The sequence below is a fragment of the Amphibalanus amphitrite genome, unplaced genomic scaffold, assembly GCF_019059575.1.
Source record: "Amphibalanus amphitrite isolate SeventyFive unplaced genomic scaffold, NRLGWU_Aamphi_draft 001283F_arrow, whole genome shotgun sequence".
Taxonomy (NCBI): Eukaryota; Metazoa; Arthropoda; class Thecostraca; order Balanomorpha; family Balanidae; genus Amphibalanus; species Amphibalanus amphitrite.
This window is the reverse complement of record NW_024882776.1, coordinates 88,754-160,842: the sequence shown is the minus strand read 5'-3', so window position 1 is coordinate 160,842 and position 72,089 is coordinate 88,754. Positions and strand designations below refer to the sequence as shown.

The 72,089-nt window shown below is 47.0% G+C and overlaps 3 protein-coding genes across 5 annotated transcripts in view; 2 read left to right on the top strand and 1 right to left on the bottom strand.

Moving 5' to 3' along the window:
- Positions 1-5,342, top strand: part of LOC122371838 (F-box/LRR-repeat protein 15-like) — a 13,625-nt gene extending 8,283 nt beyond the window's left edge. The window contains exon 6 of the mRNA XM_043348569.1: positions 3,367-5,342. Coding sequence (XP_043204504.1) covers positions 3,367-3,529 — 163 coding nt within the window. The 3' untranslated portion in view covers positions 3,530-5,342. The remainder of the gene's footprint in view (positions 1-3,366) is intronic.
- A 29,681-nt stretch (positions 5,343-35,023) lies between these two features.
- LOC122371837 (keratin-associated protein 19-2-like) lies at positions 35,024-38,608 on the top strand. Of its 2 annotated transcripts, XM_043348568.1 has the most exons (5): positions 35,024-35,302; positions 36,121-36,230; positions 36,754-36,903; positions 37,316-37,456; positions 38,079-38,608. In XM_043348568.1, exons 1-5 carry the CDS (start codon positions 35,294-35,296, stop codon positions 38,089-38,091), a joined length of 423 nt encoding a protein of 140 aa, XP_043204503.1. In that variant the 5' UTR covers positions 35,024-35,293; the 3' UTR covers positions 38,092-38,608. The 2 variants fall into 2 exon arrangements, with proteins under 2 accessions (XP_043204503.1, XP_043204502.1); XM_043348567.1 differs by lacking the exons at positions 35,024-35,302; positions 36,121-36,230 and having other exon boundaries at positions 36,543-36,903.
- Positions 38,609-45,788: 7,180 nt separating this feature from the next.
- Positions 45,789-69,047, bottom strand: LOC122371831. Of its 2 annotated transcripts, XM_043348561.1 has the most exons (4): positions 68,976-69,029; positions 48,065-48,254; positions 46,963-47,095; positions 45,796-46,918 (listed from the first exon to the last, which is right to left on the bottom strand). In XM_043348561.1, the coding sequence occupies exons 1-3, from the start codon at positions 68,991-68,993 to the stop codon at positions 46,992-46,994; spliced, it is 312 nt and encodes a 103-aa protein (XP_043204496.1). In that variant the 5' UTR covers positions 68,994-69,029; the 3' UTR covers positions 45,796-46,918; positions 46,963-46,991. The 2 variants fall into 2 exon arrangements, with proteins under 2 accessions (XP_043204497.1, XP_043204496.1); XM_043348562.1 differs by having other exon boundaries at positions 45,789-47,095; positions 68,976-69,047.
- Between the last annotated feature and the right edge of the window lie 3,042 nt (positions 69,048-72,089).

Below are 72,089 nucleotides of genomic sequence, written 5' to 3'. Positions count from 1 at the left end.
GTGAGTACGAACCGACAGACATACAGGCCACGTGAATACGAACCGATGGACATACATATAACATACAGACCACGTGAGTACGAACCGACGGACATTCATACAGACCACGTGAGTACGAACAGACGGACATACAAACAGACCACGTGAGTACGAACAGACGGACATACATACAGACCACGTGAATACGAACCGATGGACACACAGACCACGTGAGCACGAACCGACAGACATACATACAGACCGAGTGAGTACGAACCGACAGACATTGATACAGACCACGTGAGTACGAACCGACGGACCCACCGACCCCGCCAGCACGTGAGTAGGCGCCGCAGGGACATACAGACCACGTGAGTACGAACCGACGGACATACAGACCACGTGAGTACGAACCGACGGACCACCGACCCTGCCAGCACGTGAGTAGGCGCCGCAGGGAGGGAACCCACGGCCCAGAGAGGTCCCTAGACACTTCCAGCGTGTTGACCTTTCTGTGCGTGATCTCATCAGACTGTCTAGAAACGTGTAGCTTTGTGTTAACCCGCGCCCGGCTGGGGGTCCTGGATTTCCACGCCCTGCTGGGGGGGGGTGTTTGAACACCCCCCCCCCTTCTAACTCGGCTCCTGGGCCACGTAGCGATACGCGGAAGGCGGCGTTCGAAAGAGCGTCAAAAATAATGAGGAAATCACTTCAGTCAATTTTTTGGTCAGGTCAAAGGTCAGGTCACCAGAGGTCATTGAAGGCAAAATTTCGCCGATTTCCAGGTCGAATGTCGACAATTTCCAAGAAGCCAACGCATAACTCGGGAACCAATAGAGCTACAGCGCCGCGGAAAAGCGCATTCGATAGCCCTATTAACGCCCTTTCTGAGTAATTCTCTCAGATTTGACCTAACGTCAACGGTTTTGCCGGCAGGGGGCAAAAACTGCAAAAATAGCCGATTTTTTCGGAAACAGTTTTTCTGCAATAACTTTTGACCCAAGCATTGTACGAGCTTACTTTTACCGGCATCGTGTTCCTCTCGTCAAGACGCATCGAATGAACTATAACTTGACCTTGAAAGGTCAACTTGAAAATTTGACCTCAGGTCAAGGTCATGACCTGACCGGAAAGGGTCATGTTGCATATCAGTCGATCCGTATCGTCGAGCTGAACACATCTAAGGCGTTTTTATCGCTCTAGCATGCCTCTATCAAAAGTTATTTGCGAAAAACTGTTAGATACCATTCGTGACCTAAGATGACCTCAGGGCATAAACATTGGGTCACGGACACCATTTTCATGTTCAGTGTGTCTAAACCACTTGTAATTCAGTGTTTGGGAGTGTTTATAATGTCTTTCGTCCAAAGGAGGCGCATTTCAATTTTCTCCCATTGACTTATAATGGGGAGGTCGCAAAATTGACCTGACCTTAGGGCATCGATATCAAAATTCTGAGATATACATTTTGTACATGCTATTGCTCTTAGCAATCGCTGAAAGTTTCAAAGCGATCGGTCACTCGGTGTAGCTATGACAGACATTGAAACTTTTTATGAGGTGAGGTCACTTCAAGTGACCTGGTGACCTGACCTTGAATGACCTTGGTCTGAAATTTTCACAACATGTGTAGAATTGATGTATGATAAGGTGTACCAAAAACGGCGGCGCTCCGCGCCGCCGTTTTTGAGATATTCGCGAAAAACCACAAGGGGGGGGGGTGTTCAAACACCCCCCCCCCCCAGCAGGGCGCGGGTTAACGTGGCTGAGACGAGTCGTCTTTGGTAGAAAGTTGAGTGTCGTTTGAACAACGTGCATGTATACAATAGGTTAATATTCACGTTCTGTCTTGAAGAACCATGCTTTCATGGATAGACGCACAATTAGATGAATATCTAAATAAATAGACGTGCCAGTGATATAAGGACGTCAGCTGCTGATCTGAGGGTACCAGGCAGTCCGTCGCGATATTTTGATGAGCTGTAGAGACGTCTTAATAACTCAGAACGTTGTGATGTCCGATGTCAGTATTGTCAGCCCGGGGTGTGTGTTGTGTTGGCTGATGTTCAGGGTGTCTTGACGTCAGCTGATGTTGCTTGGTATGTTCATATTGAGTGATGATGATGTCTACAGGGTGGGGCAGCATAATCGGGAATGCTTTTTGGGCTCTGATCATGAGTAGGCATGGCATTATTTTTATAAATTATATTATGGCAATGAAACGCCCAAAAGTTGTGCATCATCTGACATGACTACATCCATGAGCATGCAACTTCCTGGAAAAGAGCAGCAAAATAGTTCGACGGTGCTCCAAGTGCTTTGCGCGCGCCCATAGACACTAATGTTAAACAAGTAAAACAAGAACATTTTGTTTAAAACCCTGCAATTCCACGTAAAGGTTGCTGGGCAGGTCAACGTGTTATCACGGACGATAAGGATTGTGTGGGGATACTTAGGACAACAGGTTAACGTAATCGTCGTAAAATAACTCTTAGCAGAGGACATACAAGATGACTCACTTGAATATAAGGAAGAAGCACTTGAGCATATTAAAAAGAAACAATGTTCAAAACTTCAGCGACAAAAAATCTTATCACCGACTGGAATACGATAAAAAAGAATGGAATGCCATATAGGGGATTGTATCGAGAATATTCCAGCGGTCATGCAAAGTAAACATCCTGTTGGGGTGATGGACCTATGGGTGGTCTTCAAGGGAGGTGCACGTGGTGCACCCTACTTCATCGAGCCCGGATAAAATGAGCACCTGTGGTAAATACATCCGCACTCTGGCAGACTCACGTGGAGCCGTCGGAAGAGAGGATCACTGACGGTCCAAATCACGTCTTACGAGGACTCTGTCCGTGCTGGTACTGCAGTGAGGACGACATGTTATTGTGTAGGGCACCTCCACCTGAGATGAACCAAAAACTTCTGGTCCTTCAACTCCGCCGATTTAAATCCGACCAAATTCTTTACATGGAGCGTTTTTTGGTAGAAGTTTAATGAACAACTTATCATCAGTAAAAACAGTCTTCAGTGCAAGGTACGAAGCTGATGGGCGATCATGGACATTGACAAGCAGGAGGTTGCACGTGCATGCGCGTGCTTTTGGACCCGCCTTGAGAAGGTCATCGACGCCGAGGGCGGTCAAATAGGATGAGGGATAGGTAAAAGGTGACCGATTGATAGGATGTTGCTAAAATAGTGCTTGGAGCTATATTTTTAGATTCATGACCAAATAATCCCGTTTGATATTTATTCCCGATTATGCTGCCCCACCCTGTACATATGGTCAGATCCAACCGCTATCACACTGATAGGGCTTTATTCACGCCCCAGAATCGAACCCCCGACCCTCACCTCGCTGTACTCTCTGCCGGGCAGATACGTGGCTGAATACCTGCGCCAGCTGACCCACCTGGAGGTCATTGACTGCCGTGACGTCACGGAGCGCACACTGCGTGCTCTGCGCGCGCGCTGTTCAGTGGACCGGCCGGAGCCGCGGGCACACCCCTGGGAGATGGATTACCCCCTGTACCAGATATGACAAGGCCGCCTCATATCTGTACCCTCGCAGATGGAGTATTCCCTGTGCCAGATATGAGTAGGCCGCCTCATATCCATACCCTCATGGATGGAGTAGATTCCCTGTACCAGATATGAGTAGGCCGCCTCATATCCATACCCTCATAGATGGATTACCCCCTGTACCAGATATGAGTAGGCCGCCTCATATCCATACCCTCATAGATGGAGTATTCTCTGTACCAGATATGAGAAGGCCGCCTCATATCCATACCCTCATAGATCGAGTATTCCCTGTACCAGATATGAGAAGGCCGCCTCATATCCATACCCTCATAGATGGAGTATTCCCTGTACCAGATATGAGAAGGCCGCCTCATATCCATACCCCCATAGATGGAGTATCCCCTGTACCAGATATGAGAAGGCCGCCTCATATCCATACCCTCATAGATGGAGTATTCCCTGTACCAGATATGAGAAGGCCGCCTCATATCCATACCCTCATAGATGGAGTATCCCCTGTACCAGATATGAGTAGGCCGCCTCATATCCATACCCTCATAGATGGATTACCCCCTGTACCAGATATGAGTTGGCCGCCTCATATCCATACCCTCATAGATGGAGTATCCCCTGTACCGGATATGAGAAGGCCGCCTCATATCCTTACCCCCATAGATGGAGTATTCCCTGTACCAGATATGAGTAGGCCGCCTCATATCCATACCCTCATAGATGGATTACCCCCTGTACCAGATATGAGTTGGCCGCCTCATATCCATACCCTCATAGATGGAGTATTCTCTGTACCAGATATGAGTAGGCCGCCTCATATCCATACCCTCATAGATGGAATATTCCCTGTACCAGATATGAGTAGGCCGCCTCATATCCATACCCTCATAGATGGAGTATGCCCTGTACCAGATATGAGGATTCGTTAAAGAGTTGCTACAGCTGACTGGATCGGGATCACCCGCCATACCGGGTTTGAAAGGCGCTGTATTATCATGGCGTCCTAGAGTGATCACTGTTAGTGATGCAACGCCATAAGGTGGCTCCGTATAGTTGGATTGTGACGTCATAAATTGAATCTACATAGTTGGAGTTGTGACGTCATATATTGAATTCTGGTAGTGAGACTAGTGGCGTCTCATTATCCAGCGTTGGTGGTTCGTACTAGTGACGTCATGAAGTTGCCGGTGATAGACTATTTGACGTCATACACGACGCCGCAAAGTGGCGAAATGTTGACGTCGTGAAGTGGCTTCCTGTGATGATCGCTGGCAGACTATTTTATCACATTTTTGACGCTGAAGTTGTGATAGGGAACTACGGTTTGATACCCTGTGACGTCACACGGTGTGAATCTGTGTCCTGTGACGTCATAGGTGCGTCTTTAGCCGGTGGGGTGGCCTGTTGTGTGTAGGTGTTGATTCTACGGTGAACTGATCTTACCGTGCAATTGTTGGAGGACATAAACGTATTCAGGGACTGAATATAGGTACTTATGCACCTAATTCTTGTAGGTTACTATTCAACAATTGAATATTTAATGTCAATGCATATATTGTTTTATGTTTCGCTTATTCATACATTGAATTTGCATCTTTATGCCTATCGCTGAATGATGTGCGTGATATGTTTTGGATTTTCAAGTGTAAACGAATTATGTGCAATCAACGTTCAGTCATTGAATGCACACTTATATTGTACATTTTTGCATTACAATGTATTCAATACTAATTGAATGTGCATGCATGCTTTGATTTGTGTTGGTGTTGAATCATGACCAGTTAATGTCTTGGTCAAAATATTTGATGTGTTGTCTAAATCGTGTTACCATGCTCCCTTTTCATATTTTTTCATTTCACTGTGATAACTATATTTGGTAGGAAACCATGAAAACGCCGCTATCAACAGCCACGGGCGCAGTCTCCATGCTAACCGAACTGTATCGTTCGATTCGACGATCTTGGTTTTTAACCCTCGCCCGCACATGGGGGGGGGGGGTTGCCACCCCCCCCCCCCAGGTAGTCTTTCTGCTCTGCACTCAACATTTTTAGAGCTATAGGACTGATTTTTCGTATAGCTGCTCCTCTATCCTTACTTGATGTCCACTGAAAATTTGAAGTTTCTGTGATTTTTGGTTTCGGAGATATGACCTTGTTTTTCAGGTCATGTCATGACCCAAATGGCCAATTCTCAACATCTTGCGTTTGTCATGGGCCTTGTGAGCTTTTGACACCCTGATTTCGGCCTTTTTTGCCAGTCTTACCGTTACCTCCCACCTATCATGGAACATGTTGTTCGACGATGCACAGGGGTCAAGGTCAGGGTCAAGGTCAACCTAGGTCATCTAAGATAATTGCGTTTTAGGCAAGCTGAATTTACTTTTTGTGAAGTTTTTTGACTGCGTTTTTGGTAAAAGCTTCTCAGATCATGATTTCATGTAATATGGACCCAAAAACAATCGGTGCACACATCGGTATACACACAGACACACACAGACATACAAACACATATAATTGACCTTGACCTAACTTGACCTGAAATGACCTCAGCAGCAAAATTATGGTCGGTTAGTGTGAAAAAGAGGTTCTAGCTGGCTTGGCACCAGAAAACAGCATCGTCATCGGTATTTGATAAGCAGCGCTCTTGATATCCAACGGTGACCCAAAACAGCAACATTTTTTAGTTTGACCTGACCTGGGAGGTCAATGACTGACCTGAGAAGGTAAAACTGGGTATCATTGGATTCGTCTCTTCCCAAAGAATCTTTTTGGTCTTTACCGCTAAGCTCTATCTCCAACAGGAACGAAATGGCGCGGGGGGGTGGCAACCACCCCCCCCCCCCCCATGTGCGTTCTTGGATGGGAAAATGGCATGTACCTACGGGCGAGGGTTAATTCCTCCCTTCGTATGGCTTAGGCACTCGGAGCAATTTTCTGGTTTCAGGCTTTCAAATGGTTGCTTTCTCAATTACTATAGCGTGACAAACCTAAGAAAGAATGGATTCAAAGCGCAGCCGCCGTACCTAGATGCACGTGCCTTTATATTCCGTTAAATATATCAGAGAACATTTCTCTCGCGGTTTTTCACACAAGTTTTCTCCGATCCGTACATTTCCAGTGATCAAAACACGTGCAGAGTTATTCAGGCGATTTAACTTATTACTTAACCCTCGCCCGCACATGGGGGGGGGGGGTGGTTGCCACCCCCCCCCCCCCCCCCCAGGCAGTCTTTCTGCTCTGCACTCAACATTTTTAGAGCTAGAAGGCTGATTTTTCGTATAGCTGCTCGTCTATCCTTTCTTGATGTCCACTGAAAATTTCAAGTTTCTGTGATTTTTGGTTTCGGAGATATGACCTTGTTTTTCAGGTCATGTCATGACCCAAATGGCCAATTCTCAACATCTTGCGTTTGCCATTGGCCTTGTGAGCTTTTGACACCCTGATTTCGGCCTTTTTTGCCAGTCTTACCTCCCACCTATCATGGAACATGTTGTTCGACGATGTACAGGGGTCAAGGTCAGGGTCAAGGTCAACCTAGGTCATCTAAGATAATTGCGTTTTAGGCAAGCGGAATTTACTTTTTTTGAAGTTTTTTGACTGCATTTTTGGTAAAAGCTTCTCAGATCATGATTTCATGTGATATGGACCCAAAAACAATCGGTGCACACATCAGTATACACACAGACACACACAGACATACAAACACATATAATTGACCTTGACCTAACTTGACCTGAAATGACCTCAGCAGCAAAATTCTGGTCGGATAGTGTGACAAAGAGGTTCTAGCTGGCTTGGCACCAGAAAACAGCATCGTCATCGGTATTTGATAAGCAGCGCACTTGATATCCAACGGTGACCCAAAACAGCAACATTTTTTAGTTTGACCTGACCTGGAAGGTCAATGACTGACCTGAGAAGGTAAAACTGGGTATCATTGGATTCGTCTTTTCCCAAAGAATCTTTTTGGTCTTTACTGCTAAGCTCTATCTCCAACAGGAACGAAATGGCGCGGGGGGGGGTGGCAACCACCCCCCCCCCCATGTGCGTTCTAGGATGGGAAAATGGCATGTGCGGGCGAGGGTTAAGTAACTAAGTTCATATCAGACTATAGCTGATTGATATTATCAGCGCTGTGGAGTCGATGGATTTTCGATGACTCCGACTCCGATGCCTCCTTAAAAAATTCAACCGACTCAGACCAGAATTGTCGGCTCCGGCCGACTCCAATTCCGACTCCACAGACCTGGCATGACCGTGCGCAGTCGATGGATTTTTGGGGACTCTGACTCCGCCTCCGTTTTCCAAAATCGACTCAGACTCCGACTCCGGTCAAAACTGTCGGCTCCGACAGACTCCGACTCCGCAGCGCTGAGTATTACATGATAAATTTATTTTTGAAGCACATATTGAAATCTTCTTTACGATTGTTGGCAGCAGCCGTGTTCTCGGAAAGATATTTCTCAGGAAAATATACGTAAACGCTGACCGCTGTGCCGTATTTAACCCGCGCACCGACGGGGGGGGGCGGATATCCGCCCCCCCCCCCCCACCTGAGGTTTTTCGTAGATAGCGAAATTTGGTACGACTATTCTCTCATCAATTTTACACATGGTGTGCAAGTTTGAACCTCCTAACTTTTAAGGTCACGTCACTTTGAATGACCCAACCTCAAGTCACTTTTTTGCAACTTTGTCACCGTGCCAGAGCTACAGTAGATGTCGGAGGACTTTGAAAGTCGCAGGATGTTAGGTATAAGGTCATTAGTAGCTACAATTTGTTTATCTCGAAATTTTGATATCGATGACCTAAGGTCAGGTCAATTTCTCGACCTCCCCATTATAAGTCAATGGGGGAAAATCAACTCCCTGTTTTTACCACTAAAACTGGTCGGAATTGGCCCATAAACCATACGTGACTTTATATAGGTACGATCAGCCTTCACTACCTTGAGGTCTGTTTTGCTGTTGGGCAGCTGTAAGGTCATGTGACGTCATCAAAGGTCACCAAAGTTTTTTTTTTGCCAATAACTCCGTACAGGAACAAGATACAGCCGTGCGGATGGTCTTGTTGTGTTCAGCTCGTCAAGGCGCATCGAATGATATACATGATGACCTGAGGTCACGTGACTTGAGGTCAACCTTTGACCTTGACCTTTCGAGGTCAACATATATAGCATTCGATGCAGATTGACAAGAGGATCTCGATTATGCCCTTAGTTTGTTCCCATCTTGAATAATTCGAAAGTTATTCGAGAAAAACTCCATATCTAGCGCCGCCATTTTGACTTGTTCGACCCCTGTGACGTTATCTTTGACCTGACCTGAAAATGACCTTGGTAAAAATTGTAGACCTTGTCCGTGCGTATTGCATGCCGTTTACCGCTTGTCGCTATCTTGCTTCGTTCTCGAGATCTCGGGGGGGGGGGCGGTCATCCGACCCCCCCCCCCCCCGTCGGTTCTAAGTTGGCGCAGACCCCGTCGGTGCGCGTGTTAATATGCGTTCCCGCCTGCGTATCGGTGCGTTTTGCACGGAAAAAAATTGCACTAAATGACGTTAACTGGCAAGTGTTGTATCTGTACACTGTCGTCACTATGTATGCATTGACTTTGGTTTATTTATGTTTTTTTTTTTTGCAACACAAATATGAATATCCTTTGCGTTTGGCGTTGGCTGCTCAATAGGTATTATTTTTGGATGAAATCTGAGAAGTTACAGGCTGGTCCGGGGTGTGTAATGTGTGTGATTGATAAAATACACTAATGGCACTGACACGCCGCTTGGCTCTAACTAAACCATACCTATTATATCTCTGATTACCCACAATGTGCAGACACCGCAGTAAACTCAATCACAATCGACATGGGCGGTTAGGTACTAAATTAATGTACATTGTCTACATGCATCCACACGCATCGGTCCACCCGTCATGGCGCTGACGCAGAGCGCCGTCCGTCCTGTCTGCACCAATATTCCCAGACCTAGCCCGTATCCGTCTGTCTGCTCCATTATTCCCAGACCTATCCCGTATCCGTCCTGTCTGCTCCATTATTCCCAGACCTATCCCGTATCCGTCCCTCCTGTCTGCTCCATTATTCCCAGACCTATCCCGTATCCGTCGGTCCTGTCTGCTCCATTATTCCCAGACCTATTCCGTATCCGTCCTGTCTGCTCCATTATTCCCAGACCTATCCCGTATCCGTCGGTCCTGTCTGCTCCATTATTCCCAGACCTAGCCCGTATCCGTCCTGTCTGCTCCATTATTCCCAGACCTATCCCGTATCCGTCGGTCCTGTCTGCTCCATTATTCCCAGACCTAGCCCGTATCCGTCCTGTCTGCTCCATTATTCCCAGACCTATCCCGTATCCGTCCTGTCTGCTCCATTATTCCCAGATCTATCCCGTCTCCCTGTTGTCCCCGTCAGTCTGACGGTCACATATAGATATCACACAGGACACACATGACTGCGCTGACACATCCACTGAGCCGATCTGTAGTGCGCCTGACGAGGGTTTTAGCTGCTCTTCCGCGTATCTATCCCCCGGCCGACGGTTTAGCTGCTCTCCGGCGTATCCCCCGGCCGAGGGTTTAGCTGCTCTCCCGCGTATCCCCTGGCGAGGATTTAGCTTCTTCCCGTGGAGACATCTCCACCGGTGATTCGCCGAGCTGATCGATATGCGCCGCCTGGCCGGTGGCGATCGGCCGATGTGGCAATCGTCTCTCTCACGGCGCCGAGGACGGACGGACGGGTCTGTGTGACTGAACTGACGCTAAACGGAGTCCTGAGGACGTCTGGCTGTCAACGGGGTGCTCTGCTGTCAGGATACTTACTGTCTGTCAGGGGATACCGGCTGTCAACAGGGTACTGTCAGGATACTGGCTGTCAGAGGAGCCTGGCTGTCAACAGTGTACTGCCAGAGGTTACCGGCTGTCAACAGGGTACTGTCAGGATAGGTACTCTCTGTCAGAGGATCCTAGCTGTCAACAGGGTATTGTCAGGAATAGGATAGGTACTCTAGTCTTTAGTATACAGGATACTGTCTTTCACAGGGGCGTAACTTTTTGGTTTTTGTTGGGGGGGCAACGCTGTCAGGGGCGCCTTTTTAAGGGCATGGGGGCGCCTCCCCGTGACTGTCTAGAACTAAGTCTTATTTCAGTTTACGGCAACATTTTTACCATAGCACGTTGTTTTTGTGCCGTCGTGTTTTGGCACGTTGTGCTGCAGCTTTTTTTTCTGAAAAAAACCGCGCCAAAAGCGCGGAATCATTTTGAAACCAAGTACATTTTGAAAGCAATTGGGGACTAGAGACCGGGGGCGGGTTGTAGAATTGGGGACCAGGATAGTGACGCCTTATTACACAACGCATATGGTAGTTTTTTTTTCTAAAGAAATGAGACGAACTGATGAAATGACAAAAAAAAACTGATGAAAAGGCGAGATGAAAGAAACAAATCTGTAGAACTTTACCCCACGCAGAAGCAAGGGACGTTTTTACGCCTCCCCTTTTAAGATAAGAACACACTTCATACTGCATCTTTTCCGCACGTGTTCTGGAAGCAAACCAGTGGCAAAAATTTGCTCTCATCGAAAAATAAAAAATTGCCCCCCCCCCCCCGGCCCGCGCCGGGCCGGGGGGTGTTTGAACACCTCCCATGCGGTTTTTCGCAGATATCTCAAAAACGGCGGCGCGGAGCGCCGCCGTTTTTTGGCACACCTGTTCATGCATCTTTTTTTTTACACATGTTGTGCAAATTTCAGACCCAGGGCTCTCAAGGTCAGGTCACGTCAAAAGACCTCACCTCAGAAAAAAAAAGTTGCAATCCTCGTCATATAGCTACACCGACTGAATGATCGCCTTGAAACTTTCAGCGATTGCTAAGAGTAGCAGTATGTACAAAATGTTTATCTCGGAATTTTGATATCGGTGACCTAAGGTCAGGTCAATTTTGCGACCTCTCCATTATAAGTCAATGGGAGAAAATTGAAATGCGCCTTTTTTGGACGAATGGTATTCAGAACCCGCTCAAACATCGGTTCACAGGAAAACATGACACAGTGAATCGGAAAAATGCACCTGCGACCCCTCTGTGTGCCCCTGAGGTCATCTCAGGTCATTAACGGTCACCACCAGTTTTTTGGCTAGAACTTTTGATAAAGACGTGCTAGAGCGATGAAAACACGTCAGATGTATTCAGGTCGACGATACGATCGACTGATATGCAACCCTTTTCGGTCAGGTTATGACCTTGACCTGAGGTCAAACTTTCAAAATGACCTTTCAAGGTCAACAAATAGTTAATTCGACGCGTCTCGACGAGAGGAACACGATGCTACCAAGAGTAATGTCGTGGCACTCTTGAGTCAAAAGTTATTACCGAAAAAAACAGTTTTCGTGAAAACTGCTATTTACAGTTTTTGCCCTCTGGAGGCTAAACCGTTGACCCGAGGTCAAATCTGAGAGCCAGACAGGTCTGTAAAAGGGCTATCGAATGCGCTTTTTCGCGGCGCTGTAGCTCTATTGGTTCTAGAGTTGCAGTTTCCAAACTTGTTGAGCTGGACTAAATTTGACCTTTGGTGACCTCTAGCGACCTGACCTTTGACCTGACCCAAAAAAAAATGACCGAAGTGTTTCCGTCATTATTTTTAACGCTCTTTCGAATGCCGCTTACCGCGTGTCGCTACGTGGCCCAGGAGCCGAGTTAGACGGGGAAGGGTGTTCAGACACCCTTCCCCCCGGCCCAGCGCGGAATTCGCGGTGCACCAGCCCGGCGCGGGTTAATCCCAGGCTGAGAGCGTTCAAGTTTAGGTCACCCATATACCTCTGTATACCGAGACATATAGAAGTCTATGGCTCACCAGGTGATATCAAGTTATCATGAAATGATACAAATTACTCCTGCTTTGAACAAGTAGCGTTGGTACCGGAAGCCGGAAGTTATCATGACACAGACTCACTACTATCCCGGAAGATAATTTAAATTTCGCTTGATGAAAGTTGTCAGCTTTTACGATATCCGATTGCATAATTGGCCTCTGAAACTGAGGACACGAAGATTTGGGGGGGGGGGGGCAAAAACTTCATCTAAAGGCCAAGATCGTGGCAAATGAAACATAAATATAGAATCATGAGGGCCATGAGGGCTAGTCAAAGGAGTTAGCTAGTATTGTCAAGATTGGCTCGAGAGGCGCTTTTATTGGTCGATGAGGCTCTCCAACTAGCTAAGTGTGTCGTTTTACCGCAAAAATAACAAGGGATTTCCCAGAGGACCGATTTCTAGACTGGAGGGGCATATTGATGAATAGTGAGGCGCCACTAAGCGCCAAGGGCATCGCTCTTGACCACATAAATGTCATTACGTTCTAAAGATGGGTGTCAAAAGAGCCTCAAGGGGCGTCTTCAAGAACCAATGGGAAAGCTCTCCTTCCTGAATAAGGGTCTCTGTTCTAGCAACAAGTCAACAATGACATAAGGTGTGAACCACGGGACGCCTCAACTGGCACCAGGGGCAAGTTGATAAACTGTTGAGGCTTGAGGCACTGCCATTTCGGTCGAAGCCCCGTAATTAGCAAAAGATTAGCAATGGCACGTAATTAGCTATGGCCGTAATTAGCTATGGCACGTATCGCTACCAAATTTCAGATACAACTTGGGGGATCTATTTGTTACTTGACCTGGGAGTTTTAGCTTCCAGTGACCTAAGGTCAGGCCACAAGGTCACAAAACCGGTACATTGTCAAAATAGCACTAAAATGCACTATTTTGTTCATAAAAACTAGAGTTCTACATTGATTTGTTGAGACTTGAGACACTGCCCTTTCGGTCGAACTTAGCCGTAATTAGCAAAAGAGATGGCGTAGGATACCAGTAGGTATAGTCAGAGGAGCGCTAGCATTGGCTCGACTGGTGCTTTAATGAACCGTTGGGACGCTACGCTAAGCAAGAGTGGCGCTGCAGGGATACCATAACACACAAGGCCCTGTGGGACGATTACATGGACTCAAGGGGCGCCCTTTAGAATCGGTGCGACACCGTGCAGAGGGCGCCATTCTTAAGGACCACATCAATTTTCATACTTACTGCAGATGGGCCTCCAAACTGTCTCGAGGGGTGCCATCAGGAACCGATGGAACAGCCACCGAAATAGGGGCGCCGCTCTAGCTGCAGTGATGACATAAGGTATTGACCGCATCGACCAGAGGAGCGCTTCCTGTGGCTAAAGGGGCGCGTTGATAAACTGGTGGGGCGCCGCCCCATGCTCAGCGAGGGGCGTCGTAGGTACTTAGCAAGGAAATTATGTAAGTCAGAGGAGCGCTAACTTCGGCTCGAGGGGCGCTTGTATGAACCGTTGAGACGCTAACCTAGCTAAGTGTGCAGTTTTAGCAGCAGGGATGCCATAACACACTATAGCGTGCTATGGCATCTAGGCCCTCTAGCCCCCCCCCCCCCCCCCGAGGAGCGATGATTATGGCTCAATGAGCGCCCTTAGGAATTGGTAGGCCACATACATTTCATTACTCAGTGCAGAGGGGCGCCAAAACTGGCACGAGGGGGGGGCGCCTTCATTCAGGAGCCAATGGGACAGTCTACGGACTAGGGGCGCTGTTCTAGCAACAATGATGACAAGGTATTGGCCAGAGGGGCACTTCATCCACCTGTAGTGTCACATTAATAAACGGATGGGGCGCCGCTCTGCGTGCGGGGGCATTAGTTATTAGCAAAACAGATGACGTAAGACGTGCGTGTTGTCAGAGGGGCACCACTTTGGCTCGAGGGGCGCTTTTTAACCAATGGGTCACGCTATTTAGCTAAGTATTTACTTGCCGCAAGCGGCGCACCATCCCTGAGGAACGTTACACAAACGACTTTCTCGATATGGGCATCAGAGGCGCCCCTATAGACCTCACAGGCGTCCCTAATTCCCATTGAGGCGCCCCTTTGGACTTCAAAGGAGCTCCTCTTTCTATGGGCCTGGGAGGCACCCCCATTTGGCATGCCTTCTTTCGTATTGGGGCGCCATTATGGCCTTAATGGGCGCCCCTTTGCATGTGGGCGCCCCTATACTATAGACCTCAGAGGCGCCCCGAAGGGCCTCAGAGGCCAATAAGGTGCCCCTCTTTCGCATGCAGGCGCCCCTGTGGCCATCTCAGGCGCTCGTGTTTTGCATTGAGGCGCCCCTGAGGACTTCATGGGCGCCCCTCTTTCGCATGCAGGCGCCCTCACGGCCTCAGATGTTCCCCTCTCACGCATCCCATTTTCATAGGCCCTTTGATTCATTCCCTTGAAAGATGGCGCCCGCGCTCCTATGACGCCGCTGGCCCGTGAGGGCGCCTTTCGGGCCAAGGGGCGCCCACCAAGGTTGGGGGGGCAAACGGAATGTTGGGGTGGCAGAATTTCAAGTTGAGGGGGCACCTGCCTCCCCAAAAGTATACAAAGTTACGCCCCTGCGACTCTTTCACAGGTTAACGGCTGTGACCTTAGATTTTTATTGAGGAGGAAGATAAAGAAACTGCTCATTCCTGTACAGTGTACAGGATCTTGGCGACATTTATATCACAGGTGGAACAATGCCAGCGTCAGGTTCTGATCGCCAGCTGAAGCACGTGCCGGCTGTGCTGGTGGACCTCCTGCCGGAGGATTTCTCGGAGATGTGTCTGCTGAAGCTGACAGAGCGGCTGCAGTGTGAGGTCGAGGAGGAGGAGGGCTCCAACTCCTCCCGGCTGGTCTGTGGCCCGAGGGACGGCGGTAGTACCGCCGCGGACGTCGCTCGCGCTCACGCTGTCCTGCTGACGGTGATTGCCGTCACCGTGCTGCTCGCGCTGACGCTGAACACCATCGTGATCGTCACCATCGCGCTGAACCGAACCCTCCACACCGTGATCAACTACCTGGTCGCCCTGCTCAGCGGCAACCAGCTCCTCTGGACCGTGTTCCCCATGATCGAGGCCGATATCGACGCCCACCTCACCCCGTTCCTCTGCGCGGTTCGGGTTAACGTCATCCGCACGACGGCCACCTTCAACTTTGGCCTGCTGGTGACCATCACTTTCCTGCGGTATCTGATCGTAGTGCGGCGTCACAGCTATCCGCCGCACCGACGTAACCTGGCGCTTTTCACCGTCATCGCCTCGCTGCCATGTCTGGTGCGCACGGTGATCTTCTACGACGCCATCTCCGGGACGTGCGGTACCTTTCTGGCCTGGTCACGAGACAACTACATCATCAACCGACTGTCGGAGAAGGACAACCGACTCAGGATGGCTGTAGTGGGACTGGAGTACGTCTTTGGAATTGTCGTCATCGTCTTCTGCTACGCCAATATCCTTGCCGAGGCGGTGGCGAGCAGAAGGCGTCTGAAGACGCACGCCACGCGAGCTTCTGGACCTGCGGTATCCTCCTCATCGGGCGCTGCCGCACTGCAGGCACCTCCGGCGACTAGGGGTCATCCGCCCTCCGGCCTGGCTGCTAACTCCAACTCTGCGCTGACATTGCCCCCGCCTGGCTCCACTGCTTCGGCGACAGGAAGTGAGACTCCTCCTGGTGAAGTCATCGCATCGACCTCTTCGGTAAAGTTTTCGCAGGTTACTGATAGCACCGCAGCACCGACATCCGAACGTGACGATTCTTCCACGGCTGCCCCCTCTTCCACACCATCGTCGTCATGTTCCTCCAGCTCTGCAGATGTGATTGGCATTTCCTCTAGAGCTCCGTGCATTACCACGTCTACAGCTTCCATTACTGCTGTGAGTACTTCTGCTTCAAAAACGTCCATCCGTGTCTCCACCACTGCGTTGTCTTCATCTGCATCTGCAGCTTCCTCATCGTCGTCCTCTCCGCTGGTGTCTGACAAAGCTCACTCTGTGGCACCTTCAGGATCAGGTTCATTCACTTCTTCGTCTTCGTCTTCTTCTTCGTTCTCTTCATCTGCCTCCGGTTCGTCCGTATCTCGCGTTCGCATCGACATGATCACGGCAGCTGCGGCTGTAGCATCTCCACGCCGGGACAGTCTGGCTGTCATCGAATCCAACCCGTCTCCGCCCGAATACAACCAGTCCCTGCCCGAATCCAACCAGTCTCTACCCGAATCCAGCCAGTCTCCACTCGAATCCAACCAGTCTCTACCCGAATCCAACCAGTCCCTGCCCGAATCCAAACAGTCTCTGTCCGAATCCAGTCAGTCTCTGCCCGAGTCCAACCAGTCTCCACCCGAATCCAGCCAGTCTCTACCCGAATCCAGCCAGTCTCCGCCTGAACCCATCCAGTCTCTATCCGAATCCAACCAGTCTCTATCCGAATCCAACCAGTCTCTACCCGAATCCAACCAGTCCCTGTCCGAATCAAAACAGCCTTTGGGTGAATCCAACCACTCTCTGCCCGAATCCAACCAGTCTCTACCCGAATCCAAACAGTCTCTGTCCGAATCCAAACAGTCTCTTCCCGAATCCAACGAGTCTGCAGGTGATTCAAACCAGTCTGTGCCCGACTCCATTTCTCATGATTCGCCCACTGTCGCTGACCAGTCCGGTGATAATGGCGGCGCTCTAACGCACCACTCGGATGCCGTCTCGATCCAGGAGGCCTCCTGCGTCGCCTGCTCGTCTTCAGCTGAACCCGAGGCATCTGTCAGTCACAGCAGACAGCTATCGGAGCAGGCATGGTCCAAGCAACGTGAAACATCAACAGGAAAAATGGTATTGCCTTCCATCAGGGGCAGGTCTGTCTCAGAAAGCGAATCGGCGACTAAGTGGGTGACATGGGAAAGCTGTCCAGAAAGATTGTCCATCGCAGAGCCCGAAGCTCCTCAGAAGTCCAGGCGTGGTCCAGCTAGAGGAGAACGCACCTCCTGGAAGAAGTCCCTGGTGTACAGGGCGATGGTCCCGAATCCTGCTCCAGCAACTGCTCCTGAACTGGAAACAACGATACTGTGTGCCCCTGCCGGTTTTGATGTAAAGGTGAGTGATTCGTCTGCTGGAAATCCGACACCCGTTTCTTCTGGTGTTGGGACTGATGCAACAGAGTCGAATCCGTCGCAGCTGGCATCCCGGCATCCCAATCGTCCGCAGATGGTGCTCCTCTCTGTGCCGTCTCTCAGGACTTCCAGAGCCCTGCAGAGAACGCGAGGTACAACATCTCCAACGCCCACAGCCTCATCCAGTCCTACAGCGGCTTCCTCTCCAGCACCGCCATCATCAACGTCATCGAGATCCACTTCTGCGTCGACCTCGGCTGGGACCTCCGCGCCGCCCCCCTCTGCGCCCCCGCTGTCTCGGTCGCCCGCTCCGCTGCGCCTTCCGCCACCGGGACTGCGCGGAGCAAGGGTGGACATTGCCGCCACTCTGGTACTGGTCGCCTTCCTGTTCACCTTCCTCGTCTCCTTCACGCCCTACCTGGCCATGATCCGGTTCCAGGCCGACCTCAAGTGCTTCGTCATGCCGACGATGAGGCTGAAGACGTTCACGCTAGTGACGCTGAGCGGCGGAATTACTGCCGTGTTCAACCCGCTGGTGTGTGTCGTGTTCAGCACCGAGTTCAGGCGCGCCTGCCGACAGACCCTCGCCAGGATCCGGAGGAAGCTCAGGTGGTGGGAGTAGATGGAGGTGATGTAGAGACGCGCGTCTGAATTGACGGGTGCAATGCTCAGGCAATGGCTGCTGTGTTTGGTGATGCTGTATGGATCGTTTGGTATCGACCAATCAGCACTCTATCGAAATGTTAGGTTTTTGTTCCAATGCACTTAGCGCTACCCTGGTCGAAAGGGCTGCGAAAGAAACGTGACGAAGTGTGTCCAGTGACTGCCGAACAAACGTTCGCTTTGTTGTGTCGGTGTAGTAATAAAGTTTGTTTGAAAACGTCTTTCCCACCAGATTGTTTGACTGAAGATGGATGTTGTCAGACTCGGTTGAGGCTGCAACGAATTACAAACGAATAAGCGAGGGAGAAAACCATATCAGCATTCATCACACTTTATCGTTGGCGGGTCCTCAGATAGGTCAAGCAGCTTCTCACACACGTGAGCTTCTTTCCAACGTGTCTTCACCCGGAGCCCGGGAGCCTCTCACTGACCGAGACCATGAAAACAGACCGCAGTGTTGCCCAACAGCGCTAGTCTGTGACCGCCCCCAGAACTATGAAAACTCGCCCTCAGAACTATAAAAACTCGGCGCCAGAGACCTGGATAATGCAGAAGTGTCGCCGACCCAGCGCGCAGCGTTCTGACCCTGATACTCGCCATAACTGACCCGGCCGGCGGCCCGTGTCATCAGGCACGCGCGTGACGTCAGCAGCTGCGGGCGTGATATAATGGGATTTAGAACCTTGAAACGGGCCTGCACCGCGCCGGTGGATCCAAGGGGACATCAGAGACACACATAAATTGCCGCAGCTACCCGAATTTGATAACTTGTCCAATTCATCCCAAAAAAGAAAAATCGATCATCAACTTGAATCGCAAATGGTTCTCTACAGTTTATTTACCTACTGCAGCAATAAACCGCGCCGTGCTGGTGGTAGTGGTGGTGGGGAGGGGGGGGGGTCATACCTACCCCGGGCTTCTAAAAAAAAGTTAGACGATTTTATAACTAACGTATTGAAGGGTGTATCAGTTCAGTGTAACAAAACATAATTGGGTATCACCTAAAAGCCTCATCAAAGACATTTCGTTTGAGGGGATTTCGATCCTCGGTAGTCGCCTTTCTGAGCCGCGCCGAGGTCATGTTCGAGATGATTCCCTTTTTGCTCGATGCACAGTTTAGCCCGGCGCAGCGCGACCTACGGAAAGCTGCAGACGGCACACCGCTGACTTCACTGCATCCTTATGATCTTCGGAACTTTTTGGGTGGTTTTGGTACACCTGAGACTTGAGGTGGTCGTATAGGAAAAAGTCCGGTGGGGTTACGTTCGGAGAATTCGCCGACCACGGGCGTGTCTCGAACCCCGAGATCACGCGCTACCCGAAGCGCTCCCACAGCCCCTTCCGGTTTTCTTTAGCGGTATTGGCGTGGCATCGTCTTGCTGTAACCATTGGATTTTAACCCGTGACCTGGTGGGGGGGGGCTATTTTTTGCCCCCCCCCCCTCCAGATTTTTTTTATATATCTCCAGAACCGCTGCGCCGATCGTCACCAAACTTTCAGTACCCTCCCGGACATCAATTTTACATATTGTGACCAAAATTGTTACCAAAGGCTATGATAGGCTGGCCGGAAATGACGTAAGAGTGACGTCATGTTCTGCCGTTTTCGACCCAAAAAAGGGTTTCGCGGGAACAGGGTTGTGCTTGACTCATGAGTCGAGTCAGAAATTTGACTCAACTCTGACTCAAATGAGTCAGATTTGAGTCGAGTCGGATAAAATGTTGAGCTGTTGAGTTGAGTCAGAGTTGAGTCGGACAAAAATATTAAGGTGTTGAGTTGAGTCAGAGTTGAGTCAGTAAAATAACTTTTGACATTGAGTTGAGTCAAAAACATTTAGGAACATGAGTCAGCTGACTAAACTTTCTAGAAACAATATATAGTATAATTTTTCATTCTCCCCCGCTCAACAACTTAGGCCTGGCCCTGCTGCCGGATTTTTTCACCCCCCCCCGCTCAAAAACTTTTTTATCTGAGTCAATTTTGAGTCAACACACTTGACTCAACAAAAAATTTGAGTCAAGTTTGAGTCAACTCATATTTTCATTGAGCCGCTTGAGTCATGAGTCGAGTCAAGGGAAAAAATCAGCTCCTTGTTTGAGTCAGAGTTAAGTAAGGGCATTCTGAAGTTGAATGATGAGTCGAGTCGGCAAATTTTTTTGAGTCGAGCACAACCCTGCGCGGGAAGAGCTGTCAGGCCTATAGCTTTGCAAATACAGAAAAATGATATTGACATAAAGGCTGAAGATTGGACAGGGCTACAAAACTGCTATCTCGGATTTTTGAAATTTTTTGATTTTGACCCCCAAAAATAAAAAATAGATTTTTTGGATATAATAATTGAAAAATCCGAAAAGTTTTTTGAATTTACCAAAAACTGGAATATATGTGATAGTCCTTACCGCCTTCCATCCACATACCAGGTTTGAGATTGATATCTCTTTTTTTTGGTGAAGTTATAGCGAAAAAAAAAACTTCAAAATTGATGACGTCAAATTTTCAAACTCAATTTTTAGCAATTCTAGACCCCTTAGCGCAAAACAAAGACCACCATTAGACTCCCCGTCACGAGCTGCATCGAATCAATACCCATTTTATGCAAAACTATCAACTTTAAAATTTGACCTTTTTTGGCCTGAACTTGACCTGACCTTGACCTGAACTTCACCAGAAAGTGACCTAAGCCGTACCTGATAGTATTATAACCAACACCATTGAGTTGGAAATGAAAAATTGGCCATAAAACATGTATCACACAACCTTAGTAAAGTTGGGCTCATGTGACCTGACCTGTGACCCTTGGTGACCTGACCTGTGACCTGACCTGGTATTGCCAGTGACCTCTAATAGCAACATATCTACTAGGCAACTGACGCCCTACCGCTGATTCTCGACACAATGCGTTTTCCTCGGTGTTATAGCGCATTCCCTAGAAGACCCGTGAACGGTGAAACATTTCATCTTTGACCTGACCTGTGACGTCATCGGTGACCCGAGGTCAATGAAATTTGGTTTCCTTGGACAAATTTGATAGGCCTTTCGAACGCCTTTTGAATTTTGCGGATCCGTCCAGTAGTTTCGGAGATACGAGGGGGGGGGGGGGGGGGGCAAAAAATAGCCCCCCCCCCACCAGGTCGCGTTATAAACAGACCCCACCAGGGCGCGGGTTAAGCGAACCAGAAACTTGTCAATAATGTGGAAAGTTTTGTTTCAAGTGTTGCTGTCTTTGCCCTTAAGTGTTTGTGGATCTTCCGTGTTGTCGAACCGACCGACTTAGTCTGCAGGAAAGCATAATTTTACGAGTTTTGCTTTTACTTCCTAAGACCACGGCTTCATTTTTTAACCCTCGCCGGCACAGGGGGGGGGGGGGTTGATGCAACCCCCCCCTAAGGTTTTTCGCGAATAACTCGCGTAAAAAGCGGCCGATCGCGACGAAACTTTCAGTACCCTCGCATTGATCAATTTTACACCTACCCTGAAAATTTCATGACCCTGACCCCAATGACCTTTGACCTGTGACCTCTTTTCTGTGACCATGTTTGGCCGAAATCGCGGTTCGGCGCATGTCGGCTCGCATTAGCCGCGCGTTTGCAAGCTTTTCGTGGTTTCAAACGTTCAAACATGTGATTTGATGTTGCTCCCATGCATTAGGGTGGGTGTCAAGGTCACCTGAAGGTCAGGTCAGGTCATTGACCTTTGGTGACCTCGGGTGACCTCGGTTCACTTTTTCGAGTTTTACATGTTTCTAGGCTAGTTTTTGGAGCTGAATTCGAATTTAGCAACCATTTGAACATTTACGAAGTAGTTTTGGTGCCTTCGTAACATGTTACGAAGCTGTCCGAGGTGGTTGACACGTATTACGAATACCCGTCACAACCCCCACCGGTTGACCTGACCTGACCTGACCCGACCTGGTCTAAATGCTTAAAGACATCATCTCTGATCAAAACTAACACGATATTCGTGATCAGCACCCCGGAAAACCACTTAGCAGCCACACTTTACGACTTTCTAACAGGTCCCGATTTTCCCGGTTTTCGGGTCATTGACCTGACCTGGAAGGTCACCCGATGACCTAGGACCTTAAAATTGGGTATCATCGGCTTCCTCTCGTGACGGGCAACACGCTCGTTTTTTCCGCGAAGCTCTAGCTCGATCAGGGGCCAAACGCGAGGGGGGGGGTCGTACCAACCCCCCCCTTGTGCCGTCGAAGGACTCAAAATGGCCTGTGCCGGCGAGGGTTAAGCTCAAACCATGGTGTCATATAAATATACGAAAAATTCTCCGTTTTTCTACGTGCATTGATTTTGCTTAAATGTTGTTAGGGGTCCTCTATTCGCAAAAGAAATCCGTCTAACTTTTTTGAGAAGCCCGGTACATCTTTTCCGCATATATTGTGAAACCTTCAAACCCAGGTCACGTAAGGGTAGGTCGCCAGATCACCTCAGTGACCTTACCCCAGAAAAAGTTCCAGGGCTCGCTATAGCTACACCGACTGAACAATCACTTTGAAACTTTCAGTGATTTATAAGAATAGCAGTATGTATAACATGTACGTCACGTATATCTCGGATTTTCGATGTCTGTGACCTAAGGTGAAAGGTCAGGTCAATTTTGCGACCTCTACATTAGGTACATAAAAGTCAATGGGAGAAAATTGAAATGCGTCTCTTTTGGTCGAATGTCGTTCTAAACCCTCTAAAACATCGGTTCATATGTAAATATGACACACTTAACCCGCGCCCCACTGGGGTCTGCGTATAACACGCCCTACTGGGGGGAAGGGGGGAAGGGCTATTCATAGCCCCCCTCCTAACTCCGAAACTACTGGACCGATCGTCAAAATTCAAACGGCATCTGATAGCTCCGGAAAAACTGTCGAGGGAAGCTTAATTTCATTGACCTGGAGGTCACTGATGACGTCACAGGTCAGGTCAAAGTAAAAATTATTAGCATTTTGGCTTGTTCACGTTTTGGGCTCTCTCTGGCCGCCGTCTTGCAAGTCAGATCAGGCTCATTTTTGGTTCACACACTCGTGAACAGATAATCTAGATACCCTGAAGGTACTAAACTTGTACTTTGATTTTCAGGTCAAGGTCAGGTCATCACAGGTCACGAAAATATTATATCATGCTCGGTTACGTGACACATGTTTTATGGTCCATTTAGGCCAAAGATTTCAAATTTGATGTCGTCTGTGTCATTCGAGGTCATGTTGAGTCGAATTTAGCCTAGGTCAGGTCACTTTCAGGTCAAAAAAGGTCAAATTTTGAAGTTATAATTTTTCAACAGAAAAGGTGTCTATTGGATGCAGTTTGAGCTCAGGAACACGATGGTGCTATTTATTTTGGCGTACGATGTCAAATACATGGTGAAAAATTGATTTGAAAAATTAATAATTGTGAACTTTTTGCAATAATGCGTATAACTTGGCCATTTTTGAAGATATTTAGCTAAAACTCGCTAGAGTTAGTCATAATAACGCGTTCTATCACATATATTCCTTTTTTTCTCGGAAAGTCAAAAAAAAAATTGAAAAAAAATGTAAAAATATTAATTTTGAATTTTATTATATACAATTTTCGAAATTTTCAAAATTTCGAAAATCCGAGATAGCAGTTTGAAAGCGCAGTCTATTCTGAGTCCTCTCATGCAAAAAAAGGATCTAGCTTAAAAACTGAGCCCTTGGGAGCGATTGCCGTGGTTCGATGTTTTGCGTCGAAATCGGCCGAACATGACGTCATTCTGACGTCATTTCCGGCCGACCTATGGTAGCTACGAAGTTTAAAATTTGACACAAGGTGTCAAATTGATGCAGCCGAAGGTACTAAAAGTTTGGCGTCGATACGTCAAGTGGTTTGGAAGTTATTGCAGAAAAACAGGAGGGGGCTATAAATAGCCCCCCCCCCCCCAGTGGGGCGCGGGCTAATCAGAAAAACGCTTTTGTGATCCCCTGTGTGCCCCTGAGGCCATATCAGATCATGAAAGGTCACCAACAGTTTTTGTTTACTAAAACTTTTAATAGAGACGTGCTAGAGCGGTGAAGACACGCCAGATGTGCTCAGGTCGACGATGCGGATCGACTGACATGCAGCATGACCCTTTCCGACCAGGTCATGACCTTGACCTGAGGTCATTTTTTTTTTGAAAATGACCTTTTAAGTTCAACGTATAGTTCACTCGACACCTCTCGACGAGAGTAGCACGATGCTGGCAAATTTATTGTCGTGGCTCTCTTGAGTCAAATGTTATTACCGAAAAACATGTTTTGTGAAAATGGTTATTTTTAGAGTTTTAGCCCTCTGGACTCTGGAGGCTAAACCGTTGACCTGAGGTGAAATCTGAGAACAATATTCAAAAAGGTCTTTAAAAGGTCTATCGAAGGCGCTTTTCCGTGGCGCTGTAGGTAGCCCTATTGGTTCCCGAGTTAGCCGTTGACAGTTTCCAAAATTATTGAAATGGACTAAAGTTGACCTATGATAACTTCTTGCGACCTGACCTTTTATGTACCTGACCTAAAAATGACTGAAGTGTTTCCATCATTCTTTTGAGGCTCTTTCGAGTGCCGCTTACCGCGTGTCGCTACGTGACCTAGGAGCCGAATTAGACGGGGAGGGGCGTTTTCACCCCCCCCCCCCGCACAACACGGAAAACTCAGGCCATCAGCACGGCGTGGGATAAAGAGGCGAAATCTGAGAATCTTTCTTTAATTTACAGCATCTTTTAGAAGAGTAGAAAACGTGCTCCCAATGTGTCTGAGCCCGCCTTCTAGATCCGCAAAAGCCCGTTTTTTTTTTTGCGTAGGCTTTTGCGATTGAAGATACGGTTTGAAATGCCTCGTTAGCCTCCCACGGTAACGACTCGTCGGGGAGTGCTCCGCGACTTCCGCGCCGGGCCGGCGGGGGGAGGGGGTCTGAACACTCCCCGTCTAACTCTGCTCCTATGGGCCACGTAGCGACACGCGGTAAGCGGCGTTCGAAAGAGCGTGGAAAATAATGACGGAAACACTTCAGTCATTTTTTGGGTCAGGTCAAAGGTCAGGTCGCCAGAGGTCATCGAAGGTCAAGTGTAGTCCATTTCAATAATTTGGAAACTGTCAATGGCTAACTTGGGCACCAATAGAGCTACAGCGCCGCGGAAAATCGCATTCGATAGCCTCTTTACATATTTTTTTCTAGACATTGTTGTCATATTTGACCTCAGGTCAACGGTTTAGCCTCCAGGGGGCAAAAACTTTAAAAATAGCAGTTTTCACGAAAAATGTTTTTTTCGTCAATAACTTTTGACTCAAGGGAGCGACGACATTAGTTTTGGCAGCACCGTGTTCCTCTCGTCGAGACGCGTCGAATGAACTATTTATTAGTACCTACCTTGAAAGGTCATTTGGAAAATTTGACCTCAGGTCAAGGTCATGAACTTACTGGAAATGGTAATGTTCCATATCAGTCGATCCGTATCGTCGAGCTGAATACATCTGACGTGTTTTCATCGCTCTAGCACGTCTTTATCAAAAGTTATAGCCAAAAAACTGCTGGTGACCGTCCATGACCTGAGATGACCTCAGGGGCACACAGAGGGGTCAGAGGTGCATTTTTTCCGATTCAGTGTGTCATGTTTACCTATGAACCGATGTTTGAGAGGGTTTTGAACATCATTCGTCCAAAAGAGGCGCATTTCAATTTTCTCCCGTTGATTTATAGTGGAGAGACCGCAAAATTGACCTGACCTTAGGTCACCGATATCAAAATTCTGAGATAAACATTTTATAGATACTGTTACACTTATCAATCGCTGAAAGATGCAAGGTAATCGTTCACTCAGTGTAGCTATGGCGAGCATTCTAATTTTTCTGAGGTGAGGTCACTTGACATGACCTGATGACCTGACCTTGAGCGACCTGGGTCTGAAATTTTCACTGTGCGGAAAAGATGCACAAACAGGTGTGCCAAAAAAAGGCGGCACTCCGCGCCGCCGTTTTTGAGATATCTGCGAAAAACCGCAGGGGGATGTTCAAACACCCGGCCCGGCCCGGCCCGGCGCGGGATAAGTACAGTGATATATCAAAAAAAAAAAAAAATGCAGGGTCTTGATAATAATTTTGGTTGCCCGAAGCATCCACTCTGGTGTGTTGTCTTACCTATCATTATGCTGTTTAGAATGTTATGTTACATAGAACATTATCAAATTATATCATTAGGAACAAGATGTGAAAAACAAACAAACCCGTTAAAAACATGCAGGCTTTTGTCATAAGGTACCGTAAAGTGGGGCTATTTGAAACGGATTTTACAGTTTTTGGCCTCTCCCTTTAAGACGGTTCATATTTCTTATAGCGTGTAAATTGCAAAAATGTAGTTCTCTGTGAGCTCTTTCATATAGGTGCATTGTGGTTCAGCTAGTAATAATGATTAAGGTTATTTTTTATGTTATAGCCTGTCTCAAATAGCCCCATAGGGTGGGGCTATTTGAGACAGTTTTAGTTGCAAAGAAATTGAAGAAAATCGGTCACGCGAGAGATAATTTTTTAAACGCCATGCATTTGGAAATTGAATTTTAATCAAGTTTGGCAAAAATGTTTTTTTCGAAGACTGTTATATGTCCATTATATTCAATCTTTTCCTTTTTCGTATAGGACACTTCATTTCGGTAGGGTATAAAATTGCATCACTATATGCTAAGGCTATCAAAATATGATGTGACCTGTAGCTTTCAAACTGAGAGGATGATCATCAAGGACTATTTTAAAGTCATCGACAGTAAAGTTTTGAAAGTAAGTTTTTGTATATAGCCCTGGTGACTTGAAAACAGATATACCGAAAGTCGGTGGGGCTATTTGAGACAGTCTCGCTACCTTATGAAGCACGCTGTAATGAATCAAACAAGGCAAATGGCAGGTTTCCCAAAACATTTAACACGCGCAGTGGAAGGGGGGGGGGCGGATTTCGCCCACCCCTCCTGTTTTTCGCCAATAACTCGCGCCGCAAGCATACTATCAATGTGAAATTTCGGCTACCTGTCCAGAATTGAATTGCGGATCTTCTCGTGCAAGAAGTAAGAAAATCGGTTCACAACTTTTCTAGTAATAGCGGTGTAAAGTCAAACATCCTGCCGCCGCGGCGGCGCGGCGGCGCGGCGGCCGGCGCTAGCCGTTACGCGCCGCCTGAATTGTAGACTGTGTCGGGGCGGGACGGTTCCGTCTTTACATCGCGCTCCTTACCGCTGATTATATTAGATTCGCGTCAAATTCGGTGAGAAGACTGAGAAATGTACAGGCAATCATATGGTCAAAGAATTTCGAAAATCGGCCCGTAACAACTTGAGTTATGAGTGTGTAAACACAAAATTGTGATTGCCGCGTTTCCCGCGTCGGCCGATGCCGCTTCAGCCGGCGACATCTTACCCTTAGCAGGCTTCTAAGTTCTAACTGCCATATTTATTGTTGGATTATCTAGAAATTCACCATACATACTCACAAATGTTTGCTCTTTCGTATAGTGAAAGTTTAAAAAAAAATCGGCCGGTAACTTTTTGAGTTATCGGCGTGTAAACGCAAAAAAGTCGCTAATATGGCAGATTTGACCACATTTGACCTCATTTGACCTTGAAGATATTGACCTAGGGTCATGAAATTCGCACACAACAGAGTTCCCCATGGCCCCCACCTACCCTCCAAATTTCGTCTTTCTAGCTCCAGTGGGAGCTGAGATCTTAGGGGGGGGGGCGACATCCGCCCCCCCTTCCACTGGGCGTAGTACTCGCAACCCTTCCACTGCGCGTGTTAAGTGAATGGTCTGTATGATTGTTTGTTCCGTTGTACATCTCCATGCGAAGAAATAACAGAAAAATGTTAAACGGTTTTGACTTTATGCCGATTTTCCTTTATCGCTGCATGCTGTATCAATTGGCAGGTTAACCTACCACATGAAGTACTTGGATAGGCTCACCTAACAGTACGTTCATGTGTTAAGTAACATTCAATGGTGTTTTTTGGTCAACCAAGGTAGACATATGTTGATTGTATTTGTCGACTGAGTCAGTGACTGATGAAGCACATTTTAACCCTCGCCCGCACATGCCATTTTCACATCCTAGAACGCACATGGGGGGGTGGTTGCCACCCCCGCGCCATTTCGTTCCTGTTGGAGATAGAGCTTAGCAGTTAAGACCAAAAAGATTCTTTGGGAAGAGACGAATCCAATGATACCCAGTTTTACCTTCTCAGGTCAGTCATTGACCTTCCAGGTCAGGTCAAACTAAAAAATGTTGCTGTTTTGGGTCACCGTTGGATATCAAGTGCGCTGCTTATCAAAAACCGATGACGAAAACTGCCAGCTAGAACCTCTTTGTCACACTATCCGACCAGAATTTTGCTGCTGAGGTCATTTCAGGTCAAGTTAGGTCAAGGTCAATTATATGTGTTTGTATGTCTGTGTGTGTCTGTGTGTATACTGATGTGTGCACCGATTGTTTTTGGGTCCATATCACATGAAATCATGATCTGAGAAGCTTTTACCAAAAATGCAGTCAAAAAACGTCACAAAAAGTAAATTCAGCTTGCCTAAAACGCAATTATCTTAGATGACCTAGGTTGACCTTGACCCTGACCTTGACCCCTGTACATCGTCGAACAACATGTTCCATGATAGGTGGGAGGTAAGACTGGCAAAAAAGGCCGAAATCAGGGTGGCAAAAGCTCACAAGGCCCATGGCAACGCAAGATGTTGAGAATTGGCCATTTGGGTCATGACATGACCTGAAAAACAAGGTCATATCTCCGAAACCAAAAATCACAGAAACTTGAAATTTTCAGTGAACATCAAGAAAGGATAGACGAGCAGCTATACGAAAAATCAGCCTTCTAGCTCTAAAAATGTTGAGTGCAGAGCAGAAAGACTGCCTGGGGGGGGGGGGGGGGGTGGCAACCACCCCCCCCCCCATGTGCGGGCGAGGGTTAAGCACATATTCATCATAATAACTAGTGTGATTAGCCTACAAGCAAAAAGGTAGTAACGATAGATACAGTGGCGAAGCTGTTAAAAATTCAACTTTGTTAAGCTGCAGGTAGGGGTCCTTTTCGAGCAACTTAAATTGTGCGTTTTTCTGTATTTCGTATTTTATTGCAAATTTCTTTCAGAACTTTTTGAAATTTTCAAAAAGGTTATTCAGAACATTCACTGTTTCATTCCACATTAGCCTAAACAAAAATGACGAAAAAACATCAAACGCGTTTCATTTTACAGCGATTTTACTATACCATTACCTTACTGTCTCAAATAGCCCCACTGTCTCAAATAGCCCCACTTTACGGTATTTCTCAATACTATTGAAACATGCACTTTTATTTGAAAGTAATTGATAGGTAAGTACGTTTGAAATTTCACAACAAGGTTATCTATGTTTTTATGTATTCAATGCTGTGTTCTATGTATTCTATTTATTCTCAATGGCCGTTTTCACGACGGAACTTTCGCAGAGGAACTTATTTAATACCTAAAAAGTACCTACCCTTTGAGGCCTTAACATCCCTCAAACTGAAATATTTTATGTTCAAAATAATTTTAGAAGTTTAAATCCGGGCATTTTTAGCCCTCAAATCACTTATTTATTTACAAACACAGCAATTTTTGGTTCTAGTAGCCCACCTTTCGACTATGAGGTATCAAATCAGCGTGGCAACTTTACTCCCTCGGGTATCTAATTCCGGAATTCTTAAAAACAAGAAAAGTATATATCGAGTTCTCTTTTATACCTATTCAGTTATGTTTTAATGGTGATTAAAATATGACAAATTTTTTAATTACATTTCATATAAGAAAACACGCAAAACAATGAAACAAAAATAACTACGGCAGATAATTACCTTCAGGTATCTAATTCCGACCAATCAGCACCTCAGTAGGATATGACGTCATACAAGAATGGTGGTGAAGGCCGTTTGCAGTCCCGGCCGGTAGGTCACGTGACCGCCGGGCGCCTCGGGTCACGCGGCGGTCGGGAGTCGGACGCGGGGCGTGGTCGCGGGCGGACGCGCGGGACATCATGCTTTGCTTTGCTTGCTTTGTCAACTTCATATAACTTACTATCGCATTCGTGTGAAAGCCAAACACTGCTCAGTGCCCTTAGAAATTGAGTTTTGGAAAGCTCAAGTCCCTATAGCTCCTCAGGTCGGCAACAGTTGAAGCCTCATCTGAACCCATGTGAAAAAACGAGGGTAAGGAACCTTGTGTTGCTTTTTCTTTTACCGTCATAATTATCTCAAACCATCACAATTTTGAGTTGCCACATTGTCTGCTTCACTACATTCGTGTAAAACTTGGGTGAAGGCTGGTGGCTCAAAGAAAGGTGAAGATATTTCTTTAAGTGCCTAATCCGTGAAATTGAAATATCCCGGCTTTACAAATCTACACTTTTCATTTTCTCCACGATACATTTTTTAAAATTGTTTAAATTTTATCTACATTTGTTAAAATCGGGGCTTTGGTTTTGTGTAAACTAGATCATAAAGTTTATTATAGTTTTGTGTAACCTGATGGCTGAAGAAAATAGTAATTTTGCTAAAATGATGTGCGGAAATTTGTTGCTTTCCAAATCAAATTACTCATACCTATATTTCATTCAAAATTAGGAGGCATTATTACTGTTTTTTCTTGTAACATGAACTGAGTTTGGGTACGGTGCTCCGGAAACGTTGTGGAACTTTAAGCTAGCTAGAGCAGTTTCCATAAAAATTGTTTAGATAGTTGACATGGCTTGTTGACAACTCTTGCTGTTTCTAAAAAAGTGAAAAAAATATTTTCCTGCATTAAGCACACAAGGCATGTTATTCTCACAAGCTATCGAATGTGTGTGTGTGTGTGTTTTTAAGCTGTTTTTTTTAAGCTTTTAAGCTGTAACTTCAGTTACTTCACTTTAGAACATATTGCCCAGAATGCGTCACTGATCATGAGCTGGTATATCATATCATATGTAGCAAATACATAAATGAGAATAGTGTGTCATGAATTTTTGTGCATGCTTCTGGATCACCTGTAATTACATCAAAGGCTCGGCTCAAGAGTGTCCTGCCGACCAGCTTATGCCCAACCCTTTCTGTCCGCAGAACGTCGCCTGCGACTCCCGCACGCCGTTTGCCCCGGCCGTCCGTACTGGTCTTCGCGCTGCGAGCCGCGCTGGAGTTCGCGGCGGCGTCGTGGAGCTCCCATCGGGACGGCGTGTGATGCCCGCGTCGAGCTTATAAGCCGTGAGCTTCGATTGGCGGCTCACGCGGTCACCAGCTGTATGTACAGCCTCGGCCCCGACGACCCCGCTAATGGCCGAGACCGGCATACCCCCGGCATGGGTCCGCTGTCAGGCGCAGCGCTGGCCGCCCGCATGCTATGCTACTTTTGGCTGTATCGCTGCCCAGCGGGAGCGCGCTCCACGCTGCGGAAGAGGTACACGTTGCGACCCGACTGAGGACTGCAACCGGATGGTGACACGTCGGCCTCTGCGCCCTGGCCGGGGCAGGCGTGACCGACGTCACAGTGGAGGAACGCCCAAACAAGACCAGCCCACCGTCGGAGCAGCATGGAAATATCATGTTCTGCCTGGACGTCGGACCCGGCGGCCGCAGTGCACCTGCACACGTGCGGAGAGGGGCGCTGGAGGCTACTCTGGAGCTTCTGCCATTCCGCGGCGCGACTGCTGGCAAAACGGCGGCGATTGAGGCGGTTGGGAACAGCTGCAGCAATGGTGATGGCGGTGATGGCGACATGGCGGTTTGGGACTTCATCTCAGCGCGGCCGCCGCCCAGGCGCCGCTGCGCCCGGCTGCTCAGCCACCTACCGGATGGCGGGGTGGCCCTTACGGCCCTCACGCCCGTTCGGTCTGCGGCCACGTTGTGTGGTGGCGGTCGCGGGGTTAGCGGCGTTGGACTTCGTCCTTTATCCAGACTGCACCGTACCATCTGAACGGATGGATCTGCCAAGAAAGATGACATCCAAGGCGGCTATGAGGCGATCACAAAGCTTCACCGAGAGCTTCTCCTTCATGGGGCCGGCCGGCCGTTAAGTCGCAACACCGGCTGCCGAGTGCCAACAGCTGCGTGCGCTGGCGCCGACGCGTTGTGGGCCGCGCTGCTGACGCCCAAGCTGCGATATCAACCATCTATGAATAAGTGGCAGCGGTGGCGGCTTGTCAGTTGTTAACGTGCCTTAACAGACGTTGCGAATAGCCCGCGTTGGAATCGCATGGTTGGGAACACAACGCAAGTAAAAATGGGCTTCCTTGATGAACCTACTTTTTAAGCATTGTAGCCTTTGTAATTTTGGATGTTTTGCTGTAGATATTATTTTCTACATATATACTATATAGGCACTCACGTGCTTTAAATCGCGCAATGCAATTGAACCATGGTAAAGACAATGATAAATGAACTGAGAGCTGACATGCCCCATGCTTTGTGTGTGTATGTGTGTGTGTGTTTTTTTTTGTTTTTGTTTTTTTGGCGAGTCGATAAAAGTGGTTTTGGACACTGGATGAGTTTTTAGGGGTGTGGTGAGGGGGGATGTAATTCCACAGACCTTCTGTCAGATTCACTAATGCAGTAGGTCTGTGCGGTGTTTAGTTATCGGAGCATTCTTTGAAAGTCGTGAATAGGGCCACCGAGTACCTAAAGCCGTGATATTCCCCCACAAAAAAACTTCTTTTAAATAACCGGGGATAGGTACATGAGCAGAGTAAATGCTATTACGAACGCCTATCACAATGCTGAGCGAATAGGAAAATCCATAGATGGAGAATTGTGCCGCGTTACGGGTGCTCGGGCGCAGCCAATCCACCGTTACCCCAGCGGTGACCTTGACCCGCATCGTCTGTCTCGGCTCCAAAGCCAAACCGGCGTGGAATTGGGAGCGTTCGAGCACTCATGGTCCAGCGCAATTCTCCACCTAAATCCATTCCTGATACACATTTGCTTGCTCATAGTCATGTAACCCCGGTAAATTCACCCAACTTTCATATTGGTCGCTCCATAGACAGATGGCCACAGAGATCAACTTAAAAGGCCATTGTTGCATTCATTTAGTGGAGATCATTAAAGAGCCGTGACAGGCCACAAGTCGCGTGACATCATACGTGTAACGACCAATGACGTCGGCCTGCAAAACCCAATGGAAGCGGCTAGCAGCGTGCAGTAAAACAGGGCGCTGCTTTCTAAATGTCTGTCGTGCGCCATAAATGAATATATTCTTTGTAGCCTGGCAACTCAGTATCTTTTTTTAACTATTGTACTAGTATTTAATAATTTCATAATTTTGTAATTGTGCTTACGCTTTATGTTGATATTAGTGATAAATCCTTAGATAAAGTAAATCGATGTGATATTTAATAGAAAAATAGCAAACTAACGCACCATTCATTCGAAAGCTGGGGAACCTACTAAAAAGAACTACTAAAATTCCTGAGGAACTAAAGGATCAAATGGGGATTAAATAGATGCCTGCTATTCCGTCGTGAAAACGGCCAATATGTTTTCCAAATGGTCAGATAACTTTCGTAAGTACTTTCCCATTTTCTGCGGGGTATGGACCGCGGGAGGTATTCATGTTTCTGATGCTGCACAGCATGTATCCAGTAACAGCGAGCCACTGATGCGGTCTCTGGCTGTCAACTGTGCGCCACAATTGGCTCCGATGTGTTTTTCTGTTTCTTTTTGCACACGTCAAATACCTGAGGCGTTCTATCCGTTAATGTCAGAGTACGTATCATTTTCCAATGACTGAGTGAGTATATACGCTTTTACCTGCCTATCACTCGCTCCACTACCGTCCAATATAGAAACGGCTCGACCGCTGCATATATAAAACATAGGTAAGAATATTTCCAACACTGAATCCAAAGGGGCTGATGACCTGATGTTGGCAAGTTCGTAGTTTTAGCGTATTGGAAGACCCCTGCTCACGCATTCAAGATTGGTGATCGGGTTACAGTATTGAGAGGGAGAAGAGCGACTGACACATAATTTGCACCTAATTTGACCAAATCTGCACCAACTCTCTTTGAAAATAAACGTCATGAATTTGTTTCAGTGTTTTAATCGAAAATAATGTCCGGTAATTTGAAAAATGGGGTATAAGGAACCCAAACTGATACCTTTTAACAAACACATTGAACCTAATTTGACCAAATATGCACCAAATCTGCACCCAATCTACACCAAATGTGTACCAGATGGCCGTCGTGAGAACGGCTGTTGTCACGCACTTGTTTGTCGCTAGATGTCAGAAATAATCTCTTACAGGAGAGTAAATAGCATGCCGCGAGGCGGTATACAATATACAGGGTAGCCGTTCATAGAGATCCCGAGGAATGCGACATTACTTTATTTGATCTCGACTTTGGCGGCCGCTCCGCAGGAGGCGCTATTGATCAGCGCATACATAGAGCTCGACCGCAGCAGATTTCAGTCAGCGGCATACATAGAGCTCGACCGTAGCAGAATTAAGAAGAATGCAAGAACTATTAGAAGGGGAAAACGCCTATTTAGATAGTAGAAGGTTTATAAGCATATTCGAATATATGACGCCCATTCTCCCATTTTAGCAGCTTATTTTGGCTCGGTGAGGCTTCAAGGAGCATAAAGATTAAAGACGGTTGGAAAAGCCCTCTGATTTTACCGGTTGCCGCGCTAACCGCATCGTGCAAGACGGGCTCCGAAGGGCCCTCTGGGTGTCGGTAGCGGTGGATGCTGGATAGGTATATACAGCAGGTCGCCCCGAAGCGTCCTCTGGTAACCCGTCCACACTCCGGGACCTCGTCGTGCCGTCCCGACGCCGTACAGCAGGCAGACCGCCCTGAAGCTGTACTCGGGTAACCCGTCCACTCCGTACAGCAGATCGTCCTGAACAATAACATGCCCTGAAGCTGATCTCGGGTAACCCACCTACCCCCCGGATCTGGTCGTGCCGCGTCTGTACCGGTGAAAGTCTGCGTGCGCTCCGTGTTGTCTCCTCGGTACAGTGTGCAGTGGCGGGTCGGTCCGGTCAGGGTCAATGTCAACTACTACAGGTCAGGGTATAAATACCCGCCCCCGGTCCGGTGAGGCCGGATACTGGACCTGACTGAGGTCGGGAGAGCCACGCAGAGACTCAGGGACGTCACGATGACCAGGGTGAGTGAACAGGGGGCAGCTCCAACCACGCACTGGCAGATGCGGGGGATATGGACATTTCACCTCTCCTGGAATTGATGAAATTTTGGTGATATCTTGGCTTAGAAATTACTTATCTAACAGACTTTATATAAAGATTGTTAAATATTTGATCCAATGATTAAGGAAAGTGAAAGAAAGCGAGACCCGACCCTTCTTCGTTCCAACATGTTTGCTGAGTGTATCCCCGCCCAGTATCCCGGTGCTGGATCCGATAGTGACCCGTTCAAATTATTGTTTTTTTATGGAGATCATTGTCCATGATTGGTTCCAAAATGCAATAACAATGCAAAATAAATGTTTTGATCAGAATAACACAAAATAATTAACCTTGGCCCCAGTGGGGGGGGGGGCAAATGTTACCACCCTCTCGCGTTTTTTGCGTGTGAATAAAAAACCGCGGCGCGTAGCGCCGCGCCGCTTGGAGTACCTTTCTGTACATCAATTTTGGACAATGTGTGAAATATTTGACCCCATGCCATGTCAGGTCAGGTCACCAGATCAAGTTTAATGACCAAGCCAAAAAAAGTTTGCAATCATGTCCAGCCTGCAGTGTTTGTCAGAAAGGTTTTAAACTTGGTAGATTGCATGATGTTATGGGCGCCTGTAATTTGTATATCTATCGGCAGCTGCTCACGCTCGCCGTGTTCTGTCGACAGCTGTTCACGCTCGCTGTTTTCTGTCGACAGCTGCTCACGCTCGCTGTTTTCTGTCGGCTGCTGCTCACGCTCGCTGTTTTCTGTCGACAGCTGTTCACGCTCGCTGTTTTCTGTCGACAGCTGCTCACGCTCGCCGTGCTGCTGTGCCTGTCGGCACTGTCAGCTGCTGACGACAAGTCCGGAGAACAGACTGGAGACCTGGCTACCTCCGCTTCCTCCTACGGAAAGCCGTACGTGGACGTCGTGCCTACACAGTGTCCGTGAACAAACTATCGTCCCGGTGTAATGAAGCCCAACACCCCATGTTCACAAAATTAGTGCCTCAAATATGCTTGGTATGATTGATCGGTATGATTGTTTGACTTAACCTTCAAACAAGACGAGTACTCCTTTTTTTGTTCAAATTCACAAAGTGTTTCGCATCTCCAAATTACTTAACCTTCAAACAAGACGAGTGCTCCTCTTTTTATTCAAATTCACAAAGTGTTTCACATCTCCAGATTTTATGAATCTGCTCATGCTGTAAACCATACCCCTTCGAATATTTTGCAAATTTCACATTGCAATATTTCACATTTCTGACATAAAAAACATTTCCTATAATTTTTAACAGGGTATGATTAAATTTAAAAATGACGAAGCGAATAATGCTAGGAGAGAGAAGAGAGTTTTGTCACTCCGAATAGCCTATTATTGCCCCCTAAACTTCATTCGAAACCACCCATACATATGCACCCTCGTTTTGTGTTCCAGGACATACGTAGGAATCGGCCACGTTTCCACCCATGCCCACGGTACCGGGTATGGGGGATACGGCCATAGCGGATACGGACACGGTGGATACGGTGGATACAGCGGATACGGTGGATACAGCGGATACGGTGGATACGGTGGTCATGGAGGGTAAGTGAACGCATTTAGGTATCTGTAGGTATTGGTAATATGTCTAATTACACGGCCAGAGGGTTGAAACGTCCCAGACGACATAACTAGGCTGCCGGTATAATTTTAGATTTCGATGTAAACTTTTAATATAAACTGTCATGTTCCCTGTTTGTTGTTCAGTTCTTGAGGCTTTATGTGCTATTGGTAAACTGATAATCTTTATTACCTAATGTTTTGATTTATAAAATAGTTATCTATAAAAACTACATAAATGTAGTTCTTTATATATAAATATTTTTATATGTATATAGAACATATACAAGTACACAAATAAATACCTATACCTACACAATTCAAATACCTATCACAAATTTGTAAAAAAGGTTAAATATAATTTTTGAGACACGTTGTCTTGTTGTCCTTTTTTCAGCTACGGCGCCTACGTGGAGCCGGCGTACGGCCACGTCTGGGGCCGCAGCTACGGATACACCGTGCCCATTTACGGATACGGATACGGCGGAGGATACGGCGGAGGATACGGCGGATACGCCGGCGGGTATGGCTACGGCCGGTAAGTGCTGCCATCTATCACTGGGCTAGTGCTGCCCTCTATCAGTACGTCAACGTCAGTGCTGCCATCTTAGTGGTTGAAGTGGTGTCATCTGTATATAGATAAGTGCTGCCATCTATCGGCTAATGCTGTCACTTGTTGACAAATGGAGAGCTAGGCGTTTTGAGGTTTCTTCGTCGATCCATCGTTCAGAGTCTGTGTTCTCCGTTCGAGTGACCGTGTATTGGGCTGTGCTGCCGGGGTTACTGAGGCGAGCCACTGACAGCGACACTTGTACTCAGCTGAGGGGTGCCCTATCAGCTAGGTGGTCGAGGTCGACTCAGCGTCCTAGATGGCCTCTAATTCGCCCAGCGCTGACAGTCTTACAAGATCACCTAAGCCCTACCAAATAAAACGAAAATTGTATATGTGTCTTTATCTGTGTGTTTTATTTATAGATGGACGGTTACGCGATTCCAAAGCCTCATTCAAACGATATCTGACTTTCAATAAGCATTGAGCGACCGTAGGCCAAACTGTAGGCGAGCTAGACCAGCTGGGGCGACTATGCCTTCTACAAATATACCTATTCTCACCTCCGTTATCCATTGAATTATAGCTGATACCGTTTCTCTTTTCCCAGGTATGGCCACTGAAGCTGTCATCAGGTCAGAGATGGTGTTAGGCGGAGGTGGACCAAATATACGTCCCTGTGTCAACCTCTGCCAATGACGCAGCTCTACTCCAATGACGTCATTTTTGCTCTCCGATAACGGGAGCTGGGATAGCTGAGTTAGAAACTCATCCAGGAAAGGACGCACTGTTTTTTGCTGTGTTCACCGTCCTGTGTTTATTGTTGTGCTTTTGATGTTAGCGATCTATTTAGCCGTCGTAAAATGATCCGCTACTGTCGATGAATAGCGGTCTTGTAACTGTGATTTTCTGATCATGAACGCCAGGAACAATTTCATGATCGTGTGGTGACATGTGAGATAGTCGGTATTTGGAAACTATGTGAGTAACTGCGGCCAGATCTGATCTGCCACTTTTTGTGCATGGATTCTTATAACCAGACGGTGCTTTGTAGTTGTATTGTAATAGTTCGCTACGCCTCTGCTGCTATTTCTTGCCACGTTACAAATGTCTTTCTAATATAATGTTTAAAGTTGAATATTATGATAATTGGTACCTAACAATGGCCGGAGGCAAACAACTTTAAAGGAATACAAAGGCTTTGCTCAGTCAAAACTTAGTGAATTCATCAATCATTTACCAGTCATTGCAGTCACGTTAACCCGCGCCCTGGTGAGGTCTGTTTATAACGCGACCTGGTGGGGGGGGGGCTATTTTTTGCCCCCCCCCCTCGTATCTCCGAAACTACTGGACGGATCCGCAAAATTCAAACGGCGTTCGAAAGGCCTGTCAAATTTGTTGAGGGAAACCAAATTTCATTGACCTCGGGGTCACCGATGACGTCACAGGTCAGGTCAAAGATGACATGTTTCACCGATCACGGGTCATCTAGGAAATGCGCTATAACACCGAAGAAAACGCATTTTGTCTAGAATCAGCGATAGGGCGTCAGTTGCCTAGTAGATATGTTGCTATTAGAGGTCACTGACAATACCAGGTCAGGTCACAAGTCAGGTCATCAAGGGTCACAAGTCAGGTCACATGCTAAGTAACTTTACCAACTTTACTAAGGTTGTGTGATGCATGTTTTATGGCCAATTTTTCATTTCCAACTCAATGGTGTTGGTTATAAGATTATCAGGTACGGCTTAGGTCACTTTCTGGTGAAGTTCAGGTCAAGGTCAGGTCAAGGTCAGGCCAAAAAAGGTCAAATTTTAAAGTGGATAGTTTTGCATAAAATGGGTGTTGATTCGATGCAGCTCGTCACGGGGAGTCTAATGGTGGTCTTTGTTTTGCGCTACGGTGTCTAGAATTGCTAAAAATTGAGTTTGAAAATTTGACGTCATCAATTTTGAACAGTTTTTTCGCTGTAACTTCGCCAAAAAAAGAGGTATCAATCTCAAATTTGGTATGTGGATGGAAGGCGGTAAGGACTATCACATATATTCCGGTTTTTGCGAAATTCAGTAAACTTTTTGGATTTTTTGATGATTATATCCAAAAAAAATAATTTTTAATTTTTGGGGGTCAAAATCCAAAAATTTCAAAAATCCGAGATAGCAGTTTTGTAGCCCTATCAATTCTACAGCTTTTATGTCTCTATCATTTTTCTGTATTTGCAAAGCTATAGGCCTGACAGCTCTTACCGCGAAACCCTTTTTTGGGTCGAAAACGGCAGAACATGACGTCACTCTGACGTCATTTCCGGCCAACCTATCATAGCCTTTGGAAAAATTTTTGGTCACAATGTGTAAAATTGATGTCCGGGAGGGTACTGAAAGTTTGGTGACGATCGGCGCAGCGGTTCTCGAGATATATCGAAAAGTCTGGAGGGGGGGGGGCAAAAAATAGCCCCCCCCCACCAGGTCGCGGGTTAAAAACTCACAGTGCCCTCAAGAATGGAGGACGGACTAAACGTTCGCTCGGTTACAGGCGGAAGTGGCAGAGCCTACAGCCGCTGGTCGATGGCCGAGTAAAACAACAAGAACATTCATCAATTACAATGAAAATTTTGCAAAAAAAGGCTAGATAAGTAAGAAATGACATACTTCACCTGACATCTACCAGCCATATATATTATATATGTGCATGAAATCACCTGGACACGTGACTCGGTAGACTGCCTTTGGAGGGATCCACCCGGATCATCGATCCTTGTTCTCGGTTTTTCGTTCCTGTAGCTGCCGCCGCCACCAAGAAGACCAGACGATGATGACACGAAAGCATCCTGTATTACTCCCCAAGCCAAGATCGGAGCACATACAGGCATGATAAGTGTTCCTGTAAAAGAAACCCAAACAAGATGTAACAGAAATAAACGAAACGGTCACAAGGGGGAATTAACCAAAGATTCAAGCAAACAGAAGCACGCGAACACTCGTTCCAATATGAGAAAAAAAATAATCTTACCATCGGAATGGCTTCACACATCTATCTGGCGGCAGCCGAGCCAACAGGCCGGGGCGCCACGCCGAAGCAGGGCCACTCGGGACCGGCGCCACGCCGAACAGGGCGCCACCAAGACGAACAGGGCGCCACCAAGACGAACAAGGCGCCACGCCGAGCAGGGCGCCACCAAGACGAACAAGGCGCCACGCCGAACAGGGCGCCACCAAGACGAACAGGGCGCCACCAAGACGAACAGGGTGCCACCAAGACGAACAGGGCGCCACCAAGACGAACAAGGCGCCACGCCGAGCAGGGCGCCACCAAGACGAACGAGGCGCCACGCCGAGCAGGGCGCCACCAAGACGAACAAGGCGCCACGCCGAGCAGGGCGCCACCAAGACGAACAAGGCGCCACGCCGAGCAGGGCGCCACCAAGACGAACAAGGCGCCACGCCGAGCAGGGCGCCGCTCCTGGCCACAGGTCGCCTTAAAAGGACTATCCCACCTTTAACATGGGGTTTGAGTTGAGATAGCCAAGTTTGCGGCGAGGTTCAGAAACCACTATCTACCTAGGTTGCAACCCCCGCGGCCTCTTGGTGTTGAAGAAATTCGTTCCCTTCATTTGAAAATGGGCCTTGTACAAGGCCCTATCTTCAACATGGAGCGACCGTTAGTGTGACGTCACCTCGTTTAGTCATTCTGATTTAAATGGGTTTGTTCGTTGAAAAATCGCTTAAAACTTGGTCTGAACTTTGTTGTGGTGCCTACAGAGTAAAAAGAATCAGCTTTATGACAGTAATGTGGCCTGGGGAAGGAGGTAATTTTGGGCAGTGACGTCACATATTTGAAAGTTTGTGTTTGGAATATGGGAAGCCTAAGATGTTTAATGAAAAATAAATGCCAGAACCGTGTTCCTGGTCATCCAATCTATAAAGTCGGGCACAATTTAACTGGTTTTAACATTTTAGAAGGTGGGATAGTCCCTTTAAGGTCGGCACAAACAACAGCCAACGCCGTCCTTCACCGCTGCACATAACCAATAAACCACCACTAAAGGTACCAAGTACCTACCACATCACCTTCGTTCATCGTAAACCAAGAAGGGCCAATAAATACTGAAACTTTCATTACCAAATGGCCACGCTTTACATAACAGAGCCATCACACATATGGGCCAAGAAACATCAGCTTAATTATTACATGTAAACAAACAAAAATTCGTAGTACTTCCAACACTACGCCGACTGCGTCCCCTATTGGAACAACATGTAAGGTCTATTCTGCCACACCGCCGTAGAAGGCGCCACTGCGCCCAATTGTACCAGCGCCGCACACTCGTACGGAACAGCGCCTACAGTTCCTGTGAGATTTTTGATACAGAATACGTTTGGTGTGAGATCCAACGGGATCATGGAGCCCAGCTTGTCGTCTGCTGAAATCGACCCAAATCATAAATCGATTCGTTACATAGATCTCATCTAGGTACGCAAAGTTTGCTGTATAGAAACCATATCAACTCAACCGTTTCAGGAAATAAACTATTGATATAGTGGTCAGCGATTCAAACTAGATTCATTATCAAAGCTATTTTTAACCCGGCAGGCGGTGGGCCTACCAGCCACCTTCCGCGCGGTGGGGGGGGGGGGGGCACTTTTTTGCCCCCCCCCGTATCTCCGAAACTACTGAACGGATCCGGAAAATTCAAACGGCGTTCGATAGCCCTGTCAAATTTGTCTAGGGAAACCAAATTTCATTGACCTCGGGGTCACCGATGACGTCACAGGTCAGGTCAAAGATAAAATGTTTCACCGTTCACGGGGCTTCCAGGGAAAGCGCTATAACACCGAGTAAAACGCATATTGTCGAAAATCAGCGATAAGGCGTCAGTTGTCTAGTACATATGTTGCTATTAGAGGTCACTGGTCATACCAGGTCAGGTCACAGGTCAGGTCACCAAAGGTCACCAAGGTCACCACTTGAGCCCAACTTTACTAAGGTTATGCGATGCATGTTTCATGGCCAGTTTTTCATTTCCAACTCAATGGTGTTGGTTATAAGACCATCAGGTACGGTTTAGGTCACTTTCTGGTGGAGGTCAGGTCAAGGTCAGGTCAAAAAAGGTCAAATTTCAAAGTTGATATTTTTGCATAAAATGGGTATCTATTCGATGCAGCTCGTCACGGGGAGTCTAATGGTGGTCTTTGTTTTGCGCTACGAGGTCTAGAAGTGCTAAAAATTGAGTTTGAAAATTTGACGTAATCAATTTTGAACAGTTTTTTCGCTATAACTTGGCCAAAAAAAGAGGTATCGATCTCAAATTTAGTATGTAGATAGAAGGCGGTAGGGGCTATCACATATATTCCGGTTTTTTCGAAATTCAAAAAACTTATTGGATTTTTTGGCTTTTATATTCAAAAAATCTATTTTTTGATTTTTGGGGGTCAAAATCCAAAAAAATCGAAAAACCGAAATAGCAGTTTTGTAGCCCTTTAAATTCCACACCTTTTATGTCTGAAACATTTTTCTGTATCTCTAAAGCTGTAGGCCTGACAGCTCTTCCCGCGAAACCTTTTTTTGGGTCAAAAATGGCAAAAATGACGTCACTCTGACGTCATTAGCGGCCAACCTATCATAGCCTTTGGAAAAATTTTTAGTCACCATGTGCGCTAGCTGCTCCCGGGAGGGTACTGAAAGTTTGGTGACGATCGGCGCAGCGGTTCTTGAGATATATCGAAAAAACTAAAAGGGGGCAAAAAAATGCCCCCCCACCGCCTGGAAGGTTAACACACATCCACAGTCGAATTTCCAGTAAATTAACCCGCGCCCCACTGGGGGGAGGGCTATTTATAGCCCCCCTCCTGTTTTTCTGCAATAACTTCCAAACTGCTTGACGTATCGACGCCAAACTTTCAGTACCTTCAGCTGCATCAATTTGACACCTTGTGTCAAAATTTTAACTTCGTAGCTACCATAGGTCGGCCGGAAATGACGTCAGAGTGACGTCATGTTCGGCCGATTTCGACGCAAAACATTGAACCACGGCAATCGCTCCCAAGAGCTCAGTTTTTAACCCGGCCGGGCCCGGGGGGTAATCCCAACCACCGCAGCCCGGGGGGGGGCGTTTTTCGCCCCCTGTCTAACTCCGTAAATAAGGGAGCTACGGAAACAAAAGCGATACCAAACGAAAGGTTCTTACGAGACGATTCTAAAGCACCTAAAATTTTTGACCTCAGGTCAATTTTCAAGGTCAGAGGTCAAGGTCAAAGGCAAAAACCGGCACTTGCGTAGTGATCTCAAAGTAAGCCTTCTAGAGGACGGCAGGCTGCATCAAACCGACAAAATTGGGTGTCAAACGAAAGAAGAGAATCTGAGGATTCCGCAACTGTGCTCAAAACAAAAGGTCAAGGTCAAGGTCACGCTCAAAATTGACCTTAAAATTTGCACTTTTTCGCACATCTTTCGTGCTAACTTCCAAGATGTTTTGAAATGTTTTGAGGCTTATCAGTTCCCTATTTGTGGTTCATCTTACAATACAAGGCTGCTCAAAGGTCAAGGTCACAGAACAGTATCCCTGCTAGAGGCTATTTCACTAATTTAAGTTAGTAATAGTAAATAAGAGAATTTTGTCATCCGGAAGCTCTAAATGAAGGCTTAGAGGAAAATAGATGCCAGATTCGTGATCAGCGGATACAAATCCATCATAAACGACCTTTCATGTGTCAAGGTCAACCAGAGGTCATTCGAAGTCACATGAGGTCAACATAAAATTTGACCTTTTCCGAACAAAATATATATCATTCGACGCGGCTTGACAAGGCGAATGCGATGGTACCACTGCCGTAGCTCTAGGACCATTTTTAGCGAAGTTATTTGCGAAAAACTAAAACCACATTTCGGGGTCGTTGACCTGACCTCTGACCTCAGGTCACCAAAACTTTTTTTCTATTTTTCTCTAGGTCAAACGCTACACAACCGTGCTCGTAATTTGTCTTTATCTCTAAAACTCTATTTTTGGCAGCTATTTGAAGTTTGCGTCTGACGCCGAAGTTTGCCGTGCAGGGGTCTAGAAAAATGGACCTTGTGACGTCATCAAGGGGGCTAGGTCCAAATTTTTTACTTCAGAAGATGTCAAATTGATGGGAGAAAAGGTACTGAAAGTTTCGCTTTCCTATCCCTAAGCGTTCGGGAGCTATCGCAAATATTCGCCCGGGGGGGGGGGCGAAAAACGCCCCCCGGGCCCGCGAGGGTTAAGCTAGATCCAATTTCTTTGCATGAGAGGACTCAGAATAGACTGCGCTATCAAAATGCTATCTCGGATTTGCGAAATTTTGAAAATTTCGAAAATTTGATATAATGAAATCCAAAATTTATATTTTTACATTTTTTTCAAAAAGTTTTTGACTTTTCGAAAAAACCGGAATATATGTGATAGAACGCATTATTATGACTAACTCTAGCAAGTTTTAGCTAAATATCTTAAAAAATGGCCAAGTTTTACGCATTATTGCAAAAAATTCACAATTATTAATTTTTCAATGTAATTTTTCAGCACGTATTTGACATCGTACGCCAATATAAATAGCACCATCGTGTTCCTGAGCTCAAACTGCATCCAATAGACACCTTTTTGTTGAAAAATTTAAACTTCAAAATTTGACCTTTTTTGACCTGAAAGTGACGTGACCTAAGCTAAATTCGACTAAAAATGACCTCGAATGACACAGACGACATCGCATTCGAAATCTCTGGCCTAAATGGACCATAAAACATGTGTCACGTGACCGACGCATGATATAATATTTCCGTGACCTGTGATTACCTGACCTTTACCTGAAAATCAAAGTACAAGTTTGGTACCCTCGGGGTATCTAGAGCATCTGTTCACGAGTGTGTGATCCAAAAATGAGCCTGATCTGACTTGTAAGACGGCGACCAGAGCCCAAAACTTGAACAAGCAAAATGCTAATAATTTTTACTTTGACCTGACCTGTCACGTCATCGGTGACTTCGAGGTCAATGAAATTAGGTTTCGCTCGACAGTTTTTCCGGGGCTATCAGACGCCGTTTGAATTTTGACGATCGGCCCAGTAGTTTCGGAGTTAGGAGGGGGGGGGGCTATGAATAGCCCCCCCCCCCCCCCCCCCCCAGTAGGGCGTGTTATACGCAGACCCCAGTGGGGCGCGGGTTAACGGCGTCTTTGATGGGTGACATTTTTAAGCTGACATTTTCATAGTATTGAGCGTACCATCTTTTGCCATGCACACAGCACATCCTAAACTGACAAGAACCCGGTGTTTCGTGGTGGCGTGGGTAAGAAGGGAAAGGAACACGAATTGAACCACGGTTTATTTATTTAACGAAACTGACAACTCTCTCAAACAGTCCCGCCGATAATACATTGACACCAGTAGCTGCCGAGATATACGATAGCAAACAAACGGTACTCAAATAATTAACTGATATAAATAGTCGTATTTACACCTATTTACATTGCGCGCGTATTTCATATAATGGTGTAACGATATCCCGTGTTAAAAATAGAGAGGAAAGGATGCACACAACCGCTACGCTTAAATACAATATTTCAAATACCTTTTTTACAATTCATAAACCAACGTCGCAATATGTCAGTACACGCCAACGCACCATCGTTCGTAACTCTACTAATTTTCATCAAACCACAGGATGCAATACCGACAAAGAAAATAAGTTACTTTGCCAGTCCGACCACTTTTCTCTCACCATGTAGACTTTGTGTATAGTGCGTCCTAAATGTCGCAAATCTCCAAGTATTTTTAGTGATTTCTCTAAATATGTCCTACATAGTTCAGTGATCAGCTCAGTGACTTTTTATGGAATATGTCACTATTCGGCGAGTCATCACCAAACACACATGTCTGCAATCATGTCAGCAGTGTCTGAGACCTGTCCTCAAACTAGACACTGAGAAGACACGTCATCGAGTCTCGTCTTGGCACCACCGCTATCCCTGATATCACGTGCTTCGACCGCCTCTGTAGCATCGCCACCCACGTGACCATCACGTGACCCGCCATAGGTCAAAGCACGGTGATCACATGGCACTGACAAACAGCCGTCAGGTAAGTCACGTGACAGATACCCACTGCAACACACGTTGGAGCTCAACAAGTAAGGTGGTGGTGAAGATTCACCACAAGATCACGTGATCAATTCGAGGTCGCATGACTTTCCAGTCCACCAAGCGCACTGCAGCTGCTCACCAAACAGCTCGAGGTCACGTGACCCGTACCGTCAAGGGAGCTTTAGTCATGTGACATGCGCTCCGTTAGAGCTCCACAGCTCGGGGTCATGCGACCTGTGCCGCCACCGACGCGTGTGTCACGTGACGTGTGCTGGGTTACAGCTGCTCGAACAGCTCGGAGATGTGGTAGCGGTCACGTGACGTGTGCTGGGTTACAGCTGCTCGAACAGCTCGGAGATGTGGTAGCGGTCACGTGACGTGTGCTGGGTTACAGCTCGGAGATGTGGTAGCGGTCACGTGACGTGTGCTGGGTTACAGCTGCTCGAACAGCTCGGAGATGTGGTAGCGCTCCGTTCTGAAGTCGGTGGAGCTGGCGGCCGCCGGCGGTGTGATGTCGGGTGAGCGCAGCCACAGACCTGGGGGCAGACAGGGGTCAGAGGTCAGAAAACAGGGGTCAGAGGTCAGAAAACGGGGGTCAGAGGTCAGAAAACAGGGGTCAGGTGTCAGAAAACAGGGGCCAGAGGTCAGGGATGGAAGCCACAGGCCTGGGGCAAACAGGGGTCAGAGGTCAGAAAACGGGGGTCAGAGGTCAGGGACCGCAGCCACAGGCCTGGGGCAAACAGGGGTCAGAGGTCAGAAAACAGGGGTCAGGGGTCAGAAAATAGGGATCAGGGGTCAGAAAACAGGGGTCAGAGGTCAGAACACAGGGGTCAGAGGTCAGAGCAGGGGGTCAGCAGTCAGCACTCAGAAAACAGAGGTCAGAGCGAGGTAAAAAACATGAGTGAAAGATCAGGGACCGCAGTCACACGTCAGAAAACAAATGTGAGAGGTCAGGAAAAGGTGACCTGGGGCAGACAAGGGGCAGGGGTCAAAGTAAAAGATAGGTAAAATTTCAGCAAGCATGGGTCACAGGCCAGAAAATATTTGTCATAGTTCCGAAAACAGGGATTTAGGGTTACGGGCCCTTGCCACAACTCCTAGAAAAATAGGATACAAAGACAAAGATCATGGGTCAGATCAGAAGTCTGAAGCTTTAGGTCAGAGGAGGGAGATCGTCATTCATAAATAACAAATCACATGTTAGTATCGAGACGCAAAATGTCATATGTCAAGCTATCAAAAGTCAAAACTAGAAGATAGAGATGATTGATGGCCAGGAGACGGCTGTTCCGCGCTTCTGAGGTCGGAGGTCACCAGACAAAACTGATGAGGTCACGGAGGTCACCAGATAGAACTGATGAGTCTGATGACAAGGATTACCTAAATGCAGACGACATAGGTGATAGGTGAGAACACAGAGGCCAGTGGAGGGATAGTATTGTTAGTGGTAGATCAGTCTACCCCTCATCCCTCTCGTCATCTCCCCCCAGCTCCGCCGCCCTCACCTGGTGCCGTGGTTCCTTCCGTCTGGATGTTGGGAACAGCAGCGGCCTGCGCTGCCGGCAGCGCCACCGACATCACCATCAGCAGCACCATCAGTAGCATCAGCGGCAGCATCATCAGCGGCGACGACCGCGGCAGAAGCGGCGACAGCGGCGGCGGCGACAGGCTTCGACACCGCCATCGCGTCTGTCCCTGCCCAGAAACACAGAGAAACACCGGGACTGTGAGGGGTTTCACATACAGGTGCTCTGATCATTACAGAAGCTCTAGATGTTCTACAGAAGCTCTAAGAAGGCCCTAGGATCCTTAAATTTTACCATTTTATTATACCGGTGTTACTGAGTGCTGTACAATGTACATTTTCATTGTTGCTGTGTAAGTACCTTTAGAGATTGATAACTAATTGCCGATGGATATGAATGGGTTCTGAGTGCCGAGTGCCGACACATGAAGAATATCCGGATGTGTGAGCATAGTTGCTGCATCATATAGACAATCAGTTATGGTGAAATGTAATGGTGAAGTGACGCCATTCGAGGAATATTTTGATATATAATGTCTTAGTTTCGATGACAACTTTTAAAAGCCTCGGCGTCGGGCGTAAATTAGTCTAAATCTCGCAATAGCTTCAAATCAGCTTGCCTTATCGTTTCTGCTTTCACGGGTGGAGAATGTTTGAAAAAGTTACCCCGGCCGGCGACCGAAAGTCAGAAAGACGATGATGCTCAAATATTTGTCAACGGTTATCAACAAACCCCTATTCTGTGGCATATATGCCATTCTATAGAATAATGGATGTCTGCCGTTTGTACGTTTTTAGGGAAAACTGCTGCACGCAGGTGCGGAAGATTTCGTAATTGTAACAACAATTTTGCAACACGCCTTAAAATTTCGGACGCATGTCACCTAGTGCTAGGTCAGGTCATCAGGTCAAATTTGCTGGATGATCGTGCTAAAAATGCCATCATGCCCTTTTCAAAGCTTATTCCGTGGAAGTTGCAACCTTCCCACACAAAACAAAATGTCAAATTTGACCGTTTTGACCCTCTCATTGATTTGAGCTCGCACCTGAAATATTATTCGCGACCGAGCCTTAAACGAGTAATCGAATGTTTTGTTTGCAGTGTTTAAGCTCCGTTATGCTCATGAACTGTGAGGAAAGTTGTCGGAGAACGCTAAAATCAGAGAAATTTGGCTTTTGATGATCTATGGTGAGTTTATTATTGAGCTTGCCTAAAACATGACCAGATTTCTCTGGTCACGTTTGTCGCTCTTTCAAACGTCGTTCCGCTTCTCGCCTCGTAGCCCAGTAGCCGAGTTAGAAGGAGCGTGAAAAGCCCACCTCTCGACTCAACGTGTTACGATAAGGCCACCACCCTGGCGCGGGTTAGGTTGGGGGAGCCTTGAGCCCCAGCAGCTCGTCCTTCTATCTCACTGATATTACCCTCGTCCTGTCTTGTGATGTTATTACAGTGCCATCTTACGATAACGGCCCTTAAATATGATTTACTTCTGTTTGATGAAACATGTCGGGCTCCGCGACTTAGAAACATAGAAGCTCCAAAATGAAAATAAAGCAAATTTTCCAGAACTGTTCAAAGTTGATAAGAATAATGAGAGACGCTTTTATAGATGGCAGTTTTTTCATATGGAGATAGCTTTTAGGATTTACAAAAGTGGAAAAAGTTACCCCGGCCGCGCCGGGGTCGGCTGAAAGTTACCCCGGCCACGGCCGGGGTGGCCAGGGCACGTTCTCCACCCATGTCTGCTTTATATGGACAGAACATTTGAGAGGTGCTTCATTCAAGTCATTATATTGCATAATTACAGCAGATCAAAATTACTTTTGGTTAATTGGCAACTTGTAGGTACATTCTGTCAGTTATCTACGATTCCTAGACAAGGCTATTATTTTGGCAATTATTGATGTCAACTCAGCTGCGCTGGTTTTCAAGGCAATTGTAGGATACTGACAGCAGGCATTGCTGGGAATTCCCCTCACCCCGTCGTATACACCTTTCTGAAAATATCAAACAACTGACTTCTCACTGTAACATGTGTTCAGTGTTGCCATAAGGAGGGACGCCTGAGCGCTGTGTGACGAGCTTGGAATCTATTTTGATGATAGCTGCGTCGTCTGATATATAAAAAGCCATTCATAAAAGCATTAAATTGAGTCATCTCTTTAGCAGCAGGCCTGCACTAATGCATGAATCGTCCCATAGAGATCAGTATCCCCAATATCTGTGCAGCCGTCATTACCGAGTCCCGGTCTCTGAGTGCTGGATAGAAACACGTGAAACAATAATGTTCTGTTCAGTCTCTCAGACATTGAGATGGTAACAATGTGTCGCTAGGGGTAACTGCAACCGGTCGACATTCCTCGCGCAACGTCCGTTGGCGACCATCGGTATCCCCTGATATTCCTGATTTTCCGAGCTGTTGTCGCGATCTTTCCCTATCCCTCGTTCCGATTTCCCATACTATTGATATAAATTTCCCGAGTTTACTGATATCTGCGATATTCCGTCTATCCCATCGCCCTCTACTATCCACCCTATCCCCCACTATCCGCCCTATCCCATCCCCGCTGATCGTTATCCCCAATATCCCCTGAATCCCCTGTCTCCCCGATCTATAGCTGCCCCCCCATACCGGGCAGGAATGCGGTCCGCCCCCCTGCACCGGCCCGGGGGGGGGGGGGTGACATTGAGGCCGTGTTCCACTCCTTCGCCCGTCCTCGATACAGTGGTGATAGCCACTCCCAGATCGGTGATAGCCACTCCTCGATCAGTGACGGACATCAGATTCAGCGCCACTGTGTGCTGACTAGCAGCGATATACACTGGCCAGCCACCGGCATCAGCAGCGACTGTATAGTGGACTGGACATTAGCAGCGACTGTACATATAGTGGACTGGATATCAGCAGCGACTGTATAGTGGACTGGACATCAGCAGCGACTGTATAGTGGACTGGACATTAGCAGCGACTGTACATATAGTGGACTGGATATCAGCGGCGACTGTATAGTGGTCTGGACATCAGCAGCGACTGTATAGTAGACTGGACATCAGCCGCGACTGTATGGTGGACTGGACATCAGCAGCGACTGTATAGTAGACTGGACATCAGCAGCGACTGTATAGTGGTCTGGACATCAGCGGCGACTGTATGGTGGACTGGACATTAGCAGTGACTGTATAGTACCTGGCCATTAGCCGACTAGACCGACCAACTGCTGTCGTCGCGACTATACGATATGCTCGCCGGCAACCGACATTTTTTTTTGCGGCAGGGGAGGGATTGGTGGCAACTAGCCGGCGTAGACATCCGCAACAGTCTGGGCTACAGCTGATCGTCAAAAACTAGCTGCTGTGATGGAATCTCTGACCTCACTGATCAGTGATCACTTAGTCACTGATGGAGCCATTGCCATTACTGATCAGTGATCACTTAGTCACTGATGGAGCCATTGCCATTACTGATCAGTGATCACATAGTCACTGGAGGAGTCACTGTGCCACTATACCATTGACACAAAAGTATGACGCTCAAATTTGGTACACGGTGGGGGATCAGCGAGGAGAGTGCCGTGCAAAATTCAGTCGGGAGTTCGGGACCCAGTTTGCGCGTGCACACGTGCAGGGTGCCTCTTCCACATCTCAAGAACGGCTTGGCCGATTGCGCTCAAATTGTGCACACCGCTAGGCAGCGGTTGGTAGGGCGCCCTCCAGCAATTAACGTACACAGCAAAGCAGCGACTACTGACTGATAGCTCACTGTCAGAAGAAATTATGATCGACGATTATATCTTAGTGAGGTTATGCCGTATATTGCAGTTCATGTATGTAAATCAACGCGTGATTCTGCCCGTTATCCATTGCCAAAGTTGCAGCCTGGATCCGCCTATGCGACCGATGCATTGGCAGCCTCGATCCGCCTATGCGACCGTTGCATTCGCAACAACCTGGATCCGCCTCTGTGACTGTTGCATAAGTTGAGCAGGTATGACGTCTTCCCATATATTTTTATTGGTTTGCGGGCCTGGTTCGACACGCGACCGAGACAGCCTGGCCCACCACAGACGGCACCCACTGGCCAGGTGCTGAGCGGCCACAGGAAGAGCTTTGGGTCGGAGCTGCTTCGAGCCAGGTGCACGCAACTTATGGCACTTTGCAACAGGTGTGCTCTGCTTCAGGGAAAAGTGCCACTCTTTCAGAGATCGGCAGAGTACCAACATGCAACACGTTTTCAGAGTAAAGCTTGTGCATCGGTTTGTTGGGAGGTTTACATTATATTATTTCTTGAGGATTATCTGAGACTGCACGTACGCAAAAACATAGTGCTGTAGACAGTCAGGTCTTTTGTTTACATGTCAATGGCCCGCCATAGAATAGTTCTCATATAGTAAATCTCGCACCCCTATTGTTTTTTACTCTTGATACAAGTGTGACAATTTTTCCGACCATTAGTACCTAATAATACGAAGATGTTAATTACTGAACAAACGGAATTACTATTGGAGACACGAGTCTCGTCTAACATGTTGACTAAAATCCAAAGAATCTAGGGCAGCTATCAATTTGTCCGACACTTAGTCCAAGTCAGTCTAACTACATAAACTGTAATCGAATCCAATACACAAGAAAACTGTAGCCCTATGCCGGCGCAGAGGAAGACTGTAACTACTTGTATGAGTGGGCGTACGACAAGAATTTCAATATACGTCCGCGGCGTGCAGCGAGGGCATGTTTGGCATAGTTCTAGAAATCCCAGCCAATCACCGGCGCCTCCCAGACGATCTGACCGGAAGTCACCCCCCCTCTCCCTCACACCCTCCCCTCCGACAATGAATGAGGTGGGGCGATAATTACCACCTCAGCCCACCCTTCAGCAATGAATGAGTCACAAGTAATCGCCCCTGGCGGCCCCACCTTTCAATAGCGGAGGCGGCCAACCACTAATCCCACGTGCCCCGCCCCACAATGAACATTCCTCGGACGGCGGCCTGCAGACACCTCTCTGCGCGGCGGTAAATTACCGAGCTGGTAATTACCGTCCGTGGTGACTGGTAATTACCACCCTGTACGTCCGACCGTGGTGGATGGAGGCATTCCTGAGACATACCGGGGACGCAGCGGGCACGTGCGGCACATACCGGATCACGTATAGACGCTCCCCCCTCCCCATTGTATACCAGCAGCTATAGACTCCCCTCCCCTCCCCCTCATCGAATACCTGATCACTTGCAGAGTACCCCCCCCCCCTCCCCATCCTATACCAGCAGCTATAGACTACCCTCCCCTCCCCCTCATCGAATACCTGGTCACCTACAGAGTACCCTCCAGAGTCACCTGCAGAGTACCCTCCCCTCCGCACGTGGTGCGGACGCTCCCCTCCCCTCCCCTCATATACCAGCAGCTATAGACACCCCCCCCCCCTCTCCCTCCTGAACCCCGGTGTGCAGCCAGTGAAAACGAAACCGTGTCACGGCCAGCCGAGAGAAGGTATGTGGAGAGAGGAGAGAGAGAGAGAGGAGAGAGGAGAGGAGGTGCTGACCACATTCCTCACATACCCGGACCGGCGACTGGTGGTCAGTGGTCAGTGATCAGTAGTCAATAGTGATGTCAGTTACAGAAAATCGTGATACCGATACCAAACCAAATACCAACAACAACCATAGGAAAATACCAAAACTAAACCAACTTCAGAAACTGAGGGAAATACCAACTTTTTACCGAATTCACAGCCTCTTTTACATTATCGACGATTCAAAATAACAACAAAATACCAAATGCATTAGCCTTGAAATACCAAATACCAAGTTGGTATCGGTTTGGTATCGGTATACCAAAAAGTTGGTATCCGATTGACATCTCTAGTAGTCAATTACCCGGGTTACATGAGCAAGTAAATGCGCATCGGGAACGGATTTTCCTATTTGCTCACCATTGTAGTTCGTTTGTAATGCGCATTTGCTCTGCTCATGTAATCCCCCCGGTCAGTGGTCGTTGATTGATCACTGATCAGTGGTCGTTGATCACTGATCACTGACCCTAGGTCACCGGTGCCGAAGTTTCGAGATATACATTTTGTACAAATTGCTGGCCTTATCAATCGGTGAAATTTTCAAAGCAATCAGCCACTCGGTGTGGGTATGACAGACATCCGTACTTCAATCGTTATTCGTGAAAAACTGTCTAACTTAAGCGCCGCTATTTTGACTTGTTGACCCCTGTGGCGTCATTTTTCCCTGACCTGAAAATGAACTCAGTAAAAATTGTAGACTTTGTCCGTCTGTATCCCATGCCATTTACCGCTTGTTTCTTTCTTGCTTCGTTCTCGAGATATCACGGGGAGCAGGTATCCGCCCCCCCCCCGTCGGCCGTCGGTGCGAAGTTGGCGCGGAATGCGGATCCCCGTTGGTGCGTGGGTTAAACCATGATATTTCAGACCATAAGACTATCTCGCCACTCAAAGCAAAACTTCAGGACGTCCGGAACCGAAAACCCATTGACGCAGCACGAATGCGTCAATGGCTACCAAATGCTGCTGTCTGGTATAAATAAAGCGAAAAATTGTGTCCATTTTTACAACGCATTCTGATGTACGGTAATTAGAGCAGGGGCGCGGGAACTACTTTCAGACTGGGGGGGGGGGGGCACACCATAATTGAAATCAACCTAAGGTATCCCAAACCTAGTTTTCTCGCCGGTTTTAGACCACTTATTTTTCATCCCTTGGCGTTTTCATAAAAAGGAAACATTTGCAAAAAAGTGCAATATTCCGTCTTAACCCTCGCCCGCACATGGGGGAGGGGTGGTTGCCACCCACCCCCCAGGTAGTCTTTCTGCTCTGCACTCAACATTTTTAGAGCTAGAAGGCTGATTTTTCGTATAGCTGCTCCTCTATCCTTTCTTGATGTCCGCTGAAAATTTCAAGTTTCTGTGATTTTTGGTTTCGGAGATATGACCTTGTTTTTGAGGTCATGTCATGACCCAAATGGCCAATTCTCAACATCTTGCGTTTGCCATGGGCCTTGTGAGCTTTTGACACCCTGATTTCGGCCTTTTTTGCCAGTCTTACCTCCCACCTATCATGGAACATGTTGTTCGACGATGTACAGGGGTCAAAGTCAGGGTCAAGGTCAACCTAGGTCATCTAAGATAATTGCGTTTTAGGCAAGCCGAATTTACTTTTTGTGAAGTTTTTTGATTGCATTTTTGGTAAAAGCTTCTCAGATCATGATTTCATGTAATATGGACCCAAAAACAATCGGTGCACACATCAGTATACACACAGACACACACAGACATACAAACACATATAATTGACCTTGACCTAACTTGACCTGAAATGACCTCAGCAGCAAAATTCTGGTCGGGTAGTGTGACAAAGAGGTTCTAGCTGGCTTGGCACCAGAAAACAGCATCGTCATCGGTAGGGGAGAGTGGGGAAAGATGCCCAGGGTTTTACTATGTCATATATTATTCGAAAATGACGATCGGAAAGCAAAAACTAGGAGTTTCAACGGAAGTCGACATCATTTTTCTCCAAAAAGATCACACTTTCGTGCCTGAAATATGATAACTTTTTTTGCTATTAAGCATTTTCCTGAAGGTAACCGGACAAAAAGTCAAAAGGAATAAAGTCAAAAGACAAATAGTCAAAAGACAAAAAGTCAAATGCAAAAAGTCAAACGGGATAAAAGTCAAAAAGATAAAAGTCAAAACGGATAAAAGTCAAAAGACAAAAAGTCAAAAGCAAAAAGTCAAAATGTGCAAAAGTCAAAAACGCAAAAAGTCAAATGACAAAAAGTCAAAAATGCAAAAAGTCAAAAATGAAAAAGTCAAAAGGATAAAAGTCAAAACGGAAAAAAGTCAAAAGACAAAAAGTCAAAAGCAAAAAGTCAAAACGTGTAAAAGTCAAAAGACAAAAAGTCAAAAATGCAAAAAGTCAAAAGGATAAAAGTCAAAACGGAAAAAAGTCAAAAGACAAAAAGTCAAAACGAGTAAAAGTCAAATGACAAAAAAGTCAAAACGGAATAAAGTCAAAAGACAAAAAGTCAAAAGCAAAAAGTCAAAACGGGTAAAAGTCAAAAGACAAAAAGTCAAAAAATGAAAAAAGTATAAAATAGAAAAGTCGAAGTCAAAGTCTGAAATAAAAAGTCAAAAGGATAAAAGTCGAAGCATCGATCTTTTCATCTTTTGAAAAATATTATACAGCGCAACGTACCCTACCCACTGAAGTTGTAAGGAACATGTGAGTACGCGAGGGAGTCTGACAGGTACCGGGGTCCGCAGCAGCGGGGCAGGGACGCTGGCCGCGGTGGTGGGGCCCACGCTCACATAATACGCGTTGAGCGCTTCCGGCGTGCACGCTGGCGCAGCAGCAGTGGCACTCTTCCCCGCCCCGATCACCGGCCGCAGCACTGTCCACATCCTCGCCGGTCCTGCCTCACGCAGCTGGTCAGCATAGTATGTCGCGTGGTCACGTCTGATGGCCGCTCGACACTGCCGGTTCACCACCGTATACTCGGCGCGCGGGCCGAGCAGTGCGCGCCGCCGCGCCAGCAGCGCTCGCGTGGCGTCCGTGGTGCGCGGAGCACCGGGCGGCGGCAGCCCCTCCCCCATGGGAGAGGGTGAAAAGCAGTGCCTCCTCTAAGCAGTTTTGACTGGGGGGACCGATCACGGGCAATGACTAAGGTAACCCCAACCAAAAACGTCTAAGACTAAAAAATGACTAAGGTACCCCTCAGTGACCAGTTTGGAGGATGACTGCGGGGGCTGCAGCTCCCGCAGTTAACATGTTAGAGGAGGCATGGGTGTCGTTTTGTATAGGCATGGTAGGGCCCGAGCCCTACCAATAATTTTGGAAATTTAACATTATGCCTATGGCGTTGCGTGGAAAGAATCGCTTTGAATTGGCAAAAATTTACATTAGAGCCCTACCAATAATTTTCGGAAAGTGTCGACCCTGAGAGGAGGCCCTGGTGAAAAGCCAAAACCTCAAAATAAAAAATACCATGTGATTAACGCTTAACCCTCGCCCATGTAGGGGGGGGGGGTTGGTGCACCCCCCCCCTGAGGTTTTTCTTAGCTACACGCCGAACCGTTTCAGATAGCCTGCTCAAATTTTTAGTACCCTTTGGGGCATCCTTTGCGCAACTTTTGGTAAAAAATTTTGTCAAGGTCATGTCAGGTCACGGAGTTATGACGTCATAAAGGGAACAACCTCCGGCCAGATTTACGCTAAATTGGAGATTGCTTCACAATGGTATAAATGCCGACTGACCTGACACACTGATGGATTGTTTTAGAATCATAACTGGCTGATTTGACATTGGCACAATGTCCGTTGACCTTTTCAAGGTTACTAAAGGTCAAGGTCAGGTCAGTGACCTCGGTTGACCTGTAATGACTTCTTGCACTTGTATGCCTTTTCGGGGTATTTTGATGCCCTGAATTCGAATTTGCTATCCATTTCAGGCATCGTCAGTTGTTTCTTGTAGTTCATTTTGGGTCAGGGTCAGGTCAGTGACGTCACACGCCTGACGTGACCCAATGCACAAATGACCTTGCAGACTTCCGATGCTCCCAACGCATCATTTTTAGAGTTATGAAATCGAAATACACACCAAACGATAGAGAATTGATCAAGGATCACGATAGTGAAGGTTTCAAGTCGATATCTCTTACCGTTTTGCCGCAATCGGCGCGGAAATCTGAACAAGTTAAATTTTTCCGAAAATTTGACCTTTGACCGGCCATAAGTAGGTCAAATGTTGACCTAGGACCAAAAAATATACCACCAATCGCGAGATCTCGTTGAGAGCAATCCGTTGGTCTTTTCCGCTAAGCTCTACGACGCTCCGTTTTCAAACGCCAGGGGGGGTCGCACCAACATGGGCGAAGGTGGCAAAACACCGTTTACGGGCGAGGGTTAAATGACGTCAATGGACTTAAAGTAAAAAATACAAAAGACGAGATAATTTCAAAATTTTGAGTTGCAATTTTTGTCCCCTCAACTTTCAACCTACCCCATCAACTTTTCAAACGTTCCCGGGTCACCACTGCCCCATCGTGCAATTCCAGTGCTATGGCAAAGTTTTATCTGAAAGTTTAAACGTGCCCGATAGACTGGACGCGGTCCCCTCCGTCCACTCACGCTCTCTGGTCTCTGTACGGTCATCGCTGACTGGTCCAGCATCCAACGCGCTGGGTTTATAGAAATTTGGTTAAAAGAAATGAACATATTTTAATGAACGAATCCATTAAGTAATAAAATGAAAATGATTCACAAGTTATTATTACATGTGGGAGCACTGGCGCTGGAGCTTTCTCAATGTTGGAGGGGCTCGAGGCAGTTTGAACTCATTTCTTTCCATGCAACGCCATAGGGTTAATTACGAGCGAGCGAGCGCAGCGAGCGAGCGAGTTCTTTCGTGTTTAAGGCAAAAATCTGAGTATGCGCGACCCGGCCCGACACGACCCGACCCGACACGACCCCATCACGCTCTTCAAACCCTTATAACTCAAGAACCGCATGCCGCATCGACAAGCGGTCTTCTTTGCTGAATACCACTTGGATGTAAAAGTTGTATGGCATGGACACCATGTTGTCTGAGTGTCGATCTTGGCACGTGGCGCGTGCTAAACTTGGGGTACTTTGCACACACCCGAAAACTATTATCCTCAATAACCGCACAACGGCTGGACCGATTATTTGACTTTTTCCATTTGATTTTTATCATTTTGACTTTTTTGCCGTTTTTTCACTTTTTGTCTTTTTGACTTTTTGCATTTTTGACTTTTGGACGTTTTGACTTTTTGCCATTTGACTTTTTGACTTTTCGCGTTTTTTGACTTTTTGCCATTTGACTTTTTGCTTTTGACTTTTTGCGTTTTTGACTTTTCGCCATTTTGACTTTTTGCAATTTGACTTTTTTGCTTTTGACTTTTTTCGTTTTTGACTTTTCGCCATTTTGACTTTTTGCCATTTGACTTTTTGCTTTTGACTTTTTGCGTTTTTGACTTTTTGCCATTTTGACTTTTCGCCATTTGACTTTTTGCTTTTGACTTTTTGCGTTTTTGACTTTTCGCCATTTTGACTTTTTGCCATTTGACTTTTTGCATTTTTGACTTTTGGACGTTTTGACTTTTTGCCATTTGACTTTTTGTCTTTTGACTTTTATCCGTTTTGACTTTTAGCCATTTGACTTTTTTCCATTTGACTTTTATCCATTTTGACTTTTTGCATTTGACTTTTTGTCTTTTGACATTTTGTCTTTTGACTTTTTGTCCTGGAATCTTTCCTGAAGAGGTAAAAGGGGGCATCTTACCCCACAGGGTGGGAAAGACGCCCCCTGGCGTTGGGGAAGATGCCCCCTGCACTATAAATGACATAAATGGGCACGTGAATCGCCTGAACGAATCAGTAGTCCCTTCAAGCCTGCAGTAGACACCAAACGTCATCGTAAGGGCCCTCAAAAGTAGTCGTAAGGGGCTTCAGAGGTCATCGTTAGGGCCATCATAGTCCAGCGCGGCCAAACAAGCCTCCGTGGTGGCGTTCGGAGACCACTGTGGGGCCCTTATAGGTCTTCATGATGCTTGAGGGCCCTCGAGCCCATCGTGGGGACCTCAGATGCCAGCGCGGCCCGTGGAGCCAACGTGGGAGCCCTCAAAGGATGTCGTGAGGGGCCCTGGAGCCAATAATGGGGCCCACAGAGGCCGTCGTGAGGGCTCTCAGAGTCAGTTGCCACCCAAAAAGTCGCTGTGTGGGCTGAGAGACCGGCATGGGGAGCACCCGACCGTACTGGACTCTCAATAGTCCCAGATCGGCCTTTGTCTCTCATCACAAGTATGTAATAAATGATTTGACGGGCTGCTTGAAGGACAGCCTACGGATTTAGGGGGGCGTCTTTCCCCACCAGGACAGGGGGCATCTTACCCCAAGGTACCGAAGTAACATTAAATCAGTACAATTTGTTAGCCATAAAACTACACCCTGAAACAAACTGTTTGGGACACAGTACACGCATGTTAACCCTCGCCCCGTTGGGGGGGGGCCATTTTGGCCCCCCCCTGTGGTTTTTCCTGAATAGCAAGAAAACGGCGGCGCGCAGCGCCGCCAAATTTTCAGTACCTTCCCGGGCATCAATTTGACACCTTCACACCAAATTTCGAGGTTCTTTGAATTACCATTTCGGACCATGGTTCTAAAAAGCGCTAGGTTAAAAGTCTTAGGTCACCTTAGGTCAGGAGTTATTGAGGTCAAACTGAGGTCATGTTCGAGCAAAAATGAGCAAAAAACATGCAATCTTTAAACGCTCACCAAATCTACAGTTATCAAGCAATTTCAAAGTTCTTTATATGGTCTAGTAGACAGAAAGCGGCGCTACAAAACTGCTATCTCGGATTTTCGAAATTTTTGGTTTTTGACCCAACAAATTTCAAAAAATAGATTTTTTTAGAAAAACTAAAAAAAAATCCAAAATTTTTCCGAATTTCGAAAAAACCGGAATATATGTGATAGTCCCTGCGCTCTTCTATATACATACTAAATTTCAGATCGATATCTTGTTTTTGGGCCAAGTTATAGCGAAAAAACTGTTCAAAAATGATGACGTCAAATATTTGAACTCAATTTTTAGCGATTCTAGACCTCGTACGGCAAAACAAAGACCACCATTGAACTCCCCGTGACGAGCTGCGTCGATTCGATACCCATTTTATGCAAAAATATCAACTTTGAAATTTGACCTAATTTGACCTGACCTTGACCTGACCTTGACCAAAACGTTACCTAAGCTGGCCCCAAAGGCTGCCTGACCCACATAATCGCATTTGTCATGTAAAATGGACCATAAAACACGTATCACACGACACTTTCATATTGTGACCCCCCAGTGACCTGACCTCTGTGACCTGACCTGGTATCAGTGACCTCAACTAGCATAATATGTGTTTAAGAACATTTCCCCAACGATGATTTTCAATGAAATGCATTTTACTCGATTTTACAACGCATTTCTTGAAATGCCTGTAAACGGTGAAAATTGGACCTTTGACCTGACCTGTGACGTCATCGGTTTGACCTAGGTCAATAAAATTGGGTCACAAGGTAGTTCCCTGATAGGGCTATCCAACACCGTTTGCGGCTTGTCGCTAGGTTGCGTGGTTCTCGAGATCTTAGGGGGGGGGGCCAAAATGGCCCCCCCCCCCCCAACGGGGCGCGTTGCTCGGCAGAGCCCAACGGGGCGCGGGTTAATGTATCACGACTATAGCAAGGAACGCAAATATTATCTACCTTCTTTGATATTTACAATGTTTTGACACCAAAATATTTTTTGAAAACAGCAAATAAAAAACATGCAATCACCAGCCAGCCGTTGCCCAACTGAGCTTCGCAAATTTGTGTGCAGTTAACAAGGCAGGCTTCCGCTTTACGCAAAGAACATTAATTTCCAGGTTCGATTCTTTGTTTCGCCGCTAGAGGGGGTGGGGCGTCTTTCCCTCCCTGGGCATCTTACCCCACTCTCTCCTATTTGATAAGCAGCGCACTTGATATCCAACGGTGACCCAGAACAGCAACATTTTATAGTTTGACCTGACCTGGAAGGTCAATGACTGACCTGAGAAGGTAAAACTGGGTATCATTGGATTCGTCTCTTCCCAAAGAATCTTTTTGGTCTTTACCGCTAAGCTCTATCTCCAACAGGAACGAAATGGCGCGGGGGGGGTGGCAACCACCCCCCCCCATGTGCGTTCTAGGATGGGAAAATGGCATGTGCGGGCGAGGGTTAAAGCTGTGGGGGCACCACCCTTACGGCCCCAGAGTTGGGGGACTGTCCCCAATGCCCTCCCCCCGTTCCCGTGCCTATGAATTAATTAGAGAAAACAATGCGTTCAAAGAATCGTAACAGTGATGCCAGCATTGGGGGTGCCCGCCGCCCGGGCACCCCCAAAAGTATACAAATCGACACCTATGTACTTGGGTCTTACTGTTTCACCTTTCGGTTATCTAGTTGCCAGGCTGATCCCTCATAGTCGAAATGTGGGCCACTAGAGCCGAAAATTAATTTGTTTTGTGAATAAATAAGCGATTTGATTGCGAAAATCGCCTGAGTTACTACTTTTAAAAATATTTTGAAGGCAAAATACTCGTTACGGTCCAAGGCGGACATGAGGACATGTGGCGCCGCCGCCGCTCGCATAGCGGCGGGAATGTGAACTAACCTGTTTACCATAAAGGACTGTGCTAACGGCCGCTGCGGACGCCGTTTCGGGCTAGTTTTGACTTTGTACCGCAATTAATGGTTTATTTATAATAAAAAATGGACTAGCGAGAGTCGTGCCGGAATCAGAATTCAATGTTCTACAAAACTAAGCCATTTTCATTGTGATCACGTCATAGACTTCACCGCCCAACCCAATAAAGCAGAAATATGTCGTGTCACCGGTGATTACATGCAAGAATTATTTGGCATATAGCATAAAAACCAGAACACCTTTGACTGCAGCGACTATGCAGTACTACAGAAAATTGTATGGCCTACCTAATGGTGCCCATTACTTAATAATTAAGTTGAGTATTTCGTCGCCTAACTCTTGTAAAACCGTATGTCCGCTTGTCTATGGAGTTTGGACCGTAACGTTCACTTGTAAGGATTGTAAGGCCTTCTAAGGGTTGGTACTTTCAAATAGGTTCCACCGCGAAAGTCCCATCGTGAAAACGGTCCTTGCGATCAATATGTCAGTGATCATGACTTATCAATAAAGCGAATAGGTATCTTCGGTTTCAATATTTTTAGATCAATAGGAAATAAATTAAATGAATCAATCAAACAACGAACGAAGAAGAAAAACTACGATAGCAATAGTTGTCCGGTGTCCCAAAAATAAATAAACATACTCCGCTGATTTCGCCTGCGACTCTATTGCTGACATTTCCAGACATTTCCAGACCAACAGCCCTTCAGATCAGATAGATGCGCATACACTGCATTCTGCTAAAAAATCAACTAGGTCGTTCTAGGAGTCCCGTGACCTGTAAAACTGAGACTACTGAGCCGAGTTGTAAACCATTTGTCAGACTCGACCAGCTGATTCGCCCGTCAGATCCTTTGAACTGTGATTATGTAAAACACGTGTTCGGAATCCATTCCAGATAGTACGATAACACATAAACAAACATCGCACTCCACCCCGACCACCTGTCGGTACCTCGGCCGTCCGTCGGAACCCCCCCCCCCCCCTCCTTCCCCCCTATAGACGGTATCTACCACTGCTGACAGCCGATCAAGATGACGGAGCGGCGTTTTCGCGCCATTTTTTCCCGCCGCCGACCGCCCTGACGGAGTTCCGGAGCCGGACACGCCACTCGGCGGCGCGCCGAAAAACCGCGCCACTTCTGTATACCTATACACCGCGCCAATAGCGTGAACACTGTGCCACCAATACATCTACTGCGCCGGGTACCTACCCTGCGCCAGACACGCCACCCAGCGCCGCAAAACCGCGCCGCGCCGCGCCACTTCTGTATACACCGCGCAAATAATCTATCCGCCACGCCGCAAAACCGCGCCGCGCCACTGCTGTATACACCGCGCCAGTAACGTATACAGGTATCGTATCCACCGAGCGTTCCAGGATGTGTCCACTCCGCCACTGTCGTCTTCACCGCGCAACTCATCAACCCACCGCGCCAGTTTTGCCTTTGCTGCGCCACAAACGTGTCCTCCGCACCACTTATGTATACACTGCGCTAGTAACGCATACACTGCGCCACTAAGGTATACACCGCGCCGCCTCTACGGTCTACATCCACTGTATCTGCAATGAATCCGCCAGGCCACTACGAATCCACTAGCGTATCCACTCCACCACTAACGTATGTATCCACCGCGCCACCAGAACGTGTGCATCGCCATTGTCCCGAACGTATTCGCTGCATGCCTAGCGTGTTTTCCCAATAGCTATGTTCTAATGCCCTCGCTACTAAGGTCCTCATTTTATAGTTATTACCGCGTCACAAGTGTCATCAGTTCACCACTACGTCACTAGGGTCACCAGGATATAATCAAGGTTATCGTGTCATCATTTATGAACCCGCGTCCCACTGGGGCCTGCGTGTAACGCGCCCTATAACAAGGGGGAGGGGGGCTATTCATAGTCCCTCCTGTTAACCCGCGCCCCAGTGGCGGTCTCAGCCAACTTCGCCCTAGTGGGGGGGGGGGGGCATATGTTAACACCCACCTCTAACTCAAAAACTAAGAGGGCTAGAAAGACGCGGTAAAAAGTAATCGATAGCTTTAGCTCTCAATGCGTACGTCTGAAAGTATTTCGGTCATTTTTCTTCTTAGAGCAATATTGGAGGCACTGGAGGTCATCAAAGGTCAAAATTTGCCAAATGTCATTATATTTTTCCGAAAACATGCATTTATCTCAGGAACTATGATAGCTAGAAAACGAATGGAAAAGCAATCGATAGCTCTTGAACTCTTCGTTCGATAAGGTCATCATCAAAATTGACCTCAGTTCAACGGTTTAGCCTTCAGAGGACAAAAACTCCAAAAATAGCTGTTTTTACGTTAAGTGTTTTTCGACAATAACTTTTGACTAAAAAAGCCACGGCATTTTTATTGCCAGAATCGTGTTCCTCTCGCCGAGACGCATCAAATGTACTATGATTTGACCTTGCAAGGTCAACTTGAAAATTTGACCTCAGGTCAAGGTCATGATCTGACCGGAGAAGGTCATGTTGCATATCATTCGATGCGTCTCGGCAAGACAAACACAATGAGACCATCCCCAGCGTTCTATCTCTTTTCAATCGAGAGTTATTGGCAAAAATCTGTTTGTAGCCTCAAATGACCTCGGATGACCTTTCTAGAGGCTATCAGCAAAAATGACACCTTGGTCGTCACGGGTGGCCCAAATAATTGTGATTCTGAAATATTTGGACTGTTCCTATGCGTACACACGGATCTAGAGGCATTTTCATTTTTCTCCATTGACTTATAATGGTAAGGTCACGCCACTGACCTGACCTTAGGTCACGGATATAAAAAATCCGAGATATATAAATTGTAGGCGCCCATAACATCATGCAATCCACCAAGTTTAAAATCTTTCTGACGAACACTGCAGGCTGGACATGATTGCAAACTTTTTTTTAGGCTTGGTCAGTTAACTGGACCTGGTGACCTGACCTCACATGACCTGGGGTCAAAAATTTCACACCTTGTCCAAAATTGATGTGCAAAAAGCTACCCCAAGCGGCGCGGCGCTACGCGCCGCGGTTTTTTATTCACACGCAAAAAACGCGACAGGATGGTAACACATGCCTCCCCCCCCCCACTGGGGCGAAGGTTAAATTCAAAATTACTAGGCCGGATATCAAAATTCAAACGGCGAGATCTGTGTATACGCATAGGAACAGTCCAAATATTTCAGAATCACAATGATTTGGACCACCCGTGATGACCAAGGTGTCATTTTTTTGCTGATAGCCTCCAGAAAGGTCATCCGAGGTCAGTTGAGGCTACAAACATATTTTTTGCCAATAACTCGCGATTGGAGAGAGATAGAACGCTGGGGATGGTCTCATTGTGTTTGTCTTGTTGAGACGCATCGACTGATATGCAACATGACTTTTTCCGGTCAGGTCATGACCTTGACCTGAGGTCAAATTTTTAAGTTGACCTTTCAAGGTCAAATTATAGTTCATTCGACGTGTCTCGGCGAGCGGAACACGATTTGGCAATGTAAATGTCGTGGATTTTTTTTAGTCGAAAGTTATTGTCGAAAAACACTTTTCGTAAAAACAACTATTTTTGGAGTTTTTGCCTTCTGGAGGCTAAACCGTTGACCTGAGGTCAATTTTGATTATGACCTTATTTTGATATTTGATATTATATTGGAGACGACCTTATTTTGATAATTTTGATATTAAATGTCGTGAATTTTTTTTAGTCGAAAGTTATTGTCAAAAAACACTTTTCGTAAAAACAACTATTTTTGGAGTTTTTGCCTTCTGGAGGCTAAACCGTTGACCTGAGGTCAATTTTGATTATGACCTTATCAAAAGAAGTGTTCAAAAGCTATCGATTGTTTTTACATGCGTTTTTCTAGCTACCATAGTTCCTGAGATAACGGCATGTTTTCTGAAAAATATAATGGCAATAGGGAAATTTTGACCTTTGATGACCTCTGCTGACCCCAATATTGCTCTAAGATGAAAAATGACTGAAATATTTCTTAACGTACGCATTGAGAGCTATCAACTGCTTTTCACCGCATCTTTCTAGCCCTCTTAGTTTTTGAGTTAGAGGTGGGTGGTAACATATGCCCCCACCCCCACCCACTAGGGGGAAGTTGGTCGAGGCCGCCACTGGGGCGCGGGTTAATTTTACACCTACACTGAAAATTGCATGACCCTGACCCAAGTGAGCTTTGACCTGTGACCTATTTCTCGAGGCCATGTTTGGCCAGAATCGCGATTCGGCGCATATCGGCTCGCATAAGCCGAGCGTTTGCAAGCTTTTCGTGGTTTCAAACGTTCAAACACGTGATTTGATGTTGGTCCCATGCATTAGGATGGATGTCTACAGAGCACCCGGAGGTCAAGTCAGGTCATTGACCTTTGGTGACCTCGGTTCACTTTTTCGAGTTTAACATCTTAATAGGCTAGTTTTTTATAGCTAAATTCAAATTTAGCAGCCATTTGAACATTTGCGAGGTAGTTTTGGTGCCTTCGTATAATGTTACAAATCTGTCAGAGGTGGTTGACACGTACTACGAATACCCGTCACGACCCCTACTGGTTGACCTGACTTGACCTGACCCGACCTGGTTTAAATACTTAAAGACTCATCTGTGATCAAAATCCAAAACGATATTCGTGATCAGCACCCCGAAAACCCATAGAACAGTCACACTTCACGACTTTCTAACAAGTCCCGATTTTCCCTTCTTTTGGGTCATGGATCTGACCTGGAAGGTCAACCGATGACCTGGGATCTTAAAATTATATATCTTCGGCTTCCTCTCTTGATGGGCAACACGCTCGTTTTTTCCGCAAAGATCTAGCTCGATCAGGGGTCAAACGCGGGGGGGGGGTCACCTACCCCACCCCCTTGTGCCCTCGAAGGATACCTACAAAATGGCCTGTGCCGGCGAGGGTTAATCCCAGCTCCAGTGGCTATCAGCTGATTACCAGGTTTTGACTGCTACACTTAAATACTCACACAAAAAAAAGAACACTAAACGCCGCCGCCGTGAACATGCATGCAACATGGTGTTAATCGGATCATCTGGCCGGTGAACACGTGAGAACGCCTGCAGTACACCTCCGGCGGCGGCTGATGTACGGCCGTGGTGGCCCGGCAGGGAGGATCCCAGGCCGGATCAGATCGGGCGGGAGCACGCGACACAGCTGGACACGACAAACACGCCGGCAACATGGAGAGGTGACGCAGATTAGCCGAACATTGCCACTTTTCGCAGGAATCCTAGCGTGGGAAATTGAAGTTGTTGAGTTCGCTTTGGTATTCGCTTTGGTATTCAGTTCATGTTTAATTTGTAAGGCTCTGTAAGAAAAAAAAAATGGGCGGGCTTTCGTATGTACTTCTGCTTCAGTTGGCACGGCAATAGCTGATTGTTATCAGTCCCTTATTCTTCAAGTAGCAAGAAAGCTGAATGACAAATACCGGTGTAATATGATGCAACAAAAAGCCGCCGAAATACTCCGAACAAATTTACTACCGTATAACGAGCCATGCTCAAGCAGAAGAGTAAGTTCGGAGTATACCTATGGTAAATGGAACTGCATTTTTAGATTGAAATGGTTCCAATTAGATAACAGCGGATAGTGCTGAAAACACCCATTGTATTCACTTTCTCGCCCCAGCTCACAATACACATTCTATGTAGTACCATTACTGCTGTTCTGGAACCCAGCGCGCCCATCACTCGAGCCCATTTCTCTCTAATTTTCCCTAGCCAGAAACTAGCCCAGGTGGTTGCAGGTGAAATCACGTGAAATAATGACCAGGCACACCACCGTCCTCTGAACCACGTGTAACACGGGCCTAAAATACGGTTTAGCACGCCTTTTGTGTGTTTTACACGTGTCATTTACCCCGTTGTAGCTTAGGACACCCCAGTGACCGCCAGCAATAACCTTTGGCTGTGTAATAGTGAGGAAAATTGGTGTAGGTGTGGCGACACTTTTCTCGGAGCGAATACTTTATAACTGACGCATCAGCCATGTATGAGGAAGAAGCAGCAATGCCGTAAAAATGTCACAGAAGCTATGCTTGATTACTTCATGATTCAGGGCCATTGTTGAAAAAACATGGATTGTTGCTGTCGTAAGCTTGGTAAGCAGTACCCATGGTTATCGGTATGTGGTGGCTTCCCATAGCAGTGCGGTACCCCGTGGGTATCGCAGAATGTAGAAAGGCAATTTGAAATATTTTATAAATCGACTTACATGAGAACGCAAAATTCGTGTTGTGTTATATACAGGAGTCCATTTTTCTTACACGTGCAGGGCTTATTTCCCTTATGTGCGTCAATACGAGTTTTGTACATTTGAACATCTTTTTTTTACTCATGTCACTTGAAGTCAAAAGCACACCATAGTCTATGATCCATATACCGGATCATGTATTTATTTGGTATATTTCAGCAATGTGCTAGATATCACAATAGAAAAAGGTAACTGAATACTTCGTTATGTATATGTTGGGAAGTATTTTCCATTTTCATTACTTTTACCTTAATTAAGTACAAACTTTATAACTATCACAGAAACGTAACAGCGAAGCTTCAAAAGGATTCGTGCGCTGCTGTTTCCGTGTAGCGTTCCGGCTCCATCGGCCCCAGGTGTGCGCCGGTGACCTACCTCTGTGCGGTGGTGCATGGCTCCGGTCCCAGCTGCCCACAGGTCACACGCGGTCCCCCCTCCGCCTCTGCTGCCACTGAGTGCCGCAGCCCCGACCCGTGGGAACCGCACCGGGCTCCCGCGACACACCGACCAATCAGCGCACAGCTGCCGGCCAGGCCGCGCCTGATTGGCCAACGCGCCGGCCGCTGACTCCGCCCCTTTCGGAAACCGCTCGGCATCGGTGGCGGTCGAAAATATAGGTCGGCGTAGTTTTCTAAGAGCTTAGTCAGTTCCAGCTAAAATACAAATAAAAACGTACCATAATACTTTGTTAAAAAAAACTTGAGGCTGTTTCTGGAAAAAATAAGGGTGGTAGCACAAAATCTACATCTTCATAAATTCCAACCCTACGTAAGATAATGTCCGGCATTTGTTTCGAGAACATCCCCACATATACCTAGTTTTCTGTTTTTGATAAGTACCTATCTGCAGAAATAAAAAAAAACATGCCTCAATTACCCAGGGGCGCGTGAACTACTTTCAGAGTGGGGGGGGGGGGGAGGGGGAAGCACACCATAATAGAAATCAGCCTAGAGTATCACAAAATCTAGTTTTTTTTCAGTTCTCACCAGTTTTAGGCTACTTATTTTTCATCCCTTGTCTTTCTCAACAAAAAAGACAATATTTTCAAAAAGGTGCGGTATTCCGTCTCAAAGCTGCGGGGTCACCGCCTCCACAGCCCCAGAATGGGGGGGAGGAGGCTGCCCCCACTGCTCCCCCCTCTGGTTCCCGCGCCTATGCAATTACCTGTTTCTTATGCATCATTTGATAAAGTTCATCAACTAGGCATTTCAATCCGGGCTACATTGTAAATGGTAAGAACTATAACCGGTGGAGCGTTTACCCGAACACATTCGCCAGCCAGGCTTCTGAGAGAACTCTGACAACACGACATGATGTAACACACATGCATCGCATGCGCCGCATGCATTAGTAACTGGCTGGTCGACAGTCGGGTGCTGGATTGTCCCCGCCTGTTTTACTGGCGTGCTCGGTACCTACTAGAGATGTCAATTGGATACCGACTTTTTGGTATACCGATATCAAACCAATACCAACTTGGTATTTGGTATTTCAAGGCGAGTGCATTTGGTATTTTGTTGGTATTATGAGTCCACACTACTGTAAAAGATGCTGAGAATTTGGTAAAAAGTTGGTATTTTCCTCATATTTCCAAGTCGGTTTGGTTTCGGTATTTTTTCATGGATATTGTTGGTATTTGGTTTGGTCTCGGTATCACGTTTTCCGTAATTGACATCACTACTCGGTACACTTGCCTCATCTAGCCGGCGAGAGCCGACAGAAGACACGGACTTATCGGACTGATTCGGATAGATGACTAGCATGGTGTTTGTAGGAGTCGCTTGATGGTGTTTGTCGGTTGGAATTCAGGCTCATGGGTGGGAGTTTTGGTATTACACCGGTCAGACGGCGGTGGAAATTTGTCGTCGGCGATATGTGTCATGTGTGTCAGTGGTCAGTATCCAGTGGTCAGGTGTCAGTATCCAGTGGTCAGGTGTCATTAGCCGGTGGTCTGAGGTCTCTGATCTGCAGTCAGTAGTCAAAAGTCGGTGGTCTGTGATCTGTGGTCAGGTGTCAGTAGTTGGTGGTCTGTGGTCTGTGATCTGTAGTCAGTAGTCAGTAGTCGGTGGTCTGTGATCTGCAGTCAGGTGTCAGTAGTCGGTGGTCTCTGATCTGTAGTCAGTAGTCAGTAGTCGGTGGCCTGTGATCTGTATTCAGTAGTCAGTAGTCGGTGGCTTGTGATCTGTAGTCAGGTGTCAGTAGTCGGTGATCTGTGATCTGTAGTCAGTAGTCAATAGTCGGTGGCTTGTGATCTGTAGTCAGTAGTCAGTAGTCGGTGGCCTGTGATCTGTAGTCAGAAGTCAGTAGTCGGTGGCCTGTGATCTGTAGTCAGTAGTCAGTAGTCGGTGATCTGTGATCTGTTGTCAGTAGTCAGTTGTCGGTGGTCTCTGATCTGTAGTCAGTAGTCAGTAGTCGGTGGCCTGTGATCTGTATTCAGTAGTCAGTAGTCGGTGGCCTGTGATCTGTAGTCAGTAGTCAGTAGTCAGTAGTCGGTGGCTTGTGATCTGTAGTCAGTAGTCAGTAGTCGGTGGCCTGTGATCTGTAGTCAGTAGTCAGTAGTCGGTGGCCTGTGATCTGTAGTCAGTAGTCAGTAGTCAGTAGTCGGTGGCTTGTGATCTGTAGTCAGTAGTCAGTAGTCGGTGGCCTGTGATCTGTAGTCAGTAGTCAGTAGTCGGTGGCCTGTGATCTGTAGTCAGCAGTCAGTAGTCGGTGGCTTGTTGTCTGTGGTCAGGTGTCAGTAGTCGGTGGCTTGTGATCTGTAGTCAGCTATCAGTATTACTACTATGGTCATTGATCAGTGTGGTCAGTAACCAGAGGTCACTAGACATGGTCTGTGGTCAGTGTTCAGTGCTGTTTAGCGAAAGGTGAACATAAACACTGCTCGTCCGGTAGCCTTTTGTCAGCGCCAGCGTCTCATGGTCTGATATTATCACGATCTGATAATTTGCGCGGATGATCTTTGGTCAAGGGCCGTGTGAGCGATCTTTGGTTGGTGAGCGTGTAATTGATCTTTACTTGGTGCACTAAACATGACCTTTTCCCAGTTACTGACTGCAAGTGATCATTGGTCGTAAAACGATCTTTGGTCAATGAACGATTTTTTATTGAGCCCATTCATTTACGGACATACCATAGGCATATGATGCATCTAAGCACAGTTCACAATTATTCCTCTGCGTTCCACCGCTGGCACGCCTCCGGTGAACCATTTTTGGTCGGTATGTGTTTGAACGATCTTTGGTTTGAGGCCGTGTGAACGATCTTTGGTAGCTGGTCGTGTGTGTGATCTGTACTGCCCCGTATAATACGATCTGTTGACCGCCCCCCCCCCAATCCCCGCTCCGCTCAGCTGGTTACCCAGCGGCGGCGCGCGTGCACCCGCCTCATCTCGCCCGGAGCCCGTTTTGGCGGTGGCATGGGCCGTATCTGGTTTGTGTTCCTCCGCTCCGTGCGGCCACCTAGCAGCACGGCGATATGAGACTGAGCCCG

Coding starts and splice junctions, on each gene's coding strand:
- LOC122371837 (XM_043348567.1), top strand. CDS start 36,617: ATGATTAAATTTAAAAATGACGAAGCGAATAATGCTAGGAGAGAGAAG. Junction 36,904..37,315: donor GGATACGGTGGTCATGGAGG/GTAAGTGAACGC, acceptor TCCTTTTTTCAG/CTACGGCGCCTACGTGGAGC.
- LOC122371831 (XM_043348562.1), bottom strand. Junction 47,096..48,064: donor GGAAGGAACCACGGCACCAG/GTGAGGGCGGCG, acceptor GTCTGCCCCCAG/GTCTGTGGCTGCGCTCACCC.